Source organism: Rattus rattus, chromosome 16 (genome assembly GCF_011064425.1).
Source record: "Rattus rattus isolate New Zealand chromosome 16, Rrattus_CSIRO_v1, whole genome shotgun sequence".
NCBI lineage: Eukaryota > Metazoa > Chordata > Mammalia > Rodentia > Muridae > Rattus > Rattus rattus.
Genome location: NC_046169.1, coordinates 9,842,651 through 9,911,866, shown reverse-complemented (window position 1 = coordinate 9,911,866; position 69,216 = coordinate 9,842,651). Strand labels below are relative to the sequence as shown.

General features: G+C 51.5%; 3 protein-coding genes across 9 annotated transcripts in view; 1 reads left to right on the top strand and 2 right to left on the bottom strand.

Annotated features, from left to right (window-relative positions):
* Znf12 (zinc finger protein 12) overlaps positions 1–13,285 on the top strand; it is a 13,981-nt gene extending 696 nt beyond the window's left edge. Inside the window, exons 2-5 of one of the 2 annotated variants that reach the window (XM_032886330.1) lie at positions 333–392; positions 4,476–4,602; positions 4,838–4,933; positions 9,443–13,285. In XM_032886330.1, the coding sequence (XP_032742221.1) occupies positions 378–392; positions 4,476–4,602; positions 4,838–4,933; positions 9,443–11,277 (2,073 nt within the window). In that variant the 5' untranslated portion in view covers positions 333–377 and the 3' untranslated portion in view covers positions 11,278–13,285. The remainder of the gene's footprint in view (positions 1–332; positions 393–4,475; positions 4,603–4,837; positions 4,934–9,442) is intronic. The other variant, XM_032886331.1, reaches the window with a different exon arrangement.
* Positions 13,286–17,995: 4,710 nt separating this feature from the next.
* On the bottom strand, positions 17,996–34,936 carry Znf316 (zinc finger protein 316). Of its 3 annotated transcripts, none has more exons than XM_032886322.1 (7): positions 34,803–34,934; positions 30,098–30,213; positions 29,384–29,766; positions 29,144–29,235; positions 28,416–28,542; positions 27,871–27,984; positions 17,996–21,636 (listed from the first exon to the last, which is right to left on the bottom strand). In XM_032886322.1, the coding sequence occupies exons 2-7, from the start codon at positions 30,151–30,153 to the stop codon at positions 19,271–19,273; spliced, it is 3,138 nt and encodes a 1,045-aa protein (XP_032742213.1). In that variant the 5' UTR covers positions 30,154–30,213; positions 34,803–34,934; the 3' UTR covers positions 17,996–19,270. The 3 variants fall into 3 exon arrangements, with proteins under 3 accessions (XP_032742213.1, XP_032742215.1, XP_032742214.1); XM_032886324.1 differs by having other exon boundaries at positions 30,158–30,213; XM_032886323.1 differs by lacking the exon at positions 30,098–30,213 and having other exon boundaries at positions 34,803–34,936.
* Positions 34,937–54,789: 19,853 nt separating this feature from the next.
* Znf853 (zinc finger protein 853) lies at positions 54,790–61,128 on the bottom strand. Of its 4 annotated transcripts, XM_032886329.1 has the most exons (4): positions 60,916–61,128; positions 60,169–60,399; positions 59,579–59,701; positions 54,790–56,975 (listed from the first exon to the last, which is right to left on the bottom strand). In XM_032886329.1, the coding sequence occupies exons 3-4, from the start codon at positions 59,661–59,663 to the stop codon at positions 55,021–55,023; spliced, it is 2,040 nt and encodes a 679-aa protein (XP_032742220.1). In that variant the 5' UTR covers positions 59,664–59,701; positions 60,169–60,399; positions 60,916–61,128; the 3' UTR covers positions 54,790–55,020. The 4 variants fall into 4 exon arrangements, with proteins under 4 accessions (XP_032742220.1, XP_032742218.1, XP_032742217.1 ...); XM_032886327.1 differs by lacking the exon at positions 60,916–61,128 and having other exon boundaries at positions 60,169–60,600; XM_032886326.1 differs by lacking the exon at positions 60,916–61,128 and having other exon boundaries at positions 59,579–59,696; positions 60,169–60,195.
* Positions 61,129–69,216: the final 8,088 nt, after the last annotated feature.

The window sequence follows — 69,216 nt, the reverse complement described above, 5'->3', positions numbered from 1 at the left end:
AGTATAAAAAATAGTTCCCACCAGGCTAACTGTCTTGTTTTTAAAGCAGCCTGTGAGATTTCTTTTGTATCCCGTGCTGTGTCAATTGTTTAACTAGCATTTCTGGTTAATTCACCTCGACAGCTGCATTCGTTCATTCCTCCACGTCCCAATGCACGATCGCTGTTCTCCAGTCCTTTCTTAAGGGCAACGAGAGCATCGTCCATAAGGTTTTCTTCTGGGAATGTTTTAGAAGGTGTTTTTTTGTTTTGTTTTGTTTTGTTTTTGTTTTTTTGCAGGAGAGTCCCCCTTTTCCACACCCACTCACAATGACGCTGTTTTTCCTTCCCCAGACCCGACTGCATTAGTTCTACAGATTTTTCCTACCGCAGCAGAAGATGAATACATCTTTGGTAAGTTTGGTTTTGTCTCCATTGTCTAGTTTGGTTTGCTACACTCGAAGAGGCAAAGGACAGATCAGACTTTGACGGGGAAAATCGATACGATAGAAAGAGATAAACGTTAGATTCAGACAAAACAGTAGTGGACAATAGTGAGCATTGTTGTGCTCATATCTGTAGGTAACGTAGCCCATACCAAGTCCTTAGGATGCTGTCCTTGGCACCTTGACCAGATTTAAAGATGAGCCTCTTGGGCATGTCTGTCGGGCGTTGTCTTGATCACATTCATCGATGTAAGAAAACCTATTTTGTTCTGGACAAGGCCGTTCCCTGGGCATCTTGGACAGGATGACTGGAGAGAGTGACTTGAGTCCCCGCAAACATGTCTTCCTCCCCCTGTTTCCTCACTGTGGATATGACGTGGCTCCTGCTGCCTTCCTTGGCTTACGATTGACCCTTTGATCTACAGCCCCAGCTCTCCAGTGGTATTCTGACACGAGCTCTCTCGTTCTCTCGCTCGCCCTCTGTCTCTCTCTCTCTCCCTCCCTCCGTCTCCCTGTCTTGAGCTGCCTCTGTAGTCTCCTCTGTTTCTCTGATGTCTGTCATGCTGCCCTGCTCCTGGATTTAGAATTTCTTCTGCTCCCATGAGGATCTTTTACCCCTGCTTAGATCTGCCTCTCCTGGCTTTCCCCAGTGGCTCTGGGTTGGCTTACCTGTGGATCAGCCAGCTTCCTGCTGAGCATCTCTGTGGAATATGTCTGGACAACACCTCACGGACTCCATGCATCTAAATAAGTTGGTCTCTTCGCCCATTATTGTCCTGTCTCTTGTTCCTTTCCTTCCATTGTGCCGTTGCCCTGCCAGTAACTCTCCAAGGATGTGGTGCATTCAGATCCCATTGCCTACCATTGCAGTCAGTTTTCTCTACGGTTTGAGCACTTTCTCTTGGGTTTGTTTCAGTTTTTTTTTTGTTTTTTTTGTTTTTTTTTTTTGCATCATTGCTTGGGCTGAGAAGGTCTTGGTATGTAGCTCAGGCTGCCCTTGAGATCTTCAGGTATGTAGCTCAGGCTGCCCTTGAGATCTTCAACCAGGGGCATATGCCGCCATCCCTGGCCCTGGTGGTGACTTTCAATGACCAAGAAGTTCAGTGACCCATTTGACTTTTCCCACCCTCCAAACAACCTTTCTTCCCCTTGGCTAGAGTTGCTCATTAATTAGGAGTCATTATTCGCTGGCAAATGCCAATGTACTCTTGTAGGTATCAGCATTCATTCACTGAAGAATAGAATATTCCTTCCTAGAGACTCATTAGGTTCCCGTAGCGGGAGAGTCTCCAATAGAAACACATAGACCAGGGATGAGTTTATCCTCAATGGGTTCTCAGAGCAGAGCTGGTCCCTGGGTGCTTTTAATATAAGAGAAGTTTGTCTACTTAAAGACAGATGCTGTCAGCTCACACTCATGAGCCGTAGATCTGTGGTCCTGTTTTATGGTACTGTTTGGATTTGGGTTTTGTTTGTTTGTCTGTTTGTTTGAATTATTTTGTGGGTGCCCTTGTGCAGGTGCCATGTTGGGCATGTGGAGGTCAAAAGACAACTTTTAGGAGTCAGGCCATGGGGATTGAACTCAGGTTGCCAGATTTGGTGGCAAGCCATCTTCACCCGCTGAGCCATCGTGCTGGCCCTCGTGTTTTCCTTTATTGGACACTCGGTCATTCCATTTCTTTTCCAACGCAGTGGTTTCACATCTTTCTCGCCTGAGAACAGGTCACTGGCTTGAGGCATCTTTGTTGTATGGCTAATGTATGTTTATACTGTGATACACTTGATGGCCGATAGCATAGATACCACTGGAGTCTACTTCATAGTGCTTGGTGCCTCCCATAGAGTCGCCGATGCCCGCTGGTGTCCGCAGGGATCAGTTGTAATGCTGATGTGTTTCCGGGAGCTGAGGACACAGCTCAGTGGTTAAAGCATTCGCCCCATGAGTGTGCAGACTGGCGTTCAGATCTTCAGAAATAATAAGAAATGCCAGGTGGGTGTGTGAGCCTGCCTGTCTGTGACAGCTGTGGAAAGCGGAGGCAAGGGGATCGTTGAGAGCATTGGCTGGGAAGAGTAGCATGTCTCCAAGTTCTGGGATTGATTGAGAGGGTGCGCAGTGCAGCATGGGGGCATGCGTGTCTAGAGGACAGAAGGGGCTTGGGTGAGCAGTAATAACTTGGGAAGCGATGGAACGTAGAGGGCCATTAAACTGTCCACGATTCCAGGCAGGCTCTCCGTCAAAGCAGTCACTGCTCTGGCCCCTGAAGGAGAGAAGAGCTAGCAGAGGGCGTGAGGAAGAGCCAGGGAAGTGAGGGGTGGGACACCAGCCTTGTTCATAAACTGGAGACAAGATAGAGAGTGTCCAGACGAGCAGGGTGGACCTCGGATTGCATGGGTGTCCCTTGGGCCTGAGACCCTCAGTGGACAGAGCTGCTTCTCTTGGTTTTTGAGACTCCAGCAGCCAGGTTTGTGCCTGGCTTGCAGTTCAAGCCCAGTGCTGCTGCTGCTGCTGCTCCTCCTCCTCCTCTTACTCTTCCTCCTCATCCTCCTCCTCTTCTTCCTCCTCTTCCTCCTCCTCCTCTTCTTCCTCCTCTTCCTCCTCTTCTCCCCTCTTCCTCCTCCTTCTCTTCTTCCTCCTTCTCTTCCTCCTCCTCCTCTCTTTCTCCTCCTCCTCTTCCTCCTCCTCCTCCTCCTCCTCCTCCTCCTCCTCCTCCTCCTCCTCCTCTTCCTCCTCCTCCTCCTCCTCCTCCTCCTCCTCCTCCTCCTCCTCCTCCTCCTCCTCCTCCTCCTCCTCCTCCTCCTCCTTCTCCTCCTCCTCCTCCTCCTCTCCCCCCCCCCTCCTCTTCCTCCCCCCCTTCTTCTTCTTCCTCCTTCTCCTCCTCCTCTTCCTTCTCCTTCTCCTCCTCCTCCTCTTCCTCCTCCTCCTTCCTTTCTCCTCCTCCTCTTCCTCCTCCTCCTCCTCTTCCTCCCTCCTCTCTTCCTCCTCCTCTCTTCCTCCTCCTTCCCTCCTCCTCTTCCTCCTCCTCCTCTTCCTCCTCCTCTTTCCTCCTTCTCCTTCTCCACCTTCTCCTACTTCTCCTTCTCCTCCTCCTCTTCCTCCTCTTCCTCCTTCTCCTTCTCCACCTTCTCCTACTTCTCCTTCTCCTCCTCCTCTTCCTCCTCCTCCTTCTCTTTCTCCTCCTCCTCCTCTTCCTCCTCCTCCTCTTCCTCCTCCTCCTTCTCTTTCTCCTTCTCCTCTTCCTCCCCCTTCTCCTACTTCTTCTCCTCTTCCTCCTCTTCCTCCTCCTCTTCTTCCTCCTTCTCCTCCTCCTTCTTCTTTTACTTTTATTTATGAGTACACTAGAACTGTCTTCAGACACACCAGAAAAAGGCATCCGATCCCATTACAGATGGTTGTGAGCCACCATGTGGTTGCTGGGAATTGAACTCAGGACCTCTGGAAGAGCAGTCAGTGCTTTTAACCGCTGAGCCATCTCTCCAGCCCCACCCAGTGCTTCTTTAATGTGCATAAATGAGCCCCAAGGTAGTGGGTTTTTTTTTCTTTCTTCTTTTCTTTCTTTCTTTCTTCCTTTCTTTCTTTCTTTCTTTCTTTCTCACGTGTGCATTTGTGTCTATGCATGGTTTGCATGTGTCAGTGGCTATGGAAGCCAAGGTTGGTATTGGGAATTATCAGTCACCCTTGTACTTTATTCACTGAGGGAAGAGCTCTTATCCCAACCCAAAGCTCCCCAGTATGGCTAGTCTGGATAAACCAGCCTCCTCTGGAGAGCCCCTGTCTTGACTTCCAAGATTGAAACTACAGATGGGCAGCCATACCCGCCTGGCATTTGCGTGGGTTTCTGGGAGTCCAAACTCTGGCACTAACACTCATATTGCAAACACATTTCCATAGCCACAAGACAGTGTGCTTTTGATAAGTAGACTTTTCCTCTCGCAGTCAGTAACATAAAGTCAGGTACACAGTGCTCATGGTTAACTGTACCAGTAGCTTGAGAAACACTTGTTCTCCCCTGTGCATTTTATAAATGTCCTCATTCCGATCGTGTCATTGCAGGCCCCGCTGTCATTCAAGGATGTAGCTGTGGCCTTCTCCCAGGAGGAGTGGCAGCAGCTGGACTCTGAGGAGAGGACGACCTACCGGGATGTGATGCTGGAGACCTACAGCAACCTCGTCTCTGTGGGTGAGGATCGCTTGCTTCCCAGGTGCTCGGACGTGGGCTGGATCCGAGCGGATGCCTTTAGCTTTGAGTCGACTGCGAGCGGCTTGTTCTGACCACCAGAAGGTCCTGACCTTTCTGCGGAAAGAGAGCCCGGGGCTCTTGTGCTGCGTAGCTGGCACAGTGGCGCTTTCCCAGTACGGTAGACGTCCCAAGGCACTCGGGCAGGCTCAAGTTCTTTTTCATTTCTCATTAACAGGGTATCACATTATCAAACCGGATGTTATCATCAAGTTGGAACGAGGAGACGAGCCATGGATAGTAGAAGGAGCTCTCTCACCTCGGAGCTATCCAGGTGTGTTAGTGGAGGCAGAGAGCAGGTGGTAGCTGGGGAGATCCTTTAGAAGTTACTGCAGGTAGTGAGTTACCCCTAAAGTCGTCTCCCTTCCCCCATGAAAGTACTCGGTTATAGAGTTTCCCCCCTGGCTACCGCTACCCACAATCAAAGGTTCCTAGCTGGCTGTGGGAGGTGCACGTCTTTAATCCCAGCACCTGAGACAGAGCAGGTAGAGCTCCTAGAATTCTAGGCCAGTGTGGTGTACAGAACAAGTTCTAGGACAGTCAGGACTACACAGAGAGACTTTGGGGGGGGGTTATGGGGGGGTTCTGAGGAGGGGGGGAAAGAACAGAAGTCAGTTCCTTTTTTCTCTATGCCTTGGACCTTAGCGTTTTGAGTTACTCGATGTCATAGTTTTCTGTCATCCGGGCATTAGTAAGTGTGTCATCAGAAGACACCTTAACCTTCCTCACGCCCAAGTCGTTAACTCCTCTGCTTCTCTCTTCATTCTCTCCTTGACTGAAATGCTTGGAGCTCAGTATCAGTCACTTTCCTGTGGCTGGGATAAAACCCCCACCAAAGGAACTTAAGGGAGAAACGTTTTGTTGTTTCTTTTAAAGATTTATTTATTTATCTTATGTATATGAGTTCACTGTAGCTGTCTTCAGACACACCAGAAGAGGGCATCAGATCCCATTACAGATGGTTGTGAGCCACCATGTGGTTGCTGGGAATTGAACTCAGGACCTCTGGAAGAGCAGACAGTGCTCTTAACCGCTGAGCCATCTCTCCAGCCCTGGTTTTTTTATTTTGACTCCAGCTCAAGGGCTCATCGCAGTCTGGAGACTTTGAGGCGGTCGCTCACACCGCATCCATCCGCAGTCAGGAAGGGAGAGAGATGCACGCTGGGGCTCCGCAGAATCCCTTCTTTTCCTTCAGTCCAGAATCCTAGCCAAGGGCTGGTGCTGCAGACAGTGGGTGGTCCCTTCCCATCAAGCCCCCCCCCATCTGTATAATCCCTACAGGTCTGCGCTCGACCGCAGAGGCCTGACTCCTAGGTGACTCAGCGCTCTCTCGAGGTGGCAATAGTAACTCTCACGGGCTCTCTCTTTTTTTTTTTTTTAAACTTTTATTTTTATCTTACACATATATTTTGCCTGCATGTATGTCTGCATACCATGTGCATGCAGTGTCTGTGGAAGACAGAAGAAGGCATTGATTGTCCTCAGACTGGAGTGACAGGTGGCTGGCCGTGAGCCGCCATGTGTGTGCTAGGAGCCTAACCCAGGTCCCCTGGAAGAGCTACTGATGCTCTTAACGGATAAGCCACGTCTCCAGCCATGTTGATTTTATTTTGTATTATTGGGACGTGTGTGTTTGACTTGGGCAGCAGCACAGGTCTTAGGTCACTGGACAACTTTGTGAGTGATTCTCTCCTACCTTCATGGGAGATCTAGAGGACGAACGTAAGTTGCTAGGGTTAAGCCGAAAGCTCCCTCACCCGGTGAAGCCATTTCACCTCCCGCCTCTTTGTTTTCTTTGAGGTCAGATTAAAGAATTTCTACCCTAAACTGTGTGACCCCAGCCTCACCCTCTATTGGCATTTTTCTTGTTCCCATAGCACATTCTTACAGAGTTTCGTTTTGCTTGTTTCGTGTTTTGGTTTGGTTTTTAGAGACGGTCTCTCTGCGTAGCCCTGGCTGGCTGGCTGGCTTGGAACTCGCTCTGTAGAACAGACTGGCCTTGAACTCAGAGATCCGCCTGCCTCTGCCTCCCGAGTGCTGGAAGTAAAGGCCTGCACCACTTACAGTTTCATTCCCAAGCCCTTAAATGACGTGCCCTTGTACTGTGTACGGAAGTGGCTTTTGATTCATTTGTCTTCCCTCCCTTAAGTCTCTGGGAAGGATCGTGTCCCACCTGTGTCCCCTGGCTGGATGGTTCCTCAGAGGCTTCTCCACTGTCGGCTCAGTCAGGTTTCGCTTGCCTGTCCATTTCTCACACTGGGGTTGCAGCCACTCCGCCGAGTTCCTACCATCTCTTCTCTGCATGCGTTTCTTTTGGTCTTGACGTGTGTGAAAATTGATCGGGAACTCTCGCAGCTGATGGTGGCTGAGCACTTCCTGTCTCCCCTTGCCACTCGGTCACACTGTTCTCATTTCCCACCGTGGCCCTCACAGTTTCTAAGACTATCACCTCCTCAGGTGGAGCTGGTCTCCAGAGTCTCGGGCAGTTTTTCCCTCAGGAAATATCTTCCTTTACCCTGTACGGTTGTGATGTAAGCATGAAGGGTGTCTGGGTTTCTGTAAATCCTAATTGGCTTGGAATGAGTCTTTATCTGAGATACCCAGGGAGGAGACATATCCTTACAAAATCAACCATTTAAGTTCTTTGTCTCCCAAGGCTTAACACTGTTCCATATTGCCCGTAAGAGGTGGTTTCCTGAAACACTCACTAACCTCCATGGCCCGTGGTCTTAGCATCTTCTCTGTATGAGTTTTTTTCATGTCTGCAGCCGTATGTTTCAGTAGGATAGGGCTGTGCATCCCCACGTAGTAAGGTTTGTAAGTCTGAGCTCAAGTTCCTAGCCCTGGAAGTGTGGTCCCTCTTGCCACTGCTGAGTCTTCTCTCTGCAGTAAAGTGGGCAAGAAGTCGGGCAGGAGAGCAGTAGGGACGGAAACTTGTGGGTGCCGGTGCACCAAGAATTCCTTGGCTATCCCAGAAATCCTAGCATAGGGCAGCGGCACTGTGATCTGTCTCAGCCGACTTGATAGGACGTAGTGATGTTGACAGTATTGATCGACAAAGCAAATCCCGATTCCCGTGTATTGCATGAGACCCTCTTGTTTTTCTGGAACAGGGTGTTTTCAGTTCTTCAGGTCAGCATTGGGTCCAGATGCTGACGTGTTGGTTTTTTGACACTACTGGATTCTCGGAGGCTGTAAGTTAAGGAGATTAAATTGATAATGTGTGACTTAATCTGCATGACATTGAATAAGATTGGTCTATTTCATAATTTCTAAGATAAGTGAAAACAACATCATCATTGGAGAAGTACACCGAGGGACCCAATTCTTATGGTCCCCATGCTCCCTGAAAGTCACGTCCAGAGTTAGGAAACTGCATGGGTCGTGTAGGAATGGGCTCAGTAGTTCTTTTCTGTTGCCATGATAAAACACCATGACCAACTGAGACAATGTATGGAAGAAAGTTCATCACTGTCACAGCAGGGAGCATGGCCCCAGGTAGGCAGCAGCAGCAGCTGAGACCTCAGGGCTCAGTCCATAGACAGGAAGCAGAGAGCTCACTCAAAATGGCACTGAAAGCTGCCGCTGGTGTCATCCTTCAGGAAGGCCACACCTCCTAATCCACCCCAAACAGCTACCAACGAGGAAAACCAAGTATCTAAACACTCAAGGCTCACAGGGGACAGCTCATTCAAATGAGCACAGCGGGCTACCGCAGTTATTGGTAGATTAAAAGTGGGAAAAATAATTGCTCAGGCGATCTTGAATGTGTGTTCCCTGCATGTGTTGTTCTGAGCTCTTTGACTTCTATAATCCCACAGTAACCCGGCGACATAAAGGCTATCACATCCTGCTGACGTGGGGATACTGACAATACAGGCTGTTAAATACCTTCCCTGGGTGACCACAGCAGTTCACACAACAGAGGATTTCATGGTCAAATGCACTCAGTCTTTTTTTGTTGTTGTTGTTTTGTTTTTTCCGGAGCTGAGGACCGAACCCAGGGCCTTGCACTTGCTAGGCAAGCGCTCTACCACTGAGCTAAATCCTCAACCCCAAATACACTCAGTCTTCAACCACAGCACTGGTAGAATTTTTTTTGCTTAAATCAATGCTTTTAGCGGATAACACCTTTTTCAGTGCCATCTGATACTCCGTGTCCCACATAGGTGGTCCAGAACTCTCCTTGCAAGTGAACGCCTGGGTCCCAGGTTCTAAACATGAAGCAAGTTTACGTGTAAAACTTAAATGACCCTAACGTGGGGTGGAAAATCAAAATAGCATAGAAGGATGCAGAATTGAGACTTGGCACAGTGTGTCAGTGTGGTCAGCCATGCCGTGGAGTCTGACCTCTCTCTCCCAGTGTGAAGTGATAGAGGGAGCAGTGCTCGTCAGTGTCAAACCAAGGCCCCATTTCCATTTATCTTGTTCTCTTTCCTGTGCGATGATGCCTGACTGGCCTGAAGGCTCTCCCTGTTGTTCCTAGCCGTCCTGAAGGCTCTCCCTGTTTGCTGAGATTTCTTCTGTCAGCCTTCTACCCGTTACTGCTCCGGGTCTGTGAACAAAGTACTCCGAAGCGGCCCTTCTCAGAGGTGCTGTGTTTCACTGCTCACTCTTCTTCCCACCAGTGGGATCCGCCCATGTCATTCCGAGAGAATAAGCAGTGTGAGCAAGCCCTCGCAACGCCGCGAGGCTAGGCACCAGATGAGAGGCCCTGTGTCAGTCTCAGGCCGTGTCTTACTTGGAAACGTACAAACCTTGGTTCACTTTTGCCTCCTTCTAGACGAGATCTGGCACGAGAGCAGCCCGATGGAGGGAGTCCAGGAAGATGAAGAGGACCAATCACGTTCAGCTGTGTTCCGCTGCGGAAGCCTGCTCGATGCTGCTCGTACGGCCGCTGAGGTAGCAAAAAAGCTCGCCCCGTCAGGGAAAGTCCTCCCTAAGTGCAGCTCCTGTGAGGAGAGCCTGATGTGTGTCTCCGCGTTCATTCGTAGCGATGGAAGCTATGCAAAACTGCGGCCCAATGTGTGTGCTGGGTGTGGGAAGCCCCTCCTCCACGGTAAGCTTGAGAAAACACATCCTGGAGACGATGAATTGAGTGGAGATGGAGAGGAGGACTGTTCTCTAAGTGAAGAAAGTGTTTATCAGAACGTTCGCTTTGTGGAGAAGCCTTTGGACTATGTCGAGTGGCAGAAACCCTTCCCAAAGAGCGCTGTGTTTCTTAATCACCTGGAGGAGGAGCCCTGCGACTGGAATGATTCTGAGGAAGCTTTTCTGCAGACGTCAGACCTCAGCACCCACCAGGAGTCCCTCGTGGAAATGAAGCCCTACGATTGCCAGCAGTGCGGGAAGTCCTTCTGCAAGAGGTCCAAGTTCATCATTCACCAGAGAACTCACACGGGAGAGAAGCCCTTCAAGTGCAATCAGTGCGGGAAGTCCTTCTGCCAGAAGGGCACCCTCACGGTACACCAGAGGACCCACACGGGGGAGAAGCCCTACGAGTGCACAGAGTGCGGGAAGACCTTCTACCAGAAGCTGCACCTCATTCAGCACCAGAGGACCCACTCTGGCGAGAAGCCCTACAAGTGCAGCTACTGTGGGAAGTCCTTCTGTCAGAAGACACACCTCACTCAGCACCAGAGGACACACTCGGGAGAGAGGCCCTACGTTTGTCACGACTGCGGAAAGACCTTCTCTCAGAAGTCAGCACTCAACGACCACCAGAAGATCCACACAGGCGTCAAGCTCTACAAGTGTAGCGAGTGTGGCAAGTGCTTCTGCCGCAAGTCCACGCTCACCACGCACATGAGGACGCACACGGGCGAGAAGCCGTACGAGTGTAACGAGTGCGGGAAGTTCTTCTCCAGGTTGTCGTACCTCACTGTGCATTACCGAACCCACTCGGGGGAGAAGCCCTACGAGTGTACGGAGTGCGGGAAGACCTTCTACCTGAACTCGGCCCTCATGAGACATCAGAGGGTGCACACGGGGGAGAAGCCTTACGAGTGTACGGAGTGTGGGAAACTATTCTCACAGTTGTCCTACCTCACCGTCCATCACAGAACTCACTCAGGAGTGAAGCCCTACGAATGTAGTGAGTGTGGGAAGACCTTCTACCAGAACTCAGCCCTTTGTAGACACCGGCGGATTCACAGAGGGGAGAAGCCCTATGAATGCTACATATGTGGCAAGTTCTTTTCTCAGATGTCCTACCTCACCATCCATCACAGGATTCACTCAGGAGAGAAGCCCTATGAGTGCAGCGAGTGTGGGAAGACCTTCTGCCAGAACTCAGCCCTTAACAGACATCAGCGCACACACACGGGAGAGAAAGCCTACGAGTGTTACGAGTGTGGGAAGTGCTTCTCCCAGATGTCGTACCTCACTATCCACCACAGGATCCATTCTGGAGAGAAGCCCTTCGAATGTAACGAGTGCGGGAAAGCCTTCTCTCGGATGTCGTACCTCACCGTGCACTGCAGAACCCACTCAGGAGAGAAGCCCTACGAATGTACAGAGTGCGGGAAGAAATTCTACCACAAGTCAGCATTCAATAGCCATCAGAGAACACACAGGAGAGGGAACGGGAGTGGGGTTGATGTGGGAAGGCTCCTTTAAAGTCAGACGCGAGACCGTCTCAGTAGACTAGAAACTCCTGCCTGCACTTGAGCCCTGAGGTTAAGTAGGCCCTCGGTGCCCCTAGGCTCCGTCTCTTAGGACCCACCAAAACTATGTAGGAAAAGGGGTTTCTCTACTGAGTCTGTACAGATTATTTTTTTCTCCATCCCCTGAGCAGTACAATGTAACAAATCTTTATATTGCTTTGATACGGTATTAAGCGTTATAGATAAACTGGAGGGGAATTAAAGAACACGAGGGAATTACGTGGGGTGTACACAATGATGATGTCATCTTACAGACGTGGGTGTTCAGGTGGTCTCAGAACCACACTCCCGCATACCAAAGGACACGCGTGTCAGAGAGCTCACACAAATGAACAAGTCTGTGTGAAACAGACCCATCAGAAGCTCACAGGGCAGGAGCCGCAGTCGGGAAAAGAGCACAGAGCAGACTACACAGGAGTCAAGATGTAGAAATAGGTTTCAGCATAACCTCGACCTGCTTAGCGGGGAACTGTCTCAACTTAAGGAATGTGGGGAGGACACACCTTCGGAAACTGCTAATACTACAGGACACTTAAAAATTAAAAAAATTAAAAGGAGAGGGGCTGGAGAGATGGCTTAGAGGTTAAGAGCACTGACTGCTCTTCCAGAGGTCCTGAGTTCAATTCCCAGCAACCACATGGTGGCTCACACCCATCCGTAATGAGATCTGATGCCCTCTCCTGGTGTGTCTGAAGACAGCAACAGTGTACTCATATACACGAAATAAATAAATCTTTAAAAAATTAAATACTCTGCTAGAAATAAGTACAATCCAACTACAAGATGTAAAATTGTCAGTCTGCTTAGCCAAATTTGCCGCACTAACCTGGTAACGTAGGGCTTGTGGCTTCAATTTCGGTAACCGTCACACAAGTCTCACGTTCATTTTAAACCAAGCTTGGAAAAGTGTGTGCTCTGTAACCTATGGTGAGATTACCCACTCCAGGTTCCCGTCCTGTTACTGTCTCCGTAGGCACTGCCACTGAAGTAGTTTTGGAAATTACGAACTATGCTTTTTCTCACATTTTTTCCTTGGATTTTAAAATGTATTTGGTCATTGTCACAGGATTCTGTCCTCTGTAAGGAAGCCAGGTTTTTTTTTTTTCCTCAGAAATATATCTATGAAATAGAAAACTTGGAATAGATAATTTTAAACTAAGCCGGAAGTCTATACAGATCAGAAATAGCTTTAGCACTCACTGTACTGGGTACAGCTAAGAACCATACTTAGGATATTGTCATTTCTATATGCGTTAACTCACTTTTTTATATGGATGCTTACGAGTATTCGGAGCACAGTGGCTGGGTAGCATGGTGCGTGCCGTGGTTATGAGCGCGCCCTGCTGTCCCTTCCCTCAGAAGTGAGAACACACACAGAGGAATGTGGCAGACTTCACCCAGTGCCTTCTGCCGCTCCCTCCTTGGCTTGTCCGAGTGCGTTCCTCCTTGGATGATGGGAGGTAACTCCTGGGAAGTTTTAATTCCTGGGGATAATCCTTTCTCGGAACCTTGGACCTAAGTCCAGAGAATCAGAAATGGTATGAGAGCATTTCTTGAAAGGGTCTCCTCAGAGAGGTAGAACCTTGTGAGCATCACCTTCTCTGGATGCGGTGCCCGATCATGACTGCCAACCACATGTACCATGTGTAGTCCTGGCTGGGACCTGAGTGATATCACAGAGCCACTAAACCAACGTGACCTGTAGCCACTCTGGGTCTGGACTGTGGTTTTTGTTTTTTGTTTTTTCTAAGAGACTTTCTAAACCAGGTGACTTAGGGACATTCTGATAATAACAAGAAGACATTGTTCTGCTTTACGCTTTGTAGGAGTTCTACAATTCTGAAGTGGACTTTAGGCAAATCGTTTATTTTGATGTGTCCATAGAGAGATTTACTGTCTGTAAATTTGTATATAAATAACCTGAGAATTGAAAATGAACTTGAAACAAATGTGTACTCTTCCTTGAGGTGTCCTGTCATCGGCCTGTAAGATTATTTCCCCCGTGTGTTCCTCCGTGCACATGTGTGCATGTGTGTGGAGGCCCCAGGACGACTTCAAGTGTCGTTCTTTGGGTGCTGTCTCTGTTGTTTGCTGCGACATGGTCTCACTTACAGGCCCCAGCTTGTGTCAGGAGTCACCTGTATGCAGCTCCCATCGTAGGTCCCACAAATGCCCAGCTTGCAGACATGGGACCTGGGGGTGGAACTCAAGTCCTGGTCCTTGCAGAATACCAGGTGTCATCGACCACCCCGGGCTGCCTCTGGCTCTTTTCTCATGGGTTCTGAGAATCAAACTCAGGTCCTCAGGATGGGATGGTGAGGCAGAGGCAAGCATTCTGCCAGCCAAGCTCCTCTTTTGGCTGGTTTGAGATACAGATGTTGCCTTGCAGCCCTGATAGGCCTTGAAGTCATGGTGGTAATGCTGCCTTACTCTCTGGACCGTGGGAGCACAGACGTGAGGCGCCAGTTTGACACGTGTAATTTTGGAAACTGACAGCCTCAGATGTATCCACGTCTAATACATGACGTTTATTTGGGGTCATTTAGCTCACACAAGGCTCATCGCTTCCCTCATTCGGTGATACTTGGCATGAGGTCAGGATCTAATTCTGTTCACTTTCAGATAATCTCCTGATAGCCCGTGTCTTTTGAACAATGTATCCATTATACAAAATGTCCCATCACTCATGTATGAGACTCAACATTCTGTCGCTCAGTCACCCTGTACCTCCCATGACCTTGTACAGTTGTGAGTTTGATAAAATCTAGTAGGTGGTTTGATTTGGGGTTGAAACAAAAGGTTGTTAGCATATTCTGAAATGATAGCTAGAGCAAGGCACGGTGGTGTACGCCTGTAATCCCAGCCCTCGGAAGACAGAGGCAAGACAAGCAGGCCAGCCAGCCTGGAGGAGATGCCCACATACACAAAAGTTTCCCACAATTGTATCCCAACTCGATGACAATAGACATCACCGTGTGTGCATGTGGGGGTCCAAAGGGGACATCAGGCATCTCTCCTCCATCACTCCTTTATTTTTTGGGACAAGGACCTGAAGCCTGTTGATACATGTGTGAATTGGATGAGATCTACCTGTTAATGTGCCCAACCCCCAGTTTTTTACATGGGTTTTGAAGATTGGAACTCTGGTCCTCCCACTTGTACAAGGGACAGCCTCCTGACTGAACCATCTCCTCAACCCATAATAGACATTTAGAGAGAAGACATGATACTACCGTCAGGACTACGTGTGTGAACCCTGGATTTGCCCGGTTCGTTCTTGTTATCTCTGCCCCCAGTTGTGATCCAACTCTAGCCAGGAAGTCACACGACTGCCTCCCAAATTATGGCAAGCTTAAAGTAAAACCTACCAGGAAATGTCTGCTACCACACAGATGACTATGAGAAGTAAGTTGTGCTGAAGAGATACCTCAGCGGCTACGATACTTGCCCTGCAAGCAAAACAGAGTTCAAGTCCTCAGAACCCATATAAAGGCAGGGAGCATGTGGTGGCCTACCTGTAATTCTAGCCTCAGAGGGAAATATGAGTGGTCACAGAGCAGGCTGGTAGCCAGAACAGTTTTAGAGAGCTCAGTTCGATTGAGAGACCCTGCCTCAATGAATAACGTGGAGGAGTGATTCCAGGCATCACACGTGCATAGAAACCTGTGTGACCACATGCATGCACGCATACAAAAATGAAAAAGGCATTTATTTCATGTATGTGTATGCATACCTGAGTGCACACATGTGCACCCTGTGTACAGAAGCCCATGGAAATCAAGAGAAGATTGAGTCCCTGGGGCCAGAGTTACGCATGGTGGTGAGTCACCCTGTGGTTGCAAGAAATTGGCCTGTCTGCAACTGTCCAATAGCAGCTGAGCCATCTCTCTAGCTCCCTCCTCCATTGGATGTTGTGAAAGCATCTGGCTTGATGTTACCACCGGAAGCTGGAGATGGCATAAAAGCAAGAACCATGTGAATATGGAACTAGAGACCGGTCAGGGACGGCAGAGCAGGTGAAGCACTTTGAGAAGGACTATGGGATAACAGCGGCAGGCGCTACAGCACACCTGAACTGGAATCTTACTGCATAAGGCCTCTCCTCTCTAGACAGCCTTTTAGTGAAACATTCAGGGTGTTGGGGAGATGGCTCAGTCAATGAAGGACTTGCTATGCAAACATGAAATCTGAGTTTGACCCCCAGTTCCTCCTGGAGTGGGGAGATAGGAGGATTCCTGGGGCCTCACTAGCCTGCCAGCAAATTAGTGAGGGACCCTGTCTCGATGATGATGATGAGGAGGAGGAGGATGATGATGATGATGTGAAGCTGGCCATGGTGGCCGTGTGCCCTTTAATCCCAGCACTTGGGAGGCAGAAGGTGAATATCTGTGAGTTCAAAGCCAGCCTGGACTACAAAGCAAATTCCAGGCTACACGGAGAAACTCTGCCTCAAAAAACCAAAAAGGAAAAAAAAAGAAAAGGGTGGAGTGACTGCAGAAGACGTCTAACATCAGCCTCAAGCCTGCAAACACATGTGCACACATGCAAACATTCCTATACATCCACAATTTTTAAGTATCTTATGTCTGAGGGTATGTCTGTGTGCCATGTATGCAGGATCCCTCAAAGGTCAGAAGAGGGGTCAGGTCCCCTAAAATTAGGTACAGGGGATCCTCAGCCAGGAAGTTGCTAGGAACTCGGCTAAAAGAGTAATCAGTGTCCTTACTTCCCAAGCCATCTATCCAGCTCCACATATCTAAAACAGACAAACTAATTAGCAAACACCCCCAAGAGACACATGTTCTAATTGTAACAGGTGAAATGAGGAAAACACATCTGAAATGGGGAAAGTAGATAGGCACACGATGAAGTAAATTGTTCGGTTTTTATGTGTATGGGTGCTCTGTCTGCATGTCTGTGTACCACATACATTCCCCATGCCTGCAGAGGCCAAACAAGGATGTCAGGTCCCCGGGACTGAAGTCTTGAGAGCTGCCATGCAGGTGCTGGAATGTGACTCACCAGGGATCCTCTGGAAGCCCAGCCAGTGCTCTTGACTGCTGAACGCTCTCTGCTGCCCCCTGTTGTTGAGACTTCGAATCAGGCATGTGTGACCATGAATTCTACACAGTACAGACGTGGGGGAAAGCAAGTTGTCGAACAGTATCTGAAGCACGTTGTTAATCAGAACCATTACCATATAGAGCTGTGTGTGCCCAGGAGCCTGGGTACTGGGTAGGATGGGTCTTGTCGGAGAAGGGGCTGTGTGAAGGTGAACTTGACGTCTCAGACTGTTGGAGTTCTCACAGTTCATATCTAACTTATAGTCTGAGGGGAAATAATGAACAAGGAAGATAAACTTTTATTTGAATCTAAAACTGTTAAATAAGCAGAGAAGAGACAGAGAAGGTAAGTGTCTAAAGAGACGAACGGAAAAAAAAATACAAAGGCTGAGAAATCAGGGACATCGGAATGAAAATGAAAGCCAAGGCAGGAAATGGCCAAGTGCAGTCCTCCAAATGTCACCCTTGGTCACATTTCAGAGGTCACTGGGGCTTCACCCTCCTTGGTAATGAAGAGACCTTTTGTTTTTTCCCAGTCTTAGGACAGACACAACACGAAAAACTCCAGCTGCAGTCAATGATGAGTTTTATCAAGGATCTGCTTGGCGTTTCAACCATCTTTGTCTTACAAAGCATCCGCCTCCTAAAGTTCGGGTTATTTGTTTATTTTTGAGGTAGGGTCTCTGTGTAGCCCAGGCTGGCCTCAAACTCATGGAGTTGAACATGACAGTGAATTCCTGATCCTCTTGACCACCTCCCGGGTGCTGGGATGATAAGCGTCCCTGGTTTATGGGGCTCTGGAGATGAAAAGTGGGAATATCAAGCAAACTCTGTGCCAACCTACTGCATTCCTTGGCCGGCCTGTTTGTGGTTTTAAAGGAGATACTAATTTCCTTCATCCCCATGTCAGAAGTCATGTTTGCATATTTTTTTCAAACCCACTGGGAAAAGATCAGCTGGAAGACTAAGGAAAGCCAGTTTAAAGGGGTTGTTTGGGAGCTCTGGGGTGGTCATGCCTTTGTGGATCTGGAGTAGACAAGTCAGTTAGCCCTGGAGTCCCTGAGAAAAGGCCAAGGCCAAGGCCAAGGCCAGGGCTCTGCATTCCCAGGAAGGAGACTAGGCCTGCTCTCAACCTGGAAGGTTAGTCACAGTCATGCCTGTGTATGTTCCAAATTCCTGGCAGTGTGAGGTATCCCAGCAAGATGTGGTGGACGCAGGCCCAATCCGTGATGCCAGATTTGATTCTGGTTTCTCTAAGGGTGGGAGGTGGGGTCAGAAAGGAGATGGGCTTTCCAGAGTGAGTGTCACTAACAGGCACCGAGGTGGGGCAAAAGTAGAGTCCAGTCCAAAAGCTTATTACTCCACCTTTATTAAAGCTAGGTCCTCCTGTCCACAAGAGAGGGGGCAGGGTGGTTATGGCTGCAGACTAAGAGGGATGGGATGGCACCCTCACGGACCACCCTGCCCTGGCTTGTTCTGAAGCTCGTCCCGGAAGACATGGAAAGAGAAAAGGGATGTGTGTTGTCCACTGCTGAACAACAAGGACCCATGTCTTCCTCCCCACTCAATGCAACCTCACCAAGTCAGGATAAGTTCTGACCATCACCACCCAGGCTCTCCTCCCACCCATGGACGACCCACCCAGCACCTAGCAGCCTGCCTGTTAGCTTTTGGGCCCCAAGCTCATTGTCTATACTACAACAACGGATCTAGGTCTAAAAGGGAATGCAGTTGGGTGGAAATCTCACCTCTCTAGCCCCTAGTCACACTGGCCCAGAGTTCATGGAAGGTGGGAGAGGCTCCTGGGAACCCCCCACAGATGCCAACAGTCCGGGCTGTCCACTGTACAGGGGCCTTGCAGAGTAAGGTGCTGTAAGCTCAGATCGACATAATCCCTTATGTGGACAACCACTGTGCAAGCCGCCAATCCCTCTGTGGCCACGGACCCGCCCATGGCAGAAACACTACCCGCTTCTTGTGTAGGGTGACCCCAGAAGCCAAGTGAAAATGCTTGCAGAGGATGTAGGGCCCTTATTACAGGATAAGAGGGAAGCTTCCTGGGCCCACCCCAGTGCTGTGGAAAGGCTGACTGAATGCAGGACTCCACAGTCACCTGCTCCAGGGGAGGGATCGGCTAGGAAAGGCTGGGGGCTAGGAGCCCAGACCAGCACCCCACATATGACCATGTGTGCTACTTGTAGCCACTAGAGAACAGACTGAGAGGGGATAGTAATACCAAAATCCATGTTGTAGCCAGGGCTTGTCGGACCTGTGTTTAGGGGTTGGAGTGAGGATTTTCAAAGAATAAGGCTTCCAACTCCCCAGGGACCTTGACAGCATCTGCAACCTGGCTACTCGTTTGGTATTTTGCTTTTTCAACTCCTCCCACACTCTTCGGGTCATATAAGAGATGGAAATGAATACCTACAATCGACAGAAAAGCTTCCCCTGTTGGTACCTCCACTTCCCCCAAAACCTATTGAGGTTCCTGCCAGCCACGAACTAGGTTCTGAAAACTTACTGGACTCACTCAAATGACAGGAAGATGGTCCCCAAATCTCCCAGGGAGAGATTGGTGGAGATTGGTGGAGGTCAAACCCACCAAGAAACCCAAATGCACCAGAGAGCCCGGTGACGGACTCCTAAAGCAGCGGGGCTCTACAGGCCACCTGAACCGGATCCGTGATGAACTAATAGGTCTTGCCCGCCATCCCACCACCCCTGTAGCACAGATCCAGGGATGGGTCGGTCTTGATCAGGATGGCGGCCCGTGCGCACCCAAGCCAGATCTGAAGCTTGGGGCGGAAGGGACCTGAGCACCCAAGAGTGGGAATCCTCAGGCCGCCGAAGAGCCGGAGGACACGCCGCGCGCTTCGACAGGCCTCACAGGATGCTCTCCTCGTAGGTGCCCGAGGGGCTGGCGAACGCGGCTGGATCGGAGCCGAAGCTGGTTCCTCCGGCGAACTCGAGCAGCGTTCCAGCGCCGGAGCCCGAGCCCGATGGAGGCAGAGGCGGTATTGCCTTGGCAGACGCCTGGGCCTTGGCGGAGGTGTTCTGCGCTGGCGCGCCCCCTTGCCCGCGATGCGTCTTCATGTGCGTGAGGAGGTGCGAGCTCTGCGAGAAGCGCCGGCCGCAGTTGGAGCACAGGTACGGCCGCTCCCCTGTGTGCGTGCGCTGGTGCGTCACGAGCACGGAACGCTGAGAGAAACGCTTGCCGCACTCTGGGCAGGGGAAGGGCCGCTCGCCCGTGTGGCCGCGCCGGTGCTTGGCGAGGTTGGAGCGCTGCGCGAAGCCACGGCCGCAGTCGGCACAGCGGAAAGGCTTCTCGCCCGTGTGCGTGCGTCGGTGCCGCTTGAAGTCCGAGCTGTGGCCGAAGCCCTTGCCGCAGTCCGGGCAGCGGTGCGGCTTCTCCTCGGCGTGCGCCCACTGGTGCCGCGTTAGTGCCGCGCTCTGGCCGAAGCGCCGGCCGCACTCGGCGCACGCGTAGGGCCGCTCGCCCGTGTGCGCGCGCCCGTGTGCCGTGAGGTGAGCGCGTCGGCTGAAGCCCGCGCCGCACACGCCGCACACGAACGGCTTCTCGCCCGTGTGGCCGCGCACGTGCGCCGCTAGGTGCGAGCCGCGGGCGAAGCGAGCACCGCACTCCGGGCACGGGAAGGGCCGCTCGCCCGTGTGCGTGCGCCGGTGCCGAGCCAGGTGCGAGCCGTACACGAAGCTCTTGCCGCAGTCGGCGCAGCGGTGCGGCCGCTCGCCCGCGTGGTAGCGCTGGTGCTTGGCAAGCGCTGCGCGCCGCCCGAACGTCTTGCCGCAGTCCGAGCAGATCCACGGACTCTCCTCCTCCGCCAGCGCGGCAGGCGCCGGCTCCGACAGCAACGAGCCGACGGCGGGCGCGAATGCTCGCAGGCCACTATCCGCCCTGGCGCCGGGGCCCGCGCTACGGAACGGGTCGCAAGCCAACCCCATGCCCTGCAGGGATAGCGGGGCGCCTAGGGGGCCGGGCAGATGGCGCCCATCGGTCTGCAGCCGTTCAGAGAACTCGGGGAACCCCAGCAAGGGGAATCCGTCCGGATGCAGCCAGGACTTGGGGTGCATGGGGAAATGGAAGCCGAACCGGTGCGAGGAAGGCCCTTCGCCCTCCGCCAGGCCGTTGCCCATCTCACGGAACCTCCTGTCTGGCTCAGGATCCTTCTTGCTGTCGGGGACAGTCGCCTCTGCTGCCGCAGCGACCACCACCTGCTCGTCCTGTCTGACTTCAACTTCCTTGTCTCCATCGGCCACACCAGCCTTGGGCTCTTCATTCTTCTCTGCGGGCCCGGACTCCAGTTCCTCGGGTTCCGCCGTGGCTACAGCCGCGATTGCCATCTCCACCTCGTTGGGAGCCATCCCCACCTCGTGTGGAGCGGTACGCGCGCCATCGCCGCTGCTGGGTTCCGTGCAGCCGCCGCCACGCCGGTGACGCTGGAAGTCGGCGCGCAGGCGGAAGGCCTGGCCGCAGTCTGGGCAGCAGTGAGGACGGTCAGCGGTGTGTACAGCCTGGTGGCGGGCGAGCGCTGAGCTCTGGCTGAAGCTACGGCCGCAGTGTAAGCACGGGTAGGGCCTCTCGCCCGTGTGAGTGCGCTGATGGGTCACCAAGTAGGAGCGCCGCCCGAAGCCCGCGCCGCAGAAGACACAGCGGTAGGGCCGCTCGCCCGTGTGGATGCGCCGGTGCGTGACCAGGTGCGACTTGTAGACGAAGCGCTTGCCGCAGTCCGGGCACGGGAAGGGCTTCTCGCCGGTATGCGTGCGCTGGTGGATGGCCAGGTGCGAGCGGTACACAAAGCCCTTGCCGCACTCCTCACAACCGAAGGGCTTGACCGCTGCGTGGTAGCGCTGGTGCTTGGCCAGGCGCGAACGGTGCGGAAACACTTTGCCGCACACATCGCAAGTGGTCTCCGGACATCCGATGGGGACAGCCACTGCGGGAAATGCCCAGGGCACCAGAAAGTTCTCCCCAGGCCCCCGACCGGACAGGAAATGTTTTGCTTCAACCTCCTCCGCCAGAATACCAAGGCTGCCTGGGTTGGGTCCCCAACCCTCTGGGGTCTGCACGGAATCTGAGTCGTCGGGGCCCCAAGTCCCAGGTACATCCCCCACTCCATAGGCAGCAGACCACAGCCCGGGGGGCTCATTCTCCTCCTCCGCCATCTCAGCAAGGAAGTCCTCATCATCTTCCTCCTCGTGGTCCTCTAGGTCGTCGTTCCAGAACCAGGCTCCTGACAGACGAAAAGAGAAAGACGGTACAATTTCACCTTGGCAGGGAAATTGGCCTTCATGGCAGCCAGACCCTTAAGTCAGTCTGTGTGTGGTGCATGCCACAGTTCCCTTCTACTCAGGACAGAAATGGCTAGTCAGGGAGAACCATAAAAAAGAGTGCATGTGGGGTCTTGAGTTCCTCCCTGTTAGAGGTCACCCCTGGGCTTCATTTTCCTGAACTCTGCATTGCAGAACTCTGGAGCAGCTTAGAGGATGTGTGTATTGTGAGCACGCCTGGGACTTTGTGCCATTCCCACCGAGATACACAGCCTGACTCACTACTGCCCTTCCTGGAACCTGTGGGCTCTACAAACAGGTCTGTAGGGCCACCTCATTCCAGAAATGAGCCTGTTGACAACGCCCCCATGATGCACCCAGGAGACACAGGGACACTGGAGGTGTTCAGAGCACCTGCGGCCCCCCCCTTGTTCATCATACTCCCCCTCAGAAGTCAGCCACTGAAAGGGCTGAGCTCCCGCAGGTAGGGCAGAAAAATCCTCCCAGCCACTTGAATCTGAGGGCAGAGGTCTGGCCCATCTAGACTGCTGCTGGCCCCGGGTGAGCCTAGACCACAGAAGCCAGGGACTGGGCCAAGAAGTCTCAAAACCCACAGCTGGCTTATAAGGTCAGCAGCCCTCCTTCTGCATTCTAGATGTTATTCACGGGAGAAGACAGCACAGTGCCACACGCATGAAGCTGCAAGGGCCTAGCCACAGATAGGGATGAGCACACTGTCATATGGCAAGGAAATGGGTTCATTTTTTTTTTCTTAGTCTGTACCACCATTGTGGTAATATATAATTTAGAAGCTGTAAATGGAAACATTTGTTAAGCCAGTTTACCTCCAGCTGTCACCAGAGTAATGAGGAGTGGCCGGCGGCCGCGTACCCATGAGCCCAATAAGGCAGGGAAGCCAATGCAGAGGAACAAATCCAAGTCCCTGGATTTCTGAGCCAGTCTGCAACTCTCCGGGACCTAGTTCTAGCAAGAGCTGAGAGGGTAGGCTGGGACTTGGCCAGAGTCTGGGGACAGCAGGGATGCCTGCTGTCTTAGAAGGTAAGCCCCTGCACCCCACTCTGCAAAGTTCTCTTTGTGGGGTGGGTAATCCTGAGAGGCCTGGGGCCTCACTGCTACCTCGGGTTGGCACCGCTCAGCAAGCATGAGGCCTGCATTGTGCTCAGCGGTGTTTAGAGGCCACTCTGGAGAAGTCAGAGCTGGTTCTACCCCAAGGTACCCTCAGGAAGCTACTGGGCTTCTGGGAGAGGAGAACCCCAAGGGAGACCAGCTTTGGTCCCCCATTTCCTGCTTAGAGTGTTTGCTCAAAGCCATCTCCAGTGACAGCCACCACACAGAGCCTGTCTCTGTAAGTCTCAGGTGAGGATTCATCAGGCGTCAGGCGTGCTGTGAGACTTGAAACCTAGGGTTATGGTGTGTTGTGTTCCTTAACAGCTAGAAGGTGGTGGGGGAGGGCAGCAAGGTGACCTTGAGGGCCAAACCCAGACCCACAGGGTAGTGAAGTTGGGGTGAGGGCTGCCTTGCACCCAACACTTTCTCCAAGGATCTGACCGTAGGTGAAGGGTCCAGGAAAACACAGGCTCAAAGCCCACTGTCTAGCCAAATTACACAGCATGGCCACAAGAATATCGTCACAAGCCGTGCCCTGAGCTTGGGACACCCAGACCCTGGTGAAACCGGTTTCCTGCTCACAGTAAGGGAAAAGGGAGAGGAGCTGGTAGAGGGTAGTACGTTGAAGCCCTCAGAACTGTGGGCTGTCACCAGTTTCCCCCATGTCTCAAATGTCATTGGGTCACAGCCTCTTTGTCATAGCAGCTGGCGGTGTGAGTCTTATAGGTTCCTCTGATGCACAGTCCTGGGATTTACAAGCCCGAAACTAGTTCATTCCATGATTCACCCCAGGGGATCTCCCATGGCAGACGCCCCAAGTCTGTGTGTTCTCCAAGGACTGCATGAGTCAAGCTGGGCCCTTTACCCAGATCTTTGCTCCAGAGACCCTGAGCGACCAGTCCCTTCCAAGGCTACAGGGTGGGGCACTGGCTGTCTTGGAGGCAGCCTGGCATCAGTCGTAGAGAACCACTGATCCTGACAAGGTGTTGGGAGACTGAGGTCCCTAGTCAAGTTGCCATTTTCTTTTCATTAACAATCTGTTGTCCTGATGGGCCCAGATAAGCATCCACCCCCATCTCCAGTGGGAGATGAGCTCAGGCAAAGTTCCTTCCCTTATTGGGGACAGTCCCCAAGGGAGGAGGCATACTACAGTGGTGTGCAAGTCTATAGATGCTGGCAGCCTCACTGCCAGGGAGGTGTCTGAACTACAGCTTGGGAAGGCAACACGCTCCTGTAACTGGCATCTGTCCCCTAAGCCAAGCTGTGGACAAGCGAACAGGTCTGGAGGCAGGCAGCCCTTCTCTGGGGATGGGCACTGGGTTGCCCCCCACCCCCAAATTGCTGGTGAGTGGCCTCTTAAAAACCAGCAATTCTTTGGCCTTGATGTCTCATGCATGATGTGCAGATTCAATACCAAGGCTCTGGTGTTAACTGGAGCTGGGTCTGCCCAGATGGAGACCTTTGTCACCTCAGAGCATGCCCTCAGCACCTGGACATCTGTCTGCCCCTTTGCTCCAGGTGCTAAGCCAGCCTCTCTGCCAGATACTGTCTGTTCTTCCCTCCCACCTGCACCAAGCCCAGGGACCTGGGAAACGACAGAACTCCAGCCCCTTGTGTCCTGACTAGGACTAGAGGACACTACTCTCCAGGTTCCCTCCAGGTTCCCTCTAAAGCAGCGGTTCTCAATGTTCCTAAACTGTGACCCTTTAATACAGTCCCTCATATTGTGGAGACACCCAATGATAAAGTTATTTCATTGTGACTTCATAATGAATTTTGCTAGGGTCATGAGTCGTAATGTAAATATATCTGATATACAGGATATCTGATAATGCGACCCCAGAGAGATCTCGACCCATAGAATGAGAAGCGCTGCTCAAGTGTCTAGTTGTTCATGGCTGTGTGCCGGCCTGCCTGCTGGGGGGTTCCTGCACTGCCCCTGGCCAACAGACCTCTCCCCTGTGGCTCTCCCTTCCCTGTGCTCATTTCTGCTTAGCTGAACCACTAGGTAGCCGAGAGCTGCTGGGTCAGCTGTCCCAAGGCTCACAGCGTGCACTTCGTTGAGAAAGGTCACGTGAGGGGCTCCAGACATGCCCCAAGCCCCACCACAGCTGTGCTTACTTGCTAGTTCTGGATCCTCACTGCTTAACCCACATCTCTACCCACTGAACTATATTATAATGTTTAAACAGGGCCACTCCTGGGTGTTGTGTATCCTTTTTATCCTTTACTTCCGGAAATGGGGCTGGGAAGATGGTAAATCCTAGCACTTGCCACACGAGTATAAACCCCTGAGTTTTCCCAGCACACGTGTGTGAACAGCCAATGTGGCAGTGTGCTTGTGATCCAGACTAGGGAGGGCGGACATGGACAGAGTCCTCAGGCTCACCAGCCAGCCGGCCTAATCATGAAGCCCCAGATCCCAGCAAGAAACCCTGCCTCAGCAAGGCAGACAGCTCCTATGTTGACTTCCGGCCTCCATGCACAACTGCACATGTGCACATGCACACATGCACACACATCAAGAAAGGAAAACGGGCAGAAGCCTGCAGGAGTCGGGGTGGCCCCTACAGGGCCAGTCCTGCTCTAGTCGGCACAGCCTCTGGAGTGCTAGGGAGGAAGGAAGCAGGGAAGGTCTGTCTCAGGGCATAAGGCCAGGGACACAGACAGAGAGAAAAGGGCAGCAGCCACTGGGGCAGGCCTTCTCCGGCTGCACTCCCCGCACTGCAGACTGGAGGCAGGGATCTCTCCAGACCACATGGGGTGTTCACACAGACCAAGGACCCTGGTGTGGAAGCTGGGTCAGGAGGATGAACTTGTCTGGATGATGCAGGAGTGAAGAGTTGGAGGTGGCTAGGATACCTAGGGACCAGGCTATCGGGCAGTGGGACTGAGGATCACACAGAAAGTGGCAACACCTGATGAAGGGACGAGGCCAGGCGCCCACACGTCATGTACAGTTGAATTCACAAGGGACAGAGGCAGGTTAGAGTCTTGTCTTACAGGACTAATTTTGAAATCCAGATGGCCAGCCTAAGGACAGACTCAGACAGTCTCAGTGCCCAGCTGGCACTGCTGGGCAGAGACGAATATAAAAAGACAGAGAAAAAGAGAGGCAGACAATGAACCTCTCAGTATCCTCAGGATCTTCAGAAGGAAGACCTAAGGGCTTCCCCCAAAGTCTGCCATTATGTTTGGATCCCCTATGGGCAGTCATGTGACACATCACACATGCACTGGGGGCTGGGAGGAGAATAGCTCAGAAGTAAAGTGTTCACCATGCAAGCATGAGGACCTGAGTTCAAATCCCAAGTGCCAATGAAAAGCCAGGCATAGTTCTCGAGTCTAATCACTAATCCTTTAGGGGGCAGGAAAATCCTGGAGAGCCCTAGCAGCTAGCAGACCCTATGTGAGTGGTGAATCATACTGACACCCTGTTGCAAACAAAGTGGAAGGTGAGGACTAGCACCGGGGTTGTCCTCTGACCCCACCCATGATTCTTTTTCTTGAGACATTGTAGCCCTGGCTCCCATGAAACTCAAGCAGATTCATCTGCCTTTGCCTCCTGAGTGCTGGGTCATGACCCTTTGAGGATCAAACAGCTGTTTCACAGGTGTTGCCTAAGACCACCGGAAAACACAGATGTCTACATTGTGATTCATGGCAGTAGCAACATTATAGTTAGGAAGAAGCAATGAAAATAACTCTTCGGTTGGGGCTTAGCACAACATGAGGAGCTGTATTAAAGGGCTGCAGCATAGGGAAGGTTGAGACCCACTGTTTAAAAGATGTTCATGGACCCTTTGCCAGCTGCCACTGTGCAGACAGAGCCAGGCTGAGAGACATCTCGGGCCACCAGCTCCAATACCGTGGCTCAACACAGAAGAAACAGCCACTGACCCAGTTAGCCAGTCCTCTCAACGAGCTTCCGGTTCCCATCCAGGTGTGTATCTGTGTGGCACCTGTTACCTGGTGTCACCTGCACTGAGAAGGACCAGACTCCTCCCATGGACCCTTCAAGGGAACACAAGGGCACACCTTGAACCTACACTCAAGAGGTTGACTCATGTCCCACTCTAAGTGGGTTTTCTAGACGTGTCCATGAATGGAACACACCTCCCACTTGGGCCCTCAAGAACACTACCTAGTTTGGGGGCTTCATCTGAAGGAAGGCTTGATTCCTGGTTGCCCCTCAGTACGCTGCTGTGAGGACTCACGAGCATACCAGAGTGAGGTTTCCTGTCTTCTTGTTTTCATACACATCTATGATATAACCCCACCCTCGGGTGACAACACCCCAGCCCCCCAGAGAGACACCTTTCAGGCAAGGGTCTCCATCACTCCAAAGACCCCATGAGATGTGTAGAACCCATAGCATATTCCATGTGCATGCTCGGGGTGGGGTCTGAGGGTTTAGTTCAGTTGCTTTATTCTCCGTATGAATAATGTGGGGCCCAGGGAGTTGAACAGGCAAAGCCTGAACCAGTGCAAGGCAGTGGAGGGGGAGACAGAAGAGGAGGTGCTGGCATGGTGGCACACCCCGGAGGGACAGAGAGAGGTGGATCCCTGGAGTTCATGGGCCAGCCAGCCTCAATTGGTGAGCCTCCAAATGCAGTGAGACTCTGTCTCAAAAGAGAAAAATCAGGCTGGATGGCCCAGAGGAAGTGAAGACCCCTTATGGCCAAATAGGTGGGCAAGCCAGAAAACTGGTTAGTCCAAGTGTGGAAAGCCACACTGACGGTTTGGTGGGTTTCTGTGCCAGTTTGCCAACTCCACTCATTTATGAAGAAAAAAATAAACGAAACAGGCTCCAAAGGTTCTCTAAAGACGTGCACTAGCCCTTAGACCTCTATGAAGCTGGACCAGGAGGACTCGGGAGCGGACGGCAGGGGTCAGCACACAGCAGCTCCCCTGTCTCCTCACAACCACTGCAGACCCCAAGACATTAGCATTAACCTCCTCAGGGAGGTAGAGGACCAGGCGAAGGTCTGCTGAGTGCTTGCCTTGGTCAAGGCTAAAGTCAGACACAGCTCTGAGCAATGACCCTCCAAGGCTGGTGTCCTACTCACCCGTGTAGACACCAGTGACGACGTCTCCCTCCTCGGGATGGGGGCTGTCTTCGACCCAAGGTTCTTCTCCTTGTTCGAGGTGGAAGATCAGATCCGGCTTAGGGATTGGGTATCCTGCCCAGGAGAGGGACAGACGACAGCTGCAGGGATGATGACTGCTCCAATGGGGCCCAAGCCATCCCCGTCCACATTCGATTCCTCTGCTCTCTGCCCTCCCAGCCCAGCCCTTCCCACCACCTCTGCTCTGAGCTCTTGTAGTCCACGCCCCGGAGGCCTTGCATCCAGCCAGCTGTCCTTCCACACCCACCCCATACCTTCCATCAGGATACCCACCCTTTCTGCTCCTACCTACAGGCTTCTTGGGCTGCACGGTTGAGAGGCCGGTGGACTAACAGCTTCATAACACGTCTTCCCCTACTTCAGACTCCCTGCACCCAGAGGCCAAAATGGCCTGACTGCTCTAAAGTCCTTTCCCTCAAGAAGCTAAGCCCTCAGAGCCCTCACTGACTGCCCTGGGGGTTGGGGGTGGGGTGGGGTTTCCTTACCCAAGGAAACCAGGATCCCATAGTTTTCCTGCATCACGTCCCGGTAGAGGTCCCGTTGGTCCACATCCAGCCTCTCCCACTCCTCCAAAGAGAAGTACACAGCCACATCTTCAAAAGTCACCAGGCCCTGAGGAACACAGAGCCCCAGGAGAGAGGCTGAAGGGATGCCCTGCCTCCAGCACCCATTTGAAATAAGCTTGGAGAGCCCAGCATCCCATCACAGATGGGACCACATGTGCCCGGATGCTACCGCAGCCTCTCAGGCCTCTCACGCTGTGATGGGGCCCATCTTCTATCCAGAGATGAAAACCTCAGACTCAGAGAGGGCAGAGGCCCTTGCTACCCTCACATCCCTTCCCTGCCACACCCACTGGTCCCGGCAAATACCTTGGCTGGGATTCGGATGGACAGGTGGTACCAACCAAACTGAATGTGGGTGCCAACACCTGACCCAACAGCAGGAAAACAGACCCCAGGAAAGGGAGAGCCATTCTAAAAAACTCCAACCTGACTCGGGGTGGGAGCTAGAGTACTAGAAACAACATGATGGCCTGGGAAGGCACAGGGACCTGGGGAAAAAACATCACCACATAAACCCAGGGCCTGGAACCTGAAGCCATGTTCTTGCTGATGCCCCACCCACAGAGGGCTCCAGACCATGGTGTAAGGCCGCTGGGGACAGAGAGGCTGATCGGTGCCCAGAGCTGCCTATGCAGAGAGCAGCTCACCTGAGTCAGGAAATGCTCGTCATCTTCCTCTTCCTCCTCTTCCTCTGGATCGTCACCCTGAGTAGTGGGAGGTAGCCGGGAGGCCTGCAGGGCTGAAAGGAAGAATGCTCAGAGCCAGTGGTGCCTGGCTGGCAAGCAGGGAGGGGCCCTGGGTCCTCAAACCCACACTTCAGATCCAGGTCCCCCTTCATGGCCTCAGTCTCTCGGTCTCCCCGGCAGCGACAGAGTCCCCGTCCTTACCTTTTCCTTGAAGAGCTGGTGACTTGGCATCAGCACCATTGCTAAGCGGCTTCTGGGTCCCTAAGCTCAGAGTCTGCGCCTCTGCCAGCACCTCCTCCACATCACCGTCATCACCATCATCACCATCATCGCCACCACCAGTGTCCGCTGAGTTGGCCTCCACTTCCACTTCCGCCGCCTCCTGCACCTCTGTGGCCACTTCCTCTTCTACTACTACCTCCTCCTCCTCTCTCCCCTGCTCCTCTTCCTCTTCCTCCTCCTCTTCCTCCTCGGGCTCAGCATCACATTCCGAGCCATCTTCTGCTGGCTCCAGTTGGGTATCTGGGGAGTCTGGAGCAGTATGAAGGGCAGCCATCATCCCCGGGAGAGAGCCTCCGTGTGGCCTGAAACACAGAGGCGTTTTGCAGAGGCGGCCACAAGAGCTCTACCTGCCATCTCAGGCTGGACAACTAGCAGGCCCAGAAACACCACCTAAGGGGCTCCCTCCTCAACAGCCTCTGGGACATGGCTCCTGGTTCTCTCATCAGCAGCCGTGTGTCTAGTGGGAGCTCCAACCTGTTCCTGGGTGAGTCACCATTATCCCAACCCAGTCTATCCTCCAGGACCAGAAGCATGGGATGCAGGCAACAGAGCCAGCCCCAGGGATCCACGTTTAATCCATGAGTGTAATCTACAGAGGGCGGCCTGGTCCACACAGAAAGCAAAGAGGCTTACCCAGCCCTCGGTGCACATGAACCAGGCCAGGCCCGAGGACTGTCGACACCAGGCATTTACAAGGCTTGGGGGGATACAGGGCCCGAAGAGGATCTTGTTTCCTTTCAGAACCCCGTCTGTAAGTCAAGAAAGAGACATGGAGGGGTTGGGGATTTAGCACAGTGGTAGAGCGCTTGCCTAGGAAGCGCAAGGCCCTGGGTTGGTCCCCAGCTCCAAAAAAAGAACCAAAAAAAAAAAAAAAAAAGAAGAAGAAGAAGAAGAAAAGAGACATGGAGGGCCATGAGCACGCATTACTCGACTGCTGATCTTTCCCTGGTGCTATGCAAATCTCAGGCACAGAGATGGAGCCTGGCTCATCACTGGTGACACGTGAGGTGACCCTCCTTTACGCTGGAGGGTCAGAGAATAAGCATGGTTGAAATGTCAACACCTCAGAGGCTCACAGAGTCCTGCTCCCTCAACGATGCCACAGACGCAGTCTAGCTGTATCTGACCTGGAGCCTAGAGCCACGGGCTTAAGGGGACAGGAACAGAGGTCCTACAGCCACTAAACTGTTCCTTATCTACAAAAACCCAGCCCAGTGGATCTCCAGAGGGGAGCAATTATGTTTCCTTTTTTATTATGTTTTCGTTGCTGTTTAATTTGTGGAGTAGTGGTGCACGTCATGGCAAAGGTGAAGGTTGGGTGACAACTTGCAGGAGTCAGTTCTCTCCTACCGCTTGGGTCTCGGGGATCAAACTCAAGACGTGAGGCTTGACAGCAGGCACCATTAGCTGTCGGGCCATCTCTCCACCCCGGTGGTTTTCAAATTCATTCCCATGTCTCCTTTCACCACCCTGCCACCTGGAACCTACCCTGTATGTATCTCAGATCTCAATGGGACTATTCTGCAAAGCAAGGCAGACCACCCCAGCATGCTGAGTTCCAAAAAGGTCCTGAAATGCCAGGCCACACCAGACCCTGGAGCCACCTCCAGCAGACAGCATTGCCTCAGGAAGCTTAAAACCAGACGGTGGCAGGTGAAGATCCCCAGGGCCATGAGAAGTCGGAGCACTGTGCCTGGTATTCCTTTGGACACACATGAGCGGCCTGCTCAGGCTGGGCTCACTGTATCCTATCCCCTTTCTGTTCAGACATCTTTAAAACCTAGGCTCTAGGGGATGAGGAGATGGCTCCGCAGTTCACAGCACTGGCTGCTCTTCCAGAGGACCAGGGTTCAATTCCCAGCACCCACAGGGTGGCTCACAACCATCAGTAGCTCCAGTTCCAGGGGATCCCATGTCCTTTTCTGTTCTCTGTGGGCACCAGGCATACAAGTAGTACACAGACACACATGGAGGCAAAACACATACTTTTTTTTTTTTTTAATTAAAATCTAGACTTTGGTACTGGCTCAGTCAGTAATATGCTTGCTTCACATGCATGACGACTTGAGTTCGTTCTTTATAACGTAAAAGCTGGGCATGAGGTACATGCCAATCATCCCAGTACTGTGGAGATAGAGACTCGAGGTTCCATGGGACCTGCTGGCCAGCTGAGGTGGCCAATTCAGCTCAGTGAGTTCCAGGCTCAGTGACAGACGCTGTCTTAGAAAACCTAAGGTGGACAGCTTTTGAACCATTGACTTCCGGCCTCCACACACATCATTCATACACACACAGAGAGAGAGAGAGAGAGAGAGAGAGAGAGAGAGAGAGAGAGAGAGAGAGAGAGAGAGAGAGAGAGCAAACAAAACAAAACTAAACGAACCCCACCCCATATTTTAGCAGCTGGAACTCTCTGATCATCCCTGCCAGTGCCAACCGTCATGCCCCTCCTCCCAAATCCACAGGCTGGGACTCTTGACATCCACAAGTCCCCTTTGTCTTGTTCCCGAGCACTATCTCGAGCTATATTCAAGAGCACCTGTCTCAAAGATTGAAGATTGCCTAGCAAGTGCAAGACCCTGGGTTTGGTCCCCAGCTACAAAAAAAAAAAAAGAAAAGAAAAAAAAAAAAGAAAAAGAGAGAGAGAGAAGCATCGGAGCCTTCCAGGGCTCTTTGGTGTTGAAAGATGCCTGAAGGGTAGGAATAGTTGTATGCCTTAGCTGTCCTGGCCAGAACCCAGAGGCACCGAGAACACTAAGGGAGAGATTTCCCAACCACCACCTACCTACCTCAGACCTAGAGAAGGGCTTACTCAGGCCTAAGGCTATAGAGCCAAGCTGAGCCCAGACACCCACAGAACTAACGCCTGTCCACTGGCCACCACCTTGGGCAGCAACTTCAGACTTCCCAGAGCCAGTCTGTTGTCTGCAAGGACCCAAGGAAGGAGTAAAGCTGGGGCTGGGGAGGTAATTCCCATGTTTGCCACAGTAGCACGGAGACCTGAATTCAATCCTCCAGCAGGGGGTTGGGGGTGTGGGTGTCAATGCAGAACACGGTGCTATCTATCTGTAAACCAAGCCCTGGGCTGTGCTAGCCAGGCAATCTGAGTTGGTAAGCTCTGGGATCAGAGAGACACTGCCTCAAATAATATGATGACGAGTGACCAAGGAAGACAGCTATGCTGACCTCCGTTATATACATGTGCACTGTATGTATCTGCATGCACATATGCACACGCAAAACTTTGTGGATACACTGTACACAAAAGGGAGGAAGAAGAGGCAGCCCACCTTGGCTACGTCTCTTCCCAGGCAGCACGCACATTTTCTTTACGGACAAATTACCGAGGGATGAGGAAGAGTCCCAATTTCTTCCCCTTACTTCCTATCCCGGATACACAGTAGTCACTCCAGTACTTACTAAAGACATGGCCCAGAGATCTATAGTTAATGACATGGACATTGAATATTTTTTTAAATCATTGTCAGGGCTCCACTGTCACACTCCACAATAGGCAGGCCACGGATTGAGGGAAGGGTACACGGAACCAAAACCCACCCCAGAAGCCATGGAGAGTCTCTGTCTCCAAAGAAGACAGTGGATAAAATTGAGTCCGTGCACCAGCCCTATCATGGTTACTGTTGTACACTTGACAGGATGTGAAGTTACAGAAGAAAGGATGGCTCTGGGATGTCTGTGAGGGAACGGCTAGATTAGGTTAACCGAGGTGGGGAGATCCACCCTAAACGTGGGCGGCACCATTCCCTAGGCTGGGGCTCTGGTTTGAATGAAAAGGGGAGAGTGAGCTGAGCCCCAGCATCCACCTCTCTGCTTCCTGACTGGGGAGGCCATGTGAGCAGCTGCCTTTAAACTGTGAGCCAAAGCAAATGCTTCCCCCCTTGAGTTGCTCCTTGTCAGGACAGAGCATGAAGGGGGGAAAACTATTAAAAGCCTCTAAGGTTTGTAATGTCCATGGGAAGACAGGGCAGAAGCCAACGAAGGCCTGATGCTCCAGGTGCTTTCACCCAGGATTCAGAACACGAGTTCTGAAAACCAGTCTGACCCGGGTAGGTCAGTTCATATTCCTGCAACTCAGGCCCTGGGTTCCCCTTCTCCTGGGTTATTCTCAGCCCCACCCTGGCCAGTCAGCCCCCAGAATGCCTTTCTGTTCCATTCTCCTTGACCTCTCATCCTGGATTAGAATGCAAAGTTCACAGCTACATCAGGCAAAACCCCTGAGGCACTTTGACCCATCTTTCCACTAAAATCCTGAGCCTAGGGGACAGTGCTGCAGACATTCAGAACGGGGTGCAGAGCTGTCCATGAGAAGGGAGTGTGCAAAGTTTGAAAAGTTAGGAACTCCAGAAAAGTCCCAAATCCAGGGGGACCCATGTGAAGGAGCATGTTTGCGTGTGTTCATACGTGTGCACGCACACTTGTATCTAGTTATCTTCATTCCTGCTCAGTAGCCCCCACGTTGTCCAGAATGTCTTTCCCTGTTCACTATGATCCTCACCATCTGCCCAGTTTCTGGAGCCCCTACTCTCCAGGGTTGCTCCGTGGATGTCATCCACGACCCCCAGACCAGGCTCCTCAACCAGGCCCGCTAGCCTCCTAGACCAGAACAAAAAGCCAAAGCCACCCACCCAGGCTGAGCTGTTGGGCTGATCTTCGATGGTACCTGCACCTCCTCTCTCTCCTTGTGTCCACATAACGCACCCTAGATTCTGCCACCCACCTGGGGGGTGGGGATCAGATTTAGCAGAGCAGCCCAGCCAGCCTCCATTTACAGATAAAGCAGGCTGGGCCACTTCCCCTCGATGTCACAAAGCTGGCTGTAGGGCGCCAGGACAAGGTCTTTCCCTCTTCTCCCTCCCTCTAGGTGGGTGTAACCTAGCATCCACTACACGCTTGGGCCAGAGTGGTGACAGCCCTCCTTGAAAGGTGTCTCTCCAGGGGGCGGGAGCAGCTCCAGCCCAGCTCCCGCCCCTAAGCTGGAGAAGGCGGCGCTAGCACCTTGCAAGGGTGCAGTGCAAGTCATCCCTGGCCCGCCCCCTCCCACGCTAGAGTCTGCTCCCCTCTGGGGTGTTAAGCCATCCGTGACGTGCCGCGCAGGCCCAGGTCGGTACTGGGGGGATCTAGGGGCCTGGAAGAGCCAGCTCCTGCAGCTGCAGCTCCGACCCCACCAAGGACAAGCCTTGCAGTCCCGCGATCTCCCCACGGACACCCGAGGCCTCCAGCTCCTTAGCATCCATGACGGCCAGCCTTGCCGCCGCCACCGCCCCCAGCGCGCGCGTCCCGCCCGCGCGCACCTGCCGCGTCCGCGCGCCCCACTCACCGCGCGCGCGCCCGGGCCCGGCCAAGCCGGAGCGAGACACGGACTTGTGGGGGGGCTGTGACCACCGGGGACCCCCCCGCACTACACAAAGTGACGGCCGCGAGCTGCGCGACGGCGGAGGAGGCGGCGGCGCGTGGGCACCGGAAGTGCAGCCTGCCGGCCCCGCCTTGTCCGCGCCCACGGGGGGGCACTTCCGGTCATGGGGCGTAACGGAGCTCTGAGTGTAGACAGGGGGCTGCTGTGCTGCACCCCCATATGCCTGGAGGATGTTTATGGCTGCCTGCAACGAGCATCCCTGTATTACCTGCTTTTCTATGTTTCAGGAGACCCCTGCCCACCCTTGCAGATGTCCACGACATCATGCCAGCCTCAGCAAGCATCTCTTTCCTCCAGTCCACAGCCTGGGTCTACCTTCATGCTAGGATGTGCCGCGAACCCGTCCTCCTGCCCACTGGACCCTCCCTGGATCTCATGATGGTGGAGAAGGGTAGTGACCCCCTGTGTATATTCAGGCAGCGCTTGTCTGACCCTGATATAGGCAAGGGTGTGGCCAGGAGATTGATCCCTTCTGGCGTTACTTGTGTGTGCAGGACAGTGCTGATAAGGGTGTGGCAGATCGTGAGGGGTTGCTGTGGACTATAGCAGTCAAATTCATGAAAGCTTAAAGATTGACTCCAGAATAGACTTATGTTCTTCAACTCCCTAGTCTATCATCCCGACGCCTGGAAGGAATATGGAAAAATAGCCTTGCATGACTTTGACAGGTCGAACTTTGACAGCCCAATGATATATTCACAGCCACTCCGGCAGTGCTCTGTAGCCCCAAATGGGCCATCTTTATTATGAAGTCCCTGGACCTCGAGCCTGCTGGCCACCTATGTCTGGAGTAAATGCCCTAGGTACCTACAGAGACCAACCCTGGACATGATCCTGGGGAGACCAGGGTGCTAGCTTCTGCCCTCCTCTCTTCCTTGCCCGCCCCTCCCTTATATTGAAAAGTCTTTGTGAAACTCTCATGCTTTAGGATTCATAGCCTTACTCATTTTAGGGTAAGCCCTAACCCCTGCCTCTATTTGTGGGTTCTCTAGGGACCAGAATGTCACCCTTCCTGCCTGCCCACACACATGCAGGCACACATGGAAGGAAGCTACTTGTCTCTTGTTTTTACTGGGATATGTGTTCACATGTGTGCACGTGAGCTATCTCTGTGATGGCATTCTTACACACCCTGAGTTTTTACACGGACAGGTTGCCTGGCAAGTCATCTCCCTCCCTGCAGGATACCTGACAAGCTAGAAACCCAGGGAGGGGAAGAGGAGCCAGTCTCTTGTGAGTGATGAATGTGTGTGTTCCTGCCACGATCCACGCTCTGCCCCCTTTCCACAGCCTTGGCCTCTGTTGTGGATTGAGCAGCTGGGAAAGTGGGGAAACAGACCTTCACATGGAGGCCATGTGTTACAAGAGTCATGCAGCCAGACACAGTGGTGCAAGCTTGAAATCCCAACCCGAGAAATTTAGTAAGCCCCCCCCCATTTCCAAAATTATTAAAACCTGGGGGGTGTTTAGCTTAGCAATTCCAGGCCTGACTTAGAATCTCCCAGTGAGGGGCTGAAGTTGTGGCTAAGTTGCAGACTGATTACCCAGAATTCACACCAGTGAGAAGCTGGGGATATGACTTAATGGTAGAGCATTTGCCTAGAAACCACTAGTGAGGATCTGGGGGCGTCCGTAAAATGCATACCCAGCATTCTTAAGGCTTTGGGTTGCATCCCTAGCTCCTTTGAAAACAAAGCAGATAGGACATTAGCATTACCTACAGTGGGTGATTGGAATTCAAGTGGAATATGAGAATGCTTTTTCTGAGGGGACGAGAGTAAAGAAAACAAGTGTATTTAATTCACAGTTTTGGAGACTGGAAGCTCAAACAGCACGGCAGACTCTAGTGAGGGATCCTCGCTGCATCGCACTGTCAGGGGAGTGTGCGTGTGTGTGCGTGTGTGTACACGACTTTTTGGCTAATCTTGGCTGTCAAGTCGGGGCACTTAGGAAAAAAGCTCTCAGCTGAGGAATTACCTCCATCAGATTAGCCTGTGGGCATGTCTGTGCATTTTCTTGATTGCCAATTGATGTGGGAGGGCCCAGCCCACTGTGGGCGGCGCCACCCTTAGGCAGATGGACCTGAACTGTGTAGAACAGGGCAGCTGGGCAAGCCTGTAAGCAGCCTTCCTCCGTGGTTTCTACTTCCTGCCTCCAGCTTCTCCCTTGGCTTCCCATGATGACGACTGCAAGCTGTCAGCCAAAATACATCCTTTCCTGAGATGCTTTTGGTTAGAGTGCTTTGTTACAGCAGCAGAAAAAGTAGCTAGAACAGATAGTCTCACTACAAAGCCCAGGATGGACTTGACCTCCTGCTCTCCAATGCCAGGATTTCAAATATTCTTCTACCTGTCCAGTGCTGCTTTTCACATGAGCCGGGATGTAGAGATGCCCAAGGCTTGCCAGTCACCTGTCTTCCTGTAACATCCCTGACAGGCTCGAACCCAAGGACGCAAAGAGGAGCCAGTCTCACTCGATGGGAAACCAAAAGCAGACGATGCGTTTCTGAGAAAGAAGAAAGGAGGTTGAGGCCGCCCAGATCACGGACTTGTCCAACTGCCACCAGATGCTTACAGAGATAGAGAAGAGAGGGGATTGGCAGCCTGCCTGGGGACAAGGCCTGCCTAGGCCTGTGCACCCCAAGAGAGCAGAAGCAAGAAAGACAGATGTGTAAAATGCTAGACATGGTGGTGCATTCTTGTGCTTCTCATGCCAGAGAGAAAAGTCCCTTAGGGCTCACTGGGCAGCCAGCCTGGTCTAATGGGTGATACTCAGGTCCCAGTGAGAACCTCACTCAGAAAATGTGCGTGCGTGCGTGCGTGTGTGTGTGTGTGTGTGTGTGTGTGTGTGTGTGTGTGTGTGTGTGTTGGGGGTAGACTGGTAAAATGTCTCAGTGGCTAAGAGTGCTGGCTGCTCTTCACGAGGACCTGGGCTCGATTCCCAGCACCCACATGGCAGCTCACAACTGTCTGTAACTCAGTTCCACGGGACCCAGCACCCTCACACAGACTCACGTGCAGGCAAAACAACAATGCATATAGAATAAAAAAATAAACCCTTAAAAAAAGAAGGTGGGAGTTGGAGAGATGGAGCCGTGATTAAGGACATCAGGAGACCTGGGTTCATTCCCAGTCCTCCTATCAGGTGGCTGGCTCACAGCTTCCTGTAACTCCAGCTTGGGGAACCCACACTTGCCTCTATGGACACTGCACTCGTGCACAGGAATGCACGCGCACACACACATGCGATTAAAAATACAAAAATATTTTAATTTTTTAAATAAAGTTAAGGCTCCTGAGGTAAGATACCCAAGGTTGCCCTCTGACCCCCACAGGAACATACACAAGTGAACACATAACCACACATTTCATAAAATAAAGTTTACAGCGCAAAAAAATATCTATCTACCTGCACTGGGAAAGAGCTGTCCCTCCATCCTGGGCTTAGCTTTTGCACAGTGGTCACAAAGCAGGGAAGGCAGAGCCTGCTCCCTTAGGGAATCAAGAAAGTCCAGAAGCTGTAACTGTGAGGTCTGTCTCCCACAAAACCTCATGGAGAGAGAGAGAGAGAGAGAGAGAGAGAAGAGTCAAGTGGGTCCCCCATGCTTCCCTGGTATTAAAGGCTTTGCTCCAGCCTGACAGGTGACCAGAGACTGGGTCACAGTAGGCTCTGGGTGAGGGCAATGGTGGGAGTTTGGGGTTATTCAAATAGCCCCAACAAAATGGACAACAGAGAGGGTATGTTTTGCCAAGATGGTGGGGGTGATATATGAGAGTCCCGGGAAGCAGCAAGAAGACATGCAAAAGTTGCTGAGGTACAGGGCCAATTGGACAAAAGGGCCACCATACAGGCATGAGGGTCTGAGTTTAGATCTCCAGCACCACGGAAAGGTCAGGCATCTTGGCATGTGCATGTAATTCCAGCCCTGGGGAAAGGAAGACAAGAGGAACACGGACTTGCTGGCAGTCAGTCTAGACAGGCCAGCAAACTCGAGATTCAGTAAGAGACCCCGTCTGATAATAAACCAACAGATAATATGAGGGGAGGGGGAAGAGAACTACGGAGGGAGGCAGGAAGACCACTGGAGCTCGGGTCCAGCCAGTCCAGCTGAGTAAGTGAACTCCAGGTTCAGTGAGCTACCCTGCCACAAAACCCAAGGTGGATCGTGACCAAGGAAAACGCTTAACTGTAGTTTTCTTCTGGCCTCCACATGGGCATTTGCACAGGTGCACAGGTGCACCTGTACGTACACACATGCACATGTATGTACACATGTGCTTCTGTATGTACACACGTGCACATGCGCGCACACACACACACACACACACACACACACACACACACACAGAGCTGTTGAGGCGACCTTGATGGACAAAGTGACACACCATGAAGATGTGAACCAGATTTCCCTTTAGAGTCACAAGTGTCCCAGGTCTGCAGTGTGGTCCACTGACACCAGCACGAGAAACAGGACCATCTTTCCTTTGGATGAAGTCCCACTTCCTGTCCCACCACTCCCTAGCATGGCCGCATCTGCCCCCCTACTGCCCTGCCCAGGCAATCAAGTCCACTGTAACACCCCAGCGGAGAGTAACTCTATGGCATGGGAGAGAACCGTCATTGGGCCCGGGCGTGGTCAGGGGAGTAGAAAGGAGGAAGGCCAGCTCTTTTCTCACTGCATATAAAATCAAAGTGGCCAGAGGGTCCACCAGACAGGATCGGACTAACTCCAGGTGCTTGCAAACACTCAGAAAGGAACAGGGGTGGGGTATCTTGCCTAAAGACACAGGAATGGGGGCTGGGGATTTAGCTCAGTGGTTAGAGCGCTTACCTTGGAAGCGCAAGGCCCTGGGTTCGGTCCCCAGCTCCGAAAAAAAAAAGAACCAAAAAAAAAAAAAAAAAAAAAAACACAGGAATGCCCAAGGGGACCCCTGAGAGTCCTCAACTTTGTCTCCACCTCTGTGCTCTATACTACCATTGCCATTCTAGTAGTGACAAAAATCTCGTCCAGTCGGTTTATCCAAAAGCCCCACCCTCAATATCTGATGAAACCCTCCCGACACCCTGAAGAGATTGATAACTCATCACCCTCGACTGCCTGCACAAGCACCATCCTTGGACTGTTTAGCCAGAATCCCCCATTCTTAGTGCTTTCCATCTGCTGACACTGCCCCGCCCCCAGCTCCTTGACCGCACAGTGCATGCTGTGCTCCTGATTAAGCTGGTTTTATCCTCAGGTCTCTAGCCCTGAAGTTAATGGGATTTTAGCATTTTTACTTTCTGTGTTTGTATGTGCTTTTGATGTATGAGTGTGTATGCATATGTGTGTGTATGTATTTACCTGTGTGTGTTTGTGCATCTGTGTGGTATGTGCACACTGTGTGCCCACACACTGAGGCCACAAGAGGATTTCAGATGTCCCTTTATCACTCTCCGCCTTATTCCCTTGAGACAGGGTCTTTCAGTGAATCTAGGCTGGCAGCCATCATTCCCAGGAATCCTCCTATCTCCACTCCCTATAGCGCTGGGCTTACAGGTACATCCTCACCTTTTTATGTGGGTTCTGATGATTCGAACACAGGTCCTAAAGCTTGGGTAGCAAGTGCTCTTGCCCACTGAGCCACCTCCCCAGTCCTAATATCTCTCTCCCTCTCCATGTGTGTGTGTGTGTGTGTGTGTGTGTGCATGAGAGAGAGACAAAGAGAGACAGAGAGAGAGAGACAGAGAGAGAGACAGAGAGAGAGAGACAGAGACAGAGGAGAGGGAGAAAGAGGGGGGGGAGACAGAGACAGAGAGAGACAGAGACAGATACAGAGGAAGAGAGAGATGGGGGAGGGAGGGAGAGAGAAAGGGAGAGGACAGAGGGAGGGAGAGAGAGAGAGTGAGGGGGAGAGAGAGAGAGAGAGAAGGAGAGACAGAGAGACAGAGACAGACAGAGACAGAGGGAGAGGGAGAAAGGGGGAGAGACAGAGACAGAGAGAGACAGAGACAGAGGGAGAGGGAGAAAGAGGGGGAGACAGAGACAGAGAGAGACAGAAGGAGAGGGAGAAAGAGGGGGGAGACAGAGAGAGACAGAGACAGATACAGAGGAAGAGAGACACACAGGGAGTGAGAGAGAAAGGGAGAGGACAGAGGGAGGGAGAGAGAGAGAGAGAGAGAGACAGAGAGACAGAGAGACAGAGACAGACACAGAGAGACAGAGACAGACACAGAGAGAGAGAGGGAGAAAGGGGGGAGAGACAGAGACAGACAGAGGCAGACACAGAGGAAGAGAGAGATGGGAGGAGAGAGTGAGAAAGAGAGGGAAGGAGGGAGGGAGGGAGGGAGGGGAGGGAGGAGAGAGAGAGAGAGAGAGAGAGAGAGAGAGAGAGAGAGAGAGAGAGAGAGACTCTCCTGTAGCTAAGTCTGACATAAACTTGCTGCATATCCTCCTGCCACCATGCCTTTCATGCTGGGATCAAACACACGTTCCATTATACGAGTTTATGAGATACTGGGGAACAAACCCAGGGCTTCTTACATGTTAGATCAGTCCCCAACCGAGCTACATCCTGGCCATGAGCGCTTTTCTTTCTTTTTCCAACTGGCACGACAGGGGCTGGAGAGATGCTCCGTGCTTCAGAGAGCTTGCCGCTTTGCAGACGACTCAGGGGTGGTTCCCAGCACCAACAAGACAGCTCAGAGTCATCTGTAGCTCCAGTTCCAAGGGATCTATGCTGACAACACACACACACACACACACACACACACACACACACACACACACACACACACACACACACAAAAGTTAAATAAATATATCTAAGTGCAGGTTAGACAAACGGGCACTATGGATGTCTGTCAGATCTGGGGACACGGGTCAGTGCTCCCATGCCAGACTTTTTGCTTCCCTGTGCAAGTCTTAAAAACTGAGCTGGTGTGAGCATTCCTTAACTCTCCTCAGTCACTCAAACAGTCTATTCTAGTGAGAGTTTTGGTTTCTTTTAAACCTGTTACCTTATGGGAATGTTTTGTTTTTTAATCCCAGGTGTGGGATACGGGGCTGCTTCAGGTTGTCCACAGCCGCTAACTATGATTGTCTCGTGCTCTAGTGGGGCGTAATTTTTGCCAGTTGCAAAATCTGGGGACTCTGCCTCTGCAGAAGGTGTAAGTGGGAGAGCTCCAAGAGGGCCTGTGTAGCTGCTGCTCCTCCCTGCTGCTGCCTCCATTGCTGCTGGCCCCTGCTGGTCCCTGCTGGTCCCTGCTATCCCTGCTGGTCCCTGTTGGCCCCTGCTAGTCCCTGCTGGTCCCTGTTGGCCCCTGCTGGTCCCTGCTGGTCCCTGCTGGTCCCTGCTGGTCCCTGCTGCCCCTGCTGGTCCCTGCTATCCCTGCTATACCTGCTGGTCCCTCCTGGCCCCTGCTAGTCCCTGCTGGTCCCTGCTGGCCCCTGCTGGTCCCTGCTGGTCCCTGCTGGCCCCTCCTGGTCCCTGCTGGTCCCTGCTGGTCCCTGCTGGTCCCTGCTGGTCCCTGCTGGTCCCTGTTGCTGCTGAATTGCTGGTTTGGTGGACTGCTGAATATTCTGACAACAAGGATTAAACTTGCCCCAAAGAACCCAATGTCCCCATCAGCAGGAAGTAGCCTATAGGGGTCTACGCCCCCTTTCCCCTCCTTTCTCTCCTACCTAGTGTAGTAGGATTGAAAGGGACTGGGGAGGGGGATAGGAATTGGAAGAGCAGTAGGGATATAGGAGCCAATAAACAAATCATAGCTTCCCTTAATCAGGTAGGCAAACCCCTCAAAATAGATTCCAGAGTTCCCTGAAACTGACCGGATTCACTAAGTCCCCACTGCCAGAGTAAACAGTGAAAGCTGGGAGATTCTCTCGGAAGGAAGGCCTTTACACATAACAAGCTGCAAAGAAGAGGCGGAAACCATCCCGGCTGCCTGGAAGGGCTTTCGACCCAGCCATCTGGAAAGTCTCTCCAACCTGGTGAGCTGCGTGCAGGCTGTGCGGTGCACTCTGGGTTCCCAGCTTCTGTAAACCATCACCCATCACCCTTACAGCGGTCTGTGAGTCATTTCTGCTCCCGTGTGTAACCCCACCCATATCCCTGTAAGTAACCCCAGTTCATCAGATCGCACTTCAGTGGTGTCATTATTCTGAGCTGTCGTGGGATCCCTATCTGGGGTGAGAGATGTATGTGTTGTCTCGTCCGGAAAAAGTTTTGTCATACATCCTAGTTGGTGCCCAGACAGGGACACAATGGACCTAAAGATGAGTTGGGGAGAATTGAGTGCATGGTCCTGCTTATGGGTAGCAAGGGATGCAGTTGAGGCCGTTTCTGAGCAACCTGAGACGGGGGGGGGGGTTGGGAGGAGCATCTTCAGAGGAAATTCCAATAGAGTTGTCCCTTCTTGTACGGTGCGTGTTAGTGTGTCTTTGGGGATGACGTTGGCTGCACGGTTCTAACTATGGGGTAGTGAGGCGTGCAACTAAGGCTGAGCCATCAGAATTACTAGTGTCTGTGGGGAGAAAGCCAGGGTGGCACCCTTCACCTCTGCAGGACGGGGTGGCACGCCTGCTTTGCAAGTGGAGTCCCTGAAAACAGCTGAAGGCTTGGAGGACATTTTGCAAATTTTTCAAGTAGTGCACAAGAGTCGAGATGGTGGCCAGCAGCATCAGAGGTTCGAAGCCACTGTTGTGCGTGGTTAGGAATGAATGCATCTGAGGCCGAGACAGTGGTCAGGCAGGAACTTGATTGTGTAAAGGGAGAACCGAATCAAGGGAGATGGTGGCGGCATCCTCCACGTTAGCCTCTGCCCTGGCGAGTAAACTGGATACATGAGAAGGCGAGGTAAGGGTGTTGGTTTGCCCCTTCTTAAGGCCAGGGGGCAGAAGGAAAAGTGAGTTCAGGTTAGTACTGTGCTCAAGAACCCCTGTTGGGATCCAAGAACTTGGAGCTCAGGGAAGATTCCATGAGCAGGAAGAAACCAGGGCAAAAGCAACAGAATTTCCCCTCAGGTCTGAGTTTTAATAGGAAAAAAAAAAGGGGGTGGGGGATTTAGCTCAGTGGTAGAGCGCTTGCCTAGCAAGCGCAAGGCCCTGGGTTCGGTCCCCAGCTCCGGAAAAAAAAAAAAAGAAAAAAGAAAAAAAGGGGAAATTGAATACGACTCAGATCGGGGCGGTAACAGTGGTCCAGGACAAGAAACTGTAATCATTGGTGCCTGAGCTTCCGGAACTCAGGGAGACTTTTAAATAAGCAATGACGGAGCCCGTCACAGCCTGACTCCTGGTGCTATGGGACTTGGGAATGGATGGGATCGGTCTGACTGCTGTGGAAGCAGGCACACTGAGCAGCGTGACTTCCCATCCCACCTAAAGGCTTCGTAACCCAAGATGGCGTCAAGGAAATCGGTCCCTGATGGACTGGCTCATCGGAGCCATTGGGAACACTTGGCTATCTCTGTCTGAGGACCCACAAGTTTTAGAGGTGAGAGGGACAGGAAGGGGGGGGTAGATGCCGTGGAAGGAACCGGGAATAAGAGGGACCATTTGAATCCCAGTTCACTGGGCCAGATAGACCTGTGTTCACAAAGGCATCAAGGACAAAGTCGATCTAGGCAGGGACCTGGAGGCTGGTACGGAAGCCCGCACAGCAGTTCATAGAAGACATCCGAGACAGATCGATACAAGTGAACACGATTAGCCTGTCCCAGCGATGGGTGATTATCTCCTCAGACTAAGGAGGATATCTCTCTCTCCAGCAAAAGGTTAGGCCAGGGATGAAGATAGTTTGCCCAGCCAGGGCTTCCTCAAAACAGTCCGGCGTGGTGAAGAGCTACAGTGGCAACCCAGGGCCACTCCAACCCAGGGAGACAGCAGTACAGCGAGGGAGGGCAGGGTCACACTCGCCTTTGGCCCTGAGTAGGTCCGAGTAGATCACCTGAGGGCCACTGAGTTTATCAGGGATGGAGGAGTGTAGAAAGGCTCTGTGGAAGAGCTCCAGGATATGGAAACACACACGCTCGGAGAGGATGACTGAAGATCCTAAGGAGGTGATTAGGTTAGACTCCTTACCCATCCATTGTGCCCAACCTTGACCTGTGGAGGAAGCAAGTGATACAAACAGACGAAACACCCCTGCCGCATTAGACCTGTTAGCTGTGACCTCTGGGCTCACTTGAAATCGCTGAGAACAGATAACAATAGACCTTAGACCCTTTCAGAGCGCTCCATTGACAGTGATACCGGATGTTGCCTTGTCCTACCCATTCCCTGGGAAAGGTTCTGTTATATAGATGCCATGATGCTAACCTCTGAGTGTTTGGCAGATTTGGAAAGTCACCGGAGAGGGAACTAGGTACAATGGAGCTTTCCCGTGCCTGACAACCCTACCAGGGCTGGGTTAATTGAGAGTGGTAAGGAGCCAAAGGGCACCCTGCACGGGTGAAAAAGGTCACTCCCACAAGCCATAACATTACTGAATGAAAACCCCAGTGCCAGGGGTGGGCTACCTCCCTGTCAGGTGCTGGCTAGGGATGCCCTTGAGACTCCATAAACCAAAAATATCTTTGCTACTGCTGTTGGCGAGTCCCGGAATTAGACGGTAAAACCCTATTACTCGAGACACTGCTTTGACTGGAAGACATAGAGAAATTAAGCTGAGACTAAACTGGAAACTCCCGCCCTGCCGTCTGGCTTTCAGAGTGACAGAGGGGACCGTGAGGGCTGCTACTGGAGAACGGTCACCAGCGTTCCTATTTGGCTATGGACCCTGGATGCTAAAACACCAACATGCCAAGCAGGATGTGCTGACTTGTGCCATTGTGGCTGGGCTATGGTGGGTAAGGCCAACAGCCTTCCAATTGGATTTAAGCCCCACCCCACAGAGGGAGGGTCATATGCAGTACTGCAAGCCAGGACAAAACCCTTAGCAGGGGGGATCACAGGTCCCAGTGGGCAAGCAACTTCTATGGTTTTGTTAGATGAATGTGATGCACCTGTCAAACTGATGTCGAAACATGGGAATGTAGCCCACGAGGCACTGTTGCTGCCACCCTCAATTCAACTGCTGGTGTAGCTCCTGAGAACAGGGGACTGTCACCTCAGCATGGTGGCCATTTCTCAGTCATAGGGGGACATGTATAGCTACCCCCTCCAAGGCTCAGGGATCATTTAATCATTATGAATTTTTAATAGAAATTTAAGCTTATGTTTGCTATAACAGACTATATATATGTGTGTGTGTGTATATATATATACATACATTTTCATCTCTTAATGTATCATCTTCCGGTTTTGCCCTGGTAACACTTATGGGGCATTCCTTTTTGAACAGTGCCCATTCCATTTCTTTCAAAAGTCCTGCTTCACAGAGAAGTCCGTCAGATACTCTGGGCCTGTTGGCTGAAGATCGGATGCCCCAACCATACAGAACAGCCTCTGGTCTGTCCAGGCAGCCAGCAGCCTCGTCATTTCGGAAGCTGCTCGTTTTGATCTTCCTGTTCACTCTGGTAAAATTGATCCTTCTGAGGTCTCTGATGAGGTCAAAGACTGGAAAGTTAGAGTCTCACGGTTTTCCTTATTAAAGATTTAGAGATATAAAAGCTTAAGTCGTTTAGGATCAAAGAAAAATGTTTTAAGGCCTAAAAGGTTTTTTTTTTTTTTTTTTTAGTTGATAAATGAAAGTTATGATAAGAAAATGCTTTAAGTACAGAATCTGGAACCTACCAAGATAGTATAGATAATGGAGTACTTTCTCCAAGGTTGCCAAACACAAGTGGCCTGAACATTGTAAATATAATTCCCACCCGGTAGTTCTCAGAATCGTTCTTATTGTATATAGTTTATTAATGTTAGAGAAAAGTCAATTTTTGGACACAAAGGGAGAAATATAGCGATATTTTGGTTTCTTAAAAAAAAAAAAACCTCAGCTACGTTATGTAAATATTTTTTGTTTTAATCCTCGGTGTAGGATATGAGACAGCCTCAGATTGTCCACAGCCATGAACTGTGATTGTCTCGTGCTCTGGGAGGGGCGTGATTTTTGCCAGCTGCAGATAATTTATGTGTGGAAAACTGGGTATTCTTGAGAAAGAGTATAAAAAAGCGAAAGGGCTGCTGGTTCCTGCTACTGAGTTTGCATTGCTGGTTTGCTGGATTGATGGTTGGAGAAATCCTGATGAAGGACATTGCACTTGCTCCAAGGGACTCGAGGCCCTGAATCAGTAGGAAGTAGTTTAAAGAGATTTACTCTCCCTTTCTCCTCTAACCTTCTTTCTTTCTTACCGAGAAGGGGGGGGGGATTGGAAGGGTGGTAGGGTGATAGATAATAGAACCAATAAAGTAACCCAAAAAGTACACCAACAATAAACACCTCAAAATAGCTTCAGGAAGTCCCTGAAACTGACTAAATTCACTAGACCCCCTTCCCATCAGAATAAGCAATAAAAGCTAAAAGTTCCCTCTGTGACTACTAGAACAGACCAGTGGAGAAGGCTCAGGAAAGATGAGCTGTGACGACATAAAACCAGACCAGCTGCCTGGAAGGGGTTTAGACCAGAGTCACTTAGAAAGGTCACCATCCAACCTGTTGAACTCCCTGCAGGCTATGCAGTGTACTCCAGGTCCCGAGCTTTGTGAGCTGTCACCCACGGTGAGGTGGGTTTTAGTGATGTAGCTGCCTTTGAGTCATTTCTGCTCCTGTAAGTGACCCCTCATCCATACTCCTGTAAGTCACCTCATTGGTGCACAAGGTTGGACTTCGGTGGTATCTGTACTTTTGTCTGTTGTGGGATCCCTTACCTAGGATGAATAGATTTATGTGCTGTATCTCCCCAGGAAGAGTTTTGTCACACAAAAACACTACTCAGCCAGGGCACACAGGTGCCTTTTGAAGGACAGATAGCTCATGTCTGTATCTGGAGGACTCCAGCAGGCTTGGAGTCAGCCCAAAGCTACTGTATGTGAACCAAGTTATCCCTGGACATTCAGAACCTCAGGTGTCCTGAAATGACCCGCTCCTTCCTGTGCTGACCGTGTCCCCCTCTCCCTTGGTGAGTGGCAGGAAAGCAGATACAAAGAACAAACTTCCAGGACAGAGGAGAGAGAGGGGGGAGAAGCCATGGCAGGTGATGTTAAGATTCTGCCCTGTGTATTTACAGGTTGTTATTAATGTTCTCAAGGGATGGATGGTACTGGGTTTTGTATGTTTAAGTGGGCAATTATATCTTATCAATTGGGTCAAAGATTACTGTGTTGTGTGTTCTTTTATGTGGGGATTTGAGTGTAGGAAAGTGTGTGGCTGAGATGTGTTTCCGCCAAGATATCTAGCAGATACTTTGGGCACCGAGGTGCGGACCCAGCGGGGTAAAAGACTACTACTCTTTTATTTTTATATTTTTACAAAAACAGATGGCGCCCAACGTGGGGCACGAACCCACAACCTTGAGATTAAGAGTCTCATGCTCTACTGACAACAACAGATGGCGAGCCATGGTGATGGGCAAGAATCCACTAGTAATCCTGAGAGTTAAGAGAAACTCTAAGAGGAGGCTGGCACCATGTTAAGTTATGTGATATCTTAAGTGCGGGAATTCAAACAAAGAAATGGGGAAGCCACCTGGGCAGGCAGGCTGTAGGTCCCCCGCTGTGTGAGAAGTAATGGCAGATCAGAGAGTTAAAGATTAAAAGCTGCTTTTTAAAGAAAGTTGTTTAGAAAGTCTTTCAGGATGCTCATATTCTTTTTAACATGGGCTCCACAGGAATTTTGGGTTGAAATCCTAGTTAGACAAGCTACTTCTTAATTACAGGTATTATTAAAAGGTGATTGAGTTTGTTTTTAGAAAGAAGAGAGTAAAGAGATTACCTGAATCAGGTGGGGATTTTCATCCACGGTTCAGAACTTAGATAAGGAAAAATTAGTCACTACCTCCAAGTAGAGAGTTGTGATGAAATGTCTGAACACCCAGGAGAGTGAATGCAGGCATATATTGTAGAAGTTATTAAGGTTAAAGAAAAATCTGTGGCTCCGGGTAGAGAGCTTAACAGATGGATATATTTTGGGCTAAAGTCCTGAGTTTTAAGTTGTTTGTTGGTTTTAGAATTGATAGAATGTGTTTGTTTGTTTTAAGGAGAGTAAAGAGATTACCCGAATCACGTGGGGATTTTCATCTATGGTTCGGAACTTAGATAGGGAAAAAGTGGTCACTAACTCCAAGTAGAGAGTTGTGATAAATGTCTGTAACACCGGGGAGAGTGAATGCAGGCATATATTATAGAAGTTATTAAGGTTAAATAAAAATCTGTGGCTCCCAGTAGAGAGTTTGACAGATTGAGATTTTGGGCTAAAGTCCTGGTTTGATGTGTTGCTTATTGATACTGTAATTGATAAAAGGTATTTGGTTTGTTTTATGAATTACCCCGCTAAAGGCCATATGGCTTGTTGATGCCGGCTAGCGAGGGTTTGTGGTTACTTTTGATATTTACCACAACAGGAGCTCGAATTCTCTTAACATGGGCTCCACGGGAATTTTGGGTTAATTTCCTGATATCACAGAGTACAAAAGCCTATCAGGATCATTGTTTAGCTTACTTCCTTTTTAAAAAAATTGTTTAGTCTTCATGATGGGTGTGACATTGAGTTTTAAGATTATATTATTACTCTGGGAGAGAGTGCAAGATACAAGCTTTTCTGGTTTCAGACTAAGGAACACAGTATTTTGGGAGAAAGATTTTGTCTTTGTGTTTTTAAAAAGTGTGATTAGGCTCTGGAAACCTCACAGAGTCCTACTGATCAGATTTGATAGAGGTAGACCGCCTGAAAAATTTATTCAGGAGAATCAAACAAAAAGATATCTCGATTCTAAACTTTTGTCTTGAGAGTTGTATTTTACAGAGTGTACCTACTTGGAATCCTGGTCTCAAGAACTTTCAGCTGGGTCCAGTCAGACACATCCTGCTACAGCATTTGCTTCATTCTTCCTACCCCCTACCCTTAAGGATATCTCAACGCCCATGTACAGCTTGAAGACGTTATGGAGGAGTCGTCGCCCCAATTCCCTGGACTTTGGGGGGCTGAAAGTGGTTATTCTAAAATTGTTTTTATGAGGAATTTAAAATTGGTTGTAATTTAACGGGGAGGAATTAGCTAGATTGACTTGTACAGTCATAATCTCATTTGGTAACTAAGCTTAAATCGTATCTTTGTTTTGGCATAGAATTTTTTTTTTTGTCAAAAAAGTTTACAAGGTTTAGAGCCAATCCTTCTATTGTTGTCATTACAAACTTCTGAGTTGATTACACCTGCGAGTTAAGATTCAAATAGCAAAGTCATGGCTCTGAGTTTGTGAGAGTACTTTCAAGATAAAATTTAGGATATGGAGACAACAGTCCAGATTGTCTTACATAGATAGGTGGTTTTCAAAAACGTCAGAAATCCACAAAATTTGAGATTTAAAGTTATGTATCTTTTGTTGAGACATATCTGCTCCTAACAGTTACCCTTTGGTGAATTTAATGAAGAATGTGAACATCTCTACCTCCAGGTGAGGCAATACTTTGTGGCTAGGCAGCCACTACACAAAACTGCCTGTTTCATCTGCAGACTAATACTGTCCAGAAAAGGACAAATTACGCAGACTAGATGACTGATAAACTCAGCCAAGACAGGGTGATCAGCCCTTCAAAAATCTGCATTTCAAGAGTCTCTCAGTTGATTTTGGGCCAGAAGGCTGAAGACTTGCCCTCGTATGTGGCTAACAGGGGACTGTGCTAATGGAGATTTGTCTCTACAACCTCTCAGTTCTGGAAGCCATGTTAGGCTTCCTATGTGTATAGATATTTGGTCATTCCCAGATTTCTGACAGGGTTGAAGACTGATTATAGTCTCATAGCCTATCAGGCTGTTTAACTCTGAAAATACATATTTTATTAGATAGTTATCAGATAGTATACAAGCTAGCCAAGATATATATATTTTAAGCCTTTCTTAAGCTGGAATGGATAACTAAATGTTCTGTTTTACTGATATAGTGATGGACTGGGTGTTGAGAATGTGATATGCTTTACAAATTGTAGAATGGTTAAAATTGTACTCAATTTATATGTAAGTGAAAAGGCTTTTTAACTGGACAAAAAGGGGGAAATGTGGTTTGCCCTGAAGTTATCTGTATTTTGATGCTAATTCCACTGCCCCAAGGACAGCTGCCTAGTCAATGACTCAGAACTCAGGTGACTTCACCAGAACCACCTCCCCATTGAATTTGTAAAGTAGAGGTGAGGGGCAGGTACAGGATAGAAGGAGGCCTGTCATTGGAGGAGAAGGAAGGTTGGGCGGGAGAGAAGTATGAAGGAAGAGGAGGAGACTAGGATAGAAAGGAGGAGACAGGGACAGAGGAGAGAGAGAGGGGAGAAGCCATGGCAGGTGATGTTAAGATTCTGCTCTGTGTATTTACAGGTTGTTATTAATGTTCTCAAGGGATGGATGGTACCAGGCTTTGTATGTTTAAGTGGGCAATTATATCTTATCAATTAGGTCAAAGATTAAAAAAAAAAAAAAAAAAAAAGAACAAACTTCCAGAAAACTGCTGGGTTGGCAGATAGTCCTGTCACTGACAGAGGCCAGTGTGGAGGGCAGAGCAGGAATTAAGCAGGTAACAGCAGCTGTCTCTCCATAGCCCACACTTACCTTGAACTTGCCATCCTCCAACCTCAAGTTTCAGAGAGCTTGGACGAGAGGCTGTGCCACCAGGTCAGCTAGCTGTTATACGAGTGTATTTGGGGACTTCTGTGTCCATTTCCTTGTACATACCGTGTGTGTGTGTGTGTGTGTGTGTGTGTGTGTGTATACATACATATATACATACATATGTATATATACACTTATATAAGTGTACACACATAAATATATATACCTAGATGTATATATATGTGTGTGTGTATATATATGTATACATATATGTATATATGTGTGAGAAACATGAGAATTGCATTAGTGCCAAAAATGTAGCTTTTCATTTTTGAAGTCCTTAGATTTCATCCATATTGTTTTGATACAATTGCTTTAAAAGGATTCCTTTCAGTGGGGCCTGGGCACCATGGAACCAGGAGGACCCAGTCTGGAGCAGGAGTCCAACGCCCGAAATCTCATCTTGAGAACAGTAGGAGTGAAGGCCAATCCTCCTGCCCCTGCTTGTCCCAATGTACATGGGTGTATGGCCCAGACCTTCATCTCCTCCAGAGGCCGTTACATAGTTGCAGGCATTTACACTTTCCCTTCCCTTATAAAGTCACGTCCAACAAGTACCTGAAATTCTGCTTCATGCAAATGAAGCATTCCCAAAACCTCAGCCCCCATTCGATGGTCAATGATGTACCTACACTCACTCCCAAAAGGTTGAAATAGCCTCTTTTTTTCCCAACGAAAGGAGTTGCTCAATGAAGCCTGCCTCCTGAGAAGTCTTTCTCACCTCGCTCTCACCCATTGCCTGAGGTCTCCATTACATGCACGCACGCGCAGTTCCCAGTTCAGAATCTGCCAGTGCCAGCATGGTTGTGCTGACGGTTCTTCCAGACTGCAGTCTGGTTCCCAGCACTCAAATTGGGCTGCTCACTGCTGTAATTGCAGTTCCGGGGAGTCCAGCGCCCTCTGCTGGCCTCTGTAGGCACCTGCACACATGTGATGTACTGACACAGACACATTACACACACACACACACACACACACACACACACACACATACATACATAAATTTAAAATATAATAAAATTATTCCCTTCTAGTGAGTTTGTGACAACAGTTATGAAGTAGCAATGAAAATAATGTTATGGTTGGGCGTCACCACAACGTGAGCAACTGATAAAGAGTCACGCATTAGGAAGGGTGAGAGAGACGGGCCTACACCCACACATTTTCATCCTTGGAAAGATTTGTTCTGACCTAGGGAGATGGCTCAGTTCACAAAGAGCTTGTGCAAGCAGGAGGACCCCAGTTCAGATCCCCAGAACCCTCACAGAAGACAGGCGTGTTAACACATATCTCTGTTAGAGCTGAGGGGAGGGGAACAGAGACAAGGGGGCTCGCTAGCAGCCGGCGTAGCCAATGGATGTGCTCCAAGGTCAGTTGAGAGACCCTGTCTCAAAAAGGTAAGGGGGTTGGGTCTGTCGAGATGGCTCAGTGGGTAGAACCGTTTTGTAACACAAGCCTGGCTTCCTGGCTTCAATCCCTTGAATCTGTAGGAAGGTGGAAAGAGAGAATCGATTCTATAAAGCTCTCTTATGTGCACTGTAACACATGCATCCCCCATAAACATATGCACAGGCACACAGGTTTGTTCTAAACACAGTATAAGGTGGCACATGCTTATAATCTTAGTACCCAAGAGGCTGGCTGAGGCAGAATTATTGCAAGGTCAAGGATGACTTGGGCCACATTTCTTGGAGACTCTCATTAAAAGAGAATCTATAGCTTGTGACTGTGCATGGGGCTCAGCTGGCACAGTGCTTGCCTCAAACGCACAACGCCCTTGGTTCGATCCCCAACACCTGTGTGCCAGCTCTCGGGAGGCCGAGGCAGGAGAATCTGAAGTCAGCCTTAGGCCATCCTCTGCTATATAGCGAATTTGAGGCCAGCCTAGGGCTGCACGAGACTGTTTTAAACAAACAAGAGAAGTTGCCCTGGCTCTGGGAGACTCTGTTTCAAAGAAACCAACAAGATTAGAGGTCCCAGGCAAGGCGTGAAATGTGAAGTTTGCATCACAGACGGGACAAACTATTGGCATCATCCACTTTATTTCCCAAGTTTTGTTTTTCACTTGCCAACACATGTATAAAATTTGGCAGGCTGTGTTACTGAAGGAGTTGCAGGGAGGGCAGAGAAAGGGCAGGAATCAAGCAGCCACAGTGGGCAAGTGAGGTTAGGTGGGGCAGGAATTGGCTGGGGACCGTGGAAGAGCTCCTCCACGCACACCTTCCAGCACTGCGCACTGCTCAGACAGTCCCTGGCCTACGTGATTTGGTAAGCATGGCTTACAGCCTTTCTGATACCCCCAGTCCTTGTCCCCCAACATTTCCCCCACACCTCCAACCAGGAGGCAGGGACTCCTCTGGCCACCCCTCCCCGTAGCTTAGCCCTGGAGATTGTGGTCCCTGGGTCATATGGTGCTGACCACTTGGACAGCATCTAGATGGCTTAGGCTAGGCTGGGGCTACAAGCTCTTCTTGGAAATCTCTTCTTCACCTGTGTTCTTACATCAGGGGACAGTAAGGACATACAAATGGCTAGGGGACATTCCAACAGAGTCCCCGAATCTGCTTCTAACACCTGTAGTCTGGACTCCATGGGGAGGAAGGTTTGACCTTCCACCCAGAGCAGGACTTCTGGCTTTTATTTGCACACTGACCGGACTGCCACCGTGACCTTGTCTACGAGCAAAGACCAGGCATCTGCACCACCCTTCCACGTTTCATCTTGACAAATATTTTCAAGATTTATGTCATGAAAATTCACTGCCTTGACCAAGTTCACTGCACTGTGACAACCTGAAGACCACCGGTTTTTATTTGTTTTTGTTTTTGTTTTTGAGGCAGGGTCTCATGTAACCCAGGCTATCCTCCAACTCACTATGTGGCGGACAATGACCTTAGCCTCCTGCCACCACCTCCCAAGTGCTGGGATTGCATATGTCCACACACCAGGTTTGTATTGGTGCTGGAGATGAAACCCAGGGCTTTCTGCTAGGCAAGCAATTTACCCCAGGCTGAGCTTCCTCCCTCAGCTCCCCCCTTCCAGTTTCTCCTTAAGTATCAGAGCGATCCATCTTCCGAGCTCTTACAGACTTTGCCCATCTCATTTGCTGGTTGGTGTTCGGTTAAATCAAACCTCACGTTTGTTGTTGGCCACTAAGCCAGTTCTCAGTCCTATTTTCCCAAGAAAGGACAAAGTTGGACAGTCTCTCTCACCCACCTGGAGATGGTTTTCGGGGGGAGGGTGAATCTGTGAACTTGGTGTTTGGGAGGGAGGGGTCTGGAAAAAGCTGGAAGTCTTCCTCTCCTAAGGATAATTCAAGATGCCCAAAATGTCCTCAAATTGGAGTTAAAACCAGGAACTAGGGTCGAGGTGTGTGTGAATGGCTCTAACGCCTCTCAGTGCTTCCCGGAGGCAGAGGTCTGCTGGGCCCTTGTAGAGGGCACAGGCCTGGAGGTCCGCAGGAGGCCCAGGCCTCGGGAGCGCCCTGCCCCATGCAGCTGGCGCTCGTGCCTGCGGATCTGCACCTTCTGCCGGAAGCGCTCGCCGCAGTCCTCACACACGTAGGGCAGCTCACCCGAATGGGTGCGGCGGTGGCGCAGCAGGTTGGAGGAGACGCTGAAGCGCTTGCCGCAGTCGCCGCAGGCGTAGGGCCGTTCTCCAGTGTGGGTGCGCTGATGCTGCACGAGCGCCGAGCTCTCGCTGAAGCGCTTGGAGCAGTAGGTGCAGGCGTAGGGCTTCTCGCCGGTGTGGATACGCTGGTGGGTCACTAGGTTGGAATGCTGCGAGAAGCTCTTTCCGCACTCGCTGCAGAGATACGGCCTCTCCCCAGTGTGCGTGGCCTGGTGTCGCACCAGGTCCGTGCTGCGGCTGAAACCCTTGCCACATTCCCCACAGACGGTCGGCCTGTTCCGGACTCGCCGCTTCCTCCGCTGTCTGGCGGGAGTCAGAGCCGCACTCCCCGCGGGCCCCGGAATGGCCACCACAGTGGGTGTGGCCACAGAGGGCAGCACCATGACCTCCTGCAGCACCACATAACCTGGAGGGGCCACCACGACGGTGGCTGGAGCCGGTGCTGCAACCCCCGGAGCGTGCACCAGCTCCAGCTGCAGCTCCGGCTCCACAGAAGTCAGCTCCAGCTGCACCTCCTCCTGCTGGGCGTCTAGTTCCACCGGGGTCAGCTCCAGGTGCACCACCTGTTGCTCCAGCTGCAGCTGCTCCATCTGCTGCTGCTGCTGCTGCAGCTGCTCCAGCTGCTCCATCTGCTGCAGCTGCAGCTGCTCCATCTGCTGCTGCTGCTCCAGGTGCTCCTCCAGCTGACGCAGCTGCTCCTGCAATTTTAGCTGCAGCTGCCGCTGTTCCTGCAGCCTCTCCAGGTCCTGCTCAGATCTGACGTCCACAGGCATGAGTTCCAGTTCCACTCTCTCCTCCTCTTTCTCCTCTTCTTCCTCTGGCTCCAGTGGAGGAGGCTGCAGCTGCTGGTGCCGCTGTTGCTGCTGCAGCTGTTCCTGCTGCTGCAACAGCTGCTGCTGCAAGTGTGCCTGTTGCTGCTGTAGCAACAGCTGCTGCTGTGGCTGTCCCTGTGGCTGTAGCACCAATACCTGTTGCTGCAAGTGTTGCTGTTGCAAGTGTGCCTGTTGCTGCAACAGTTGCTCCTGTTGGAACAGCAGCTGCTGCAACTGCTCCTGTTGCAACAGCTGTTGCTCTTGCACTTGCTGTAACTGCAATGCTTGATCTTGCACATGCTGCAGCAGCAATTGCCTCTGCTCTTGCAACAGCTGCTCTTGTTGGAGAAGCTGCTGCTGCTGTGACTGGTGTTGTTCCTGCACTTGCTGCTGTGGCGCAGGCTCATGCATTTGCTGCTGCACAAGATGCCGCTGTTGGATTTGCTGCTGTTCCTGCTGCTGTGGAAATGGCTGTTGTACTTGGTTTGGAGGCTGCCTCGTCTGGTGCTGCTGCAGCAACAGATGCTGCTCTTGTCCCAGTCTCGGCAGCTGCACCGCCTGCAGCTGTGGTTGTGGTTGATGATGCCGCACGGACCGGTCTTCCTGTCGTTCTTGCTGTGGTGGAGACAGCTGCTGTTGCCCATCTTGCTGCTGCTGCTGCTGCTGCTGCTGCAATTCTGGCTGGGATCCTAACAGTTGAGGCTGAGATTGCTGCTCTTGCAACTGCTTGTGCCCCGGCTGTTGTTCCGGCTCTGACCGACGCTTTAATCGGTGCACTCGCAAGTCCTGTGGTTCCTGCTGCTCTGCCTCCATATAGTAGACATAGTTACTGACCCCGACTGAGGCCGCCAGCGCTGGCTGCTGTGGATGGCTGCGCCTCTCCTGCCTCTCACTTCCACCACTGCCACCTGGAGTGGAAACGGCAGGAAGCCAGGAGAGAAGGATTCAGAGGCGCTGATCTCGACCAGACCTCAAAAGGATGCACCCAGGATACACTAAGGGGCTCTGAGCAGGGACCCAAAAATGTGAGATCAAATGACAGGACAAACGTTCCCAGAGACCCCCTGGTTACCCCATTCAGACTCCCACTGAGCCCCCTTCAAACAAGTCAGCGTCCCCAAGCTCTTGGGGCTCCTGACACCATTCCCTGAAATGCGTCTAGCTCTTTCTCCCCATATAGGGAGACCAGCTATTCCAGTGGCTGAGCTCTGAACCCATTTATGGTCACACTATCCGTCTGTCTGTCTGTCTATCTATCTATCTATCTATCTATCTATCTATCTATCTATCTATCTGTTTTTTTTTTTTTTTTTTTTTTGAGACAGGATCTCTTTTGTAGCCATGACTATCCTAGAATTAGCTCCTTAGATAAAGCTGGCCTTGAACTCACAGAGATCCGCCCGCCTCTGCCTCCCAAGTGCTGGGATTAAAGGTGCACACCACCACCACCAGAGACAATGGTCACACTTTAAATGAGTGAAATCTGCCTTGTCTGTGAATAACGAGCCATTTCTATAAATGCATGGCAAGTCATTTCTAGAAACCACTGAAGTAGCAAGGAAGCCAGGGTAGGGAGTCTGTATTTCCGAAGTTAACTGGAAAGGCGGGCACACACAGCAGCACGCCTGTCACTCCAGCCTCAGACGGTGGAGACAGGGGTCCCTGGAAAAAGCTGGCTGGGTAGACTAGCCATGCAGGCAAGCTTTGAACTTAACTCAGAGACCCTGTCCCATTGCATACGGTGGAAAATGATCAAGTATGACTGAGGCCTCCAAATGCATGTGCACGCGTGTCCACACACACCCATGCACATGAGCACCCGAATGCAGACAAGAAACATGAAGGCACATGTGCACACCACACATACTACACACAGATAGTTGCATATAATTATACTGTACAAAGACAAATTTTCTAATCACCTTTGTTGGATGGGTTTTTAAAATCTGTGTGTCTTGTGTATGTACATGTGTATGTCCATCCATGCGTGTGCTCGTGGGAACATAGGTGCCACAGCACACCTACAGAGGTCAGAGGACAACCTTGGGTGCTGGACCTGACCTTCCACTCTGAGACAGGGTCTCTTCTCTGTCACTGCAGGCCAGCTGGCCCTGGACTTTCCAAGGATTCTCCTGCCTCTACCTCCTGTCACACAATAGAGGCGCTGTGATTACAGACTATGCCTCCACTTGAATTCCGGGGACTCAAACCTTTGTCCTCAAGCTTGGAGGGCCAACACTTTCCCCACTGGGACACCTGGAGCACCTTTTCTTTTCCAGAGACACTTCTACTGGGCAGCTGGGTGTTGGGTCGTAGATGAAGACAGCTATGGGAATGTGTCCCTAGAACAAGATCAGCTCCCTCTCACGCACTCCTTTCTCGTGCCTCTTCGGCAGGGACAGACCTCACCTCGGTGTGAGGTCTCCTCATCTCTAGCTTGGTCACGTGGTCACTCTGACTTCCTGGGACAGCAGTTTCCACAGAAGCATTTTATTGACCATGTAGTTAGATGTCACCTGAAGTGTGTGCTTGCTAGAGTTAAATTTACAAGTGGAAAGAGTCTGCATTCAATTCATAGGGCCCCATTTAATTTTATTCCTCTAATTTTCCTGATATATATTCATTCTCATTCTCTCTCTCTCTCTCTCTCTCTCGCTCTCTCTCGCTCTCTCTCGCTCTCTCTCGCTCTCTCTCGCTCTTGCTGTGCAACACTGTCTCATTGTATATAGTCCTAACTCGGAGCTCACTATATGGGTCAAGCCGTCAAACTGTGACCCTCTTGCCTGAGCCTCCCAAGTTCTGGGTTTCCAGTCAGGTGTCCCCAGGCCCAGCTCTTCCTGGTTCTCTCAACTCTGTTCAAGTCTGTCCCCACACAGTCACTTGCTGCCTTTAAAGCACAAAATGTGAAAGCTGACTCTTGTCCACCCTTAAAGGCTGCCCGCCCCTGCACGGGTCTCAGGGAGGGGACTGGGAAATTCCACATCCTGGGAGCCTGTGTGTGGAGGGAAGGAGATGGGCACAGGGTAGAGAGGTAAGGGCAGGAAAGAAGCCATTCAGCCAGTGTCTGAGGCATTAGAGACAGAGGAAAAACTCTCCAGCCCCGGTTGGGGATTTGGCTCAGTGGTAGAGCGCTTGCCTAGCAAGCGCAAGGCCCTGGGTTCGGTCCCCAGCTCCGAAGAAAAAAAAAAAAAACAAAACAAAACTCTCCAGCCCCAGATGGGAGATGGTAGGGGTTTGGGGGGCACCTGGGAAAAGCAGGGTAGAGCCAATCCAGATGTGGGTCTCAGAGATGAAGCTACTAAATCTCTAAGTATCTCTCTCCAGCAAGACCTTGCCTGACAGCCACCACAACAGGTCCTAAAACAAGTTTTAAGGTAGCTGGGGTTAGCGGGCATGAGTATGTTGGTCACACATGGGGTTCCTCTGTGGTGGTCTGGACTGTGCCACCTTGCAAACTCAACTAAAGAATCCTTGTGGAGGGGACCCATTGTCTCCACACCCCAACCCTCACCTGAGAGGGTGTCAGGCCCTGGACCCCCATCCTCAAGACATCGAAGCTCCAACACAAAAGTCTGGGTTGCTGGGCCCAGCTCCATCCTGGCCGTCACACCAGGTTCTCCCAGAGCAGGCTGTGCTAAGAGGAATAAAGGAAACTGTTCAGAAGGGAGGTGGTGGTGGCTGAACCCCATTCCTACACAGAATAGCCAGAACTATTACTTAATGGATGTACACAGGAATTCACCTCCGCTGACCAGTGGCCCTCTTGCCCCCTGACATAAGACTGTGGGAACTAACTTATCCCAAGGCTGGGAAGCTTGTGGCATGCCTGAGGGTACCCATGGGCACAGCTCCTTGTCTCCTTCCAAAGAATGACCATCCCCCAGGCTTCAAAGGGCACATGGGTCAGGTGTGGCACCCCAGGTCCCTGGGAAGTAGGTGTCCAGATCACTGTAGCTCACGGCAGGAGCCTTCTGCAGGCCTGCGTTCCTGTCCGGAGTCCACTCTGAAGAAGTGGTCTGCACATTCGGGAGTCCCTACACCCCCGCGCCAGCTGCCTACACCTCCCTCTGGCTTTAGAAGCCCTCCTTAGAGAAGCCTCACCTGGAACAGCATTTCCCGCCGCCGCCACCGCCGCCGCCGCTGCTGGCAGCAGCCTCTGCGCTAGGGGAGGTGTGGTCACCAGTGGCTACAAGGTGAAGGCCACGGCCGTTCAACCAGCTCCTTCCGGAGGTACCTCCATCTAGAATGAGCCATGGAGGCTCTGACCACCCCCGGGAGAACCCTTTACGGGTACTCTGCAGGGTCTTCACTGTCAGAGCTGCCGAGGTCGCCCTGGGCCAAGACAAGGTGCAGAGTGGAGTTCCCAGGCAGAAGTTTGGTGGAGACTCTCGCGTAGGGACAGGGAAGGAGGCAGGGTTCCAAATCCAGAACTGGGATCAGGGTTGATCCGGGTGGCCCATGGCGCAGCAGGGCCCAAACTAGGGCCCTAGGTTGGCTCGGTGGGAACCGGGTGACAAGGGTCCTGGACCATAACCTGCCACAGGTGCCCGGGTGCCCGGGGGGGCAGGCGCCGCGGCCGGGCCGGGTCCCGGATCGCTCGCCGCCCTCCCGTGCTGTGCGTCCGAGCGGGAAGCGGCCCGGCCCTGGCAGGGGGCGCTGGGGCCGGCACAGGAAGTCCCCCGGCATCCGCATCCTGTCCCCCGCCCTGCTGCCCGCCGCGCCCCCCGCGCCCCGGCCCCCCCCACCACCACCGTGGCCGCTGCCTTCGCCTTAGCCGTGGTCGCCGCCGCCTCTCTAGGCCGCGCCGCCAGCTTTGTGTGGTTAACCCTTCCCGGCCCGGCCACTCACCAGGACCCCCCACCCCGGGGAGGTGTGGGTGGGGATGGGGACAGGATGGTCGGCCCTGCGTGCGTCTCAGGGTCCGCCGATGCTGGGCGCAGCGCACGCCGCAGCGCATCGCCTGGTGCGGTGCGCGTATCCGTGCGCCACGGTTAGCGATTGTCACTGAGGCTGCAAGGCTGGAAGAGGAAGGGGGTTCCCAGGCAACAACCCTTTATTCTCTGAAGCATAGGTGTAGCTTCAGGACACTCTTCCCTTGACTGTGGCGTACGAATTGGGGCTAATTAGCACGTTCTTAATCAGTTAACGGGGGTGGGGGGGAAGCCCCTTCCTGATCCCAGCAGGTTCAGAACAGCCAACCCAGACTCTTGAGTTGGCAGAGATGGACAGGTAGAGATTGTGCCAGCTCCATCAGGGCCAACCTCGGGAACTGAGGGAACTGCTGGTATCTCTTTGGGTTCTTGCTCTCTCCAGTAACCAGAGGCCCTCCCTCATTCAGCCTCCAGCCTTTTGGAGGAGGGGAGTGGAGAGACCCGCTCCCAGCGTTCTGAGCCAGTGGCTTCTCCTCCCCCCGCCCCCCCCCCCGTTTGTTTGAAGACATAACAAATCGTTTCCTGCCTGTGGGTAGGAGTAAGAATAGGAATTGGGGTGTGTCTCTTTTCCTAGAGGTTTGAGTTCACCATTTGCATTTCCCTCACTCAGCTTTCCTGGCAGACCACAGGCTTCTGGACAAATCACAGAAGAAGCACTGCTCCAGTTCTGTAGGAAAGAGGCGGCGAATGAAGCTCGTAAGCCCTGTGAGTGCCCTGGCACTCGCAAAGCCCTAGGTTCCATCCCCAGTAGTGCATAAAACCCACACCCACAGGTATGAGCCTGTCATTCCAGAAGTTAACAGAAGGATCGGGAGTCCAAGGCCATCCTTGGTTTCATATAAAGTCTGAAGCTAGTCTGGACTACATGGGACACTGTCTCAGAAATAAATAATTTTTTTTCCTGAAAAACTCAGATCTGCCAAAAACAGAGCGGCCTCTAGAGTGGAGACGTCCTCAAAGGGGGGTACAAGAGCCCTTCCTGGGATCACAGCCCCATTCTTTCTGTCTCCCTGCTTGCAGTAAAGTCTCCAATTCACGCGATTCCTGCCCCCCACCCCCAGCCCCCAGGCCTGGCTTGAAAAGCCTGAATGACGATGCCTTGCAAACCAGCGCCCGCCTACCAGGGGAACGGGTGCAGAGGACCGAGATGATGCACCAAGCCGTACACCAGTAGGGACCCAGCTTTGGAGGCAGGGCTATTTTGGAGTGACAGGGGCTTCTGGCAGCCAAGTAACCAGAGGCACCATATAGTCTTCCATCTGTGAAAGTGGAGACAGGCTGCCAGGCAACAGTGTCAGGGCAGCTGAGCAGACAGGTGGGCGTGTCCTTCCACTCCCTAAGTGGATGGGAGCCTCTTCCAGAGAACTCAGCCCCTACTGTTTCCATCTTCTGAGTGAGTGTGTGTGTGGGGGGTGCACGTGCACATGCGTGCAAGTGTGCCTGTGTGTGCATGTGTGTGTGTGCGTGCATGTGTGAGTTCACACGTGCGTGCAATTGAGCCCGTGCGCCCATATGCACATTTCAAGAGGCCAGAGGAGGATGCTGGGTGCCCTCTACTTAGCATTTCCTAACTTATTCCCTTGAGACAGAAGCTAACCCTGGAGCAGAGCTGGCAGCCAGCAAGCCCTCGCCACCCTCTTATCCCTGCCCCCCACCAACAATTGGGGTTATAAGCCCGCCAGTATGCAGGCTCTTTACATGGGTGCTGGAGATTCAAACTCAAGTCCTTATGCTTGCCCTACAAACTTCCTCTCCCACTAAGCTTTTCCTAGTCCCCTTCCCTGGATCCTTCACTGCTCCCTCCCTTGCATGGCTGGATTCTTTCCAAAGGTATTTACACACCCACTGGGCCCTCCCAACCTCAAAACAGGCATCCCCTTCTGCTCCCCACCTCACACCTATCCCTCCATCCCTTCTCCCACCTGGCCTGAGTGCCATCACTTCACCCAGACAGCTCCCTCCGTCTCATGGCATGGGCCGCCTCCTTGTCCTAAACCTCTTATCTTCTGCCTGGAGGCAGCACAGGACACTTCTGCCGGGTGTCCCTTAGTCTGCCTCACCTAGACCCTTCTATAGTCTTTTCTTGTGTGTGGGAGAGGAATTTCTGGAAATCATTGCTGACTTTTGCATCATTTCCACAAACAAGATGTCTCTGGGAAGCAATTGTTTCCCTATGTGCGTGCGCCCGCGCCCATACGTGTGGAAGCCATATGTCAATACTGTGTGTGAGCATGTGGACATTTGAGTGCAGGTGCCTTGGAGTCCACAAGGGGGCAGCACCAAGCCACCTCTCCAGCCCGCCTCCACCTTCTTTTTTGACCTAGAGCTCTCCCTGATTAGCTAAACTGGCTGGTCACTAAGCTCCAGGGATCAGCCATGTCTGTCTTCAAAGCACGTGAGTACAGACCCACAGCGCTGCCGGCTTCGATAGGAGTGAGGGGAAGAGGGATGTGGCTTAAGTTGGTTCCTGCTTGCCAAGCAGTCCAAAAGTTCCAGGATGTGATCTCGGCACTGACCAAAACAGTGCTTTCCTGAATTCTGTGTGTTTGCACAGCAAACCTGAGTGGGCCATGGGAAATCCTGACTTTGTAACTAGTTGGCCAGGAGCCTGGGTAGACTGGGGACCCTGGAACTGGTTTCATCAGGACTGTGCCCCTAACCTGTTTAGTCTGCACCCATTCTGGTGGTTACGGTTTGTTTTTTTTTTTTTTTTTTTCAACCTTGGATGCATGTGTGTTTACTGTTTCCATGGTTACACTTGTCTTTGGGGCTGAGCCCAAGAATCTTCCTGTGCCTGAGTCTGTCTGTTCTAACCACTCTGGTGTTAACCTACTCAGTGCTTTCTTTTATTTCTATTGATTGAGCCATGATTTCTCTTGATAGCCCTACCCACATCTTTCATCTCAGCCTCACATCCAATCAAACTGATTAGAAACCTAGTTCTTCTTTTTGGTTTTAAAATCGCATTTGGGCTGGAGAGACGGCTCCGTGGTTAAGAGCACTGACTGCTCTTCCAAAAGGTCCTGAGTTCAGTTCCCAGCAACCGCATGGTGGCTCACAACCATCTGTAATGGGACCCGATGCCACCTTCTGGTGTGTCTGAAGACAGCTACCGTGTACTCATATAAATAAAATAAATAAATCTTTTTAAAAGCATCACATGTATTCTCTGGGGTGGGGGAGGGGGCATGCACCACATCATATAAGTCCCTTCCTTCTCCCTCGTGGGTCCAAGGAAACAAACTCAGGTTGTCAGGCTTGGCGGCAAGCACCCCGATCCACTGAGCTGACCCACCAGCAGTGTTGTTAATTATTCTTTTTCTTTCGGTTTTTGGAGACAGGAGTTTCTGTGTGCAGCCCTGATCATCCTGAAACTTGCTCTATAGACCAGACCAACTTCAAACTCAGAGATCCACCTGTTGAGGCAGCCTTCTATCCCAGGCTGGCCTCAAACTCACCATTTAGACCTTGAACTTCTGATCTCCTGCCTCCTAAGTGCTGAGATACAGGCACGGACCACCATGCCCAGTGTATGGAGTGCTGGGATAGAACGTCGGGTCTCGAGAATGCCATGCACGCACTCTGTCAACTGACCCACACTCCGAACTCCCTTCTGCATAGTTTCTGGCAGGAATCTTGTCAGGAAGAGACAGAGGGCTGCCAGTCAAGTAGCCCATTTCTATATGATTGGGGCAGTTCTGGCCACTGCAGGAGATGTGGTGGTAAAGTGGTTACCAAGGAGCCCAGAGTCACCAGTCACCGTCAGCGGCATCCACTATGGGTTCCCTTCTGTCTAGGTCCTGGCCAAGACCGTGGAGAAAAGTTCTGGGGCTGGAAGCATCCAGAAAGCCAGAGGAACCAAGCGGCCACACAGGTGGCATAGACATGGCAAGACTGTGCAGGAATCAGGCCACATGAGTTGAGTGTGTCCCCAGGCTGTCTTAGTTTTCTGATGCCATGAAGAGAGGAGCCCTAGCTTGATGTACAGGGTAGTTTTCTGCCTCTCAGGTAACCCCAGGCTCAAGGAAAGTGCAGACAGCGATTGGGAAGGGACTCTGCAGAGATGCACACCTGCTTTGAACAGCTAGACCTGGAGGCTCAAAAACCACAGAGGCCAGGTGGGATGCATGATCAACAACTCCAAAATCAAAAAACAAAAACAGCAAACAAAAAACCCCACCACTGGGTGTGGGGGCGGAAGCCCAGAATCTAGCACAGTGGAGGAGGAAGTAGGAGGGTCCAGGGTCATCCTCAGCTACATACTACTTCAAATTCAAGGCTAGCCTGGGCTATACGAGGCCTTGTCTTAAAATGGTAACAACAATGACAACAACAATAATACATTTAAATAGTAAGTACTGGGGAGATGGACTGAGGCATGGGTAAAGTATCTGCCACGAAGACCTGAGTTCAAACCCCCAGCACACGCGTAAAAAGCTCCGGGGTGGAGAGAGCGGGACCATTGGGCTCCACAGCCAGGCAGCCTAGCCAGCTCCAGCTTCAGTGAGAGCCATCTCAAGAGCAGAAGACAGAGTGTGACAGAGATGGACTCTCGGTTTCTTCCTCTGGCCACTGTATGTATGTATATATACACATACAGGTGCACACACACGTATATACAAGCATGCACCATACACGTACACGGCTTGCGCCTACACATGCACACAAGCATGCACCTGTGCAAAGACAGGAAGCATCTTATTTCTACCTGGTCCTGCTGTGTGGCAGCAGGCACCTCAAGACAGGGACATCTGAGAGGATCAGGAAACAGAGACTGGACAGGAAGGGGGTGTGGCTATAAACCTCAAGGACCGCCTTCCTGAAACTGACCTTCCTCCCTCAGCACCCCGCTTCCCAAAGACTGTAGGATGTCCCAAGACAGCAGCTAGAGACCAAGTGTGCAGACACACGCGTGCTTGTGGGGACGATTCACATTCAAATTGTGACACTTTTTAACGCCCACCCGGCCCAGACACCTACATTATCAACAACCAGCTCTATGTTCTCCAGTGTACTGTAGCATTCAGTCCTTCCTAGAGTTTGCGGTGTCTAAAGACTTACGTGTTTACATTTGGCTGGCCTGTGTAAAGGCTGTTTTTGATTAACTTGATACTCAAAGTCGTGATTCTCAACCTTCTTAATGCCTCGACCCTTTAATCCAGTTCCTCACGACGTCGCAACCCCCAACCATAAAATTACTTCTGTTGCTACTGCGGAACTGTACTTTGGCCACTGCCATGCACAGTAATGTAAATCTTCGCTACACGGGTTATCTGAGAGCCCTGTTGAAATGCTCATCAAATCTCAAAGGAGTGAGGACCCACAGGCTGAGAACCACTAGAGTCGTCTAGGAAGAGCATCAACGAGGGATTTGTCTAGAACAGGTCGGCCAGTGGGCAGGCACATCTGTGTGGGGATTTTAACTGGGTTGTGATGGAGGGACCCACCCTGAATGTGGGCAGCAATTCTGGGAGCTGGGGCTCGGGACCCCATCTTGAGAGTGAGCTGAGCACTAGTGTGTATTTACTCATTCTCTCTGCTCTTGCCTGCGGGTATGACGGGGCCAGATGCTTCCGGCTCCACTGCTGGCCTGGAGGCTGGAATCCTGAGCTAACACCCTGAGAGGACACCCTTTCTCCCTTAATTTACCTTTGTCCGGGTATTTTATTTTCCCCTTATCAAAAGAATTCTGTACTTAGCCTGTGTGCGTGCTGACTCCCAAGAGAACTGACACGTGCACACAAAACCTTATAGACACATGCCATGGTGACAATATTCATAAAAGCCAAAACTGGAACAGGGAGAGGTGGCTCAGTGGTTAGGGGCACCTGCTGCTCTTGCAGAGGACCTGGGTTTGGGTCCCAGCACAGAAAGTCGGCGGATTCACAACCGGTCACTGTAGCTACAGGGGATCGGATGCCCCCTGCTGGCTTCCCAGGCCACCGCGCTCACGTGTGCACAGATAGACCTCATTTTAAACTTTCTAAGAATGTGTTTCACATTTACGCGGGACCCTGCCATCACATCAGGAGCACTTGCTGCCATTCCTCATCGGGACACAGCCATGAGACTCAGTTACTTTGGGGCTGGAAATGTGGGCGACTCGGTAAGGTGCCTGCCCCACAAGCATGAAGGCCTGAGGTCAGGGCCCCGGCACCCGTGTAAACGCCAGGCACAGTCCTTATAACGCCAGCAGCAGGAAGGATAGAAAGAGGAGCCACCTCGAGCTGAATGGCCAGCCAATTCAGTGAGAGGGGTGAGCATGAGACTGAGCGAGACCCGGCTTCAAACTTAAAGTAGACGGACCAAGAAGATGGCTCGGTGGGTAAAAGTGTTTACTGTGTGATCCCTGCCTGAGACTGAAACCCCAGATCCCTGGGTGGGAGGAGAGGACTCCCAGATTTGTCCTCTGACCTCCATGTGTGCTGTGGCATACATGAGCCCGAAGCACACACAAATGAACACATATCATAAACACACACACGAGACCAAATTTGTGTGTATTTGTTTGTTTGTTTTGGTATCTCACATTTTATATACATGGGATCCAGCCATAAAAAGGACTTGAGCAGCTGGAGAGACGACTCCATGACTAAGAGCATATGCTGTTCTTACAGAGATTAGGCATTTGGCTCTCAGTACCCAAGTCACAAATGCCTCTGATTCCAGCCCCAGGGAATCTGACATCTTCTGGCTTCTGCAAACACTGCATCTGCATGCACAAACCCACACACACACATACATATTCATATATGTGCACAATTAAAACACTAAGATTATACTCTCTTACCAGATGTAGATGCACACGTAGGTCTCAGAACTTGGGAGGCAGGGCAGGCCGACTTCTATGAGTTCTGTGCTGTCCAGGGCTACACAGTGAGAACTCTAAGTGAATGAACAGATACCGGAAGGATGCTTCTGTGGTTAAAAGCTACTCATGCAAGGGATCCAAGTTCAGGGTCTCAGGACCTGAGTCGGGTGGCTCACACCAGCCTGTACCCAGTCCCGGGGGGGATCTGATGCCCCCTTCTGGTCTCTGAGGGCACTGCACACACACGGTGAAGGGTCGGACACACGAGCTGGCAAAACACACACAACAGCAGACACACACAACAACAGCAAAACCCTTGAAGACGTCACACTAAGTAAAGGAAGCCAGACACAAGGCCACATTCTGTACTGTTCCACAGATAGGAAGTTTCCAGAAAAGGCAAACCTGTAGAGAAAAAGGAGATGGGGCTGCCCAAGCTTGGGTGTAGGGGGAGTAAGTGCTGAGGGGTGCTGGCATCTTTGGGGGATACTGAGGGATGCTGGGACGGCCACGTGGAAACACAGGAAGAATCACTACAGTGTACATTACAAATGGATCACCTGGGCACGTCAATTCCAGTTCCAACTGCTCTTACAAAGCCATCGCTGGGGGTCAGGAGGACAGCTCAGTGCTTAAATTGCTTGTCGCCAAGCTGGGAGACCTGAGTTTTATCCTTGGAATCCACTTGGTGCCCACAAGATGTTCTCTGAGCTACATAAACGTGCGCATGCGCATGCACGCACACATGCGGGCATTCACACACACCTGCATGAGCACGCACACGCGTATGCGCACGTACGCGCACACACACAGCTTTCCCAAGCCGTCTGGTTTGGCGCTGTCTTCCGGTTTAGTCTTCAGGATTTTGCTTCTTCGCTTTTCCATTTAATCCCACCCTGCTCTGCTGTTTGTTCTTGACATCTGTCACTTCTAATAGGCACAGGGACATGAGTGTCCCTTCCAACAATGTCCTGGGTATCCCCGAGTCCCATCCCTGGTACCCCAGAGAGGACTGACCACAGGACGGAAGCAGTCTGCACATCCAGTCTGGGCAGAGCCCAGAACCCTGGCTCCAGTGGAGACAGAACCTGAAGTTTTGGTCCAAAGCAGCTGGGCTCTGGGGAATGGCTTCACTGGAGTACTTACTGCAAAAGCACGAGGACCTGAGGCTGATGCCCAGAACCCTCTAGAAGGGCTCAGCCTGACCACATGTGCACCTGTAACCCCAGTACAGTGTGGGATGGTGACGGGCTTGCTGAAGCTGGAAACAGCAAGCCAAGATGCTTGTGGTCAAGCAGTTTGCAGCCAAGCAGCTGGTGGCCAAGCGTGATGACCCAAGTTGAGCTGCACATGCAGGCCTGTCTGCAGACACGCACACACACATAACAAAATAATCAAAGGGCAAGC

Excerpts from the sequence above, each read along its gene's own strand:
- Znf316 (XM_032886322.1), bottom strand. The coding sequence starts at position 30,153 with ATGCCTGGTGTCGACAGTCCTCGGGCCTGGCCTGGTTCATGTGCACCG. Across the intron at positions 28,543-29,143 it reads ACGAGCATTTCCTGACTCAG|GGCCTGGTGACTTTTGAAGA; the intron begins GTGAGCTGCTCT and ends TGTGTTCCTCAG. Across the intron at positions 21,637-27,870 it reads CGTCACTGGTGTCTACACGG|GAGCCTGGTTCTGGAACGAC; the intron begins GTGAGTAGGACA and ends TTCGTCTGTCAG.
- Znf853 (XM_032886325.1), bottom strand. The coding sequence starts at position 59,756 with ATGGGGTTCAGCCACCACCACCTCCCTTCTGAACAGTTTCCTTTATTC. Across the intron at positions 56,976-59,578 it reads AGGGCCTGACACCCTCTCAG|GTGGCAGTGGTGGAAGTGAG; the intron begins GTGAGGGTTGGG and ends TTTCCACTCCAG.